We start from the raw sequence: 72,089 nt of genomic DNA on the forward strand, positions 1-72,089 counted from the left end.
TCTGACTAACATACTGTGAGATTAAATAATGATTAATATCCATTTGACAGAAAATAAATATGCGAAAGATTGTCACACTCCATTAAATGGAGTTATAGTGTAAAATATAAATGAAAACATTTCACATCATTATATTAACTAGTTATGATCAATAGAATGCCACTGCTTACCAAATAATGAACATGTGATGTAAAAAGAAAACTATTGAGAACAGGATAACAGCCAATCTTCTGTATTAGATTGTGATAGTTATAAAGATCATGTACACATTAAACTATTTTTTTGGAAAATTAATCCAGAATATACAAGATGCCACTTGTTTTTTGTGCTTAATCACCTCCCTTTTTTGGACATAAAATTCTTGTTACTGTGAAACACATCATTGTTACTTACCTTTAATGTTACAGATATTATACATGTTTCAGTTAAAATTAGTTTTTTTTAAGGAGGTAGATTATAGGCAGAAATAAGGAGTAACTTGTATTAGTTATCTTCATATACCAAGTTATAAGGTAAATGTAACTTTTTAAAACATCACCTGGCTTTAATAAATGAAAAAACATATGTAAGTGTTCCAAAACACTTTAATATTGCATGTATTTTTTAATATTCTGCTTGGAAATGCATAAAAATAATAAAACAGGATGTATTTTCTTAATCCAAAGCTTAATAGTTCATCTAATCACTGGCCACATAAGTTACATGGCTGATAATTCTAATATTTAATTTGAGTAGCCAATGTATTTAGCCTATACTGAGATAGCAATGTATAAAATTTTGATTTAAGTATTTCAGCTAACCTTCCTCAAAATCACAACATAGAAATCATGAAAATTGCTTAAAAAATCAGTTATTTATTTATTTACCTATTCAACCATTGTAAAAAACCTATTACTGGAATTTGAAGATGACTTAAAAAAGAAATATTGTGGGAAGACTTCAAAAGAAAAGTAAAATTTATGCAGATGCCTATATTAATATAACAATTTCATGATATGGTATAATATTCCCAATCTTTCCATTCAAATAACTGGCTGTATATGACTAGGTGGGTGGCACCCACCAAGGTAGTTCTGTCAATTCAGTCAGTCCTCCAGACTCCTGGGAAACTCTGATGAACAAAGTACTGACTTACAGGTGGTTTGCAATAAACTCAGTCTGAGTTCAAATTCTGGCATGATATTGGCATCAGTCAATGAAAAATTATCTACTTTTTAAGGAACATAAAATAAGAACTTCAGGCTACTGGGGACCACAGCATTACTATTACTGAGTCATAGTAGTTCTGATGTATTTATGTTTTTGAAAGTTATGATTTTTCTCTTTCATGGAGCATTGCTTAAAATTGTTCCATGCAATTTTCCATAAATTTTCAAATTTAGAGAAGAAAAATTAGTGTTTCCACAACTAAGTTCATTTTAGTATGTGTGAGGAAACAAAGGCCAATTCAAATTCCAAGGTCCTCTCTAAAAAGTATGCAATTTACACTTTATTCAAATGATCAGGTAAAAAATTTTGGTCCATGCCAAAAAGTCAAAGACTCGAATATTTTCACAATCATTTGATCAATTATTTCACTCTTAAAATAAGCATTTTATATATCCCAGTTACTGGGCAAAATGAAATTATGGATATCATATGCCAAAACATGTAATTTTTAAAAATCATTATAATGTTTCACTAATAATAAAAGTAAAGTAATTTACTAATTTACTAAGAATAGTCTGTATCTTAATATGTAAACCTTTAGGTAGATTTGTGTAGGATGAGGAGTAGTTAGTTATGTACTGGCCCAGCTGATAAAACTGGAAGAATGCAGTAACTGTGATTAACAACTGATACAATGTGCTACACTTGGCACTCATACGTGATAGACAACACTGCCATAAGTTGCCAACTTTTGTAAAATGTAAAGCACATTAAAAACTTCTTAATGAAACAAAGCACAAGTTTGTCTTGTATTCTATGATAATCCTATTTCCAAAAAAAATTCAGTGTATCTCAGCACTATGAAAAAAAATCTGTAAAACATATATTAGATATTAGACTCAGATTACAAACCATATTTTTCATGTACTTGAATATTCTGCACCATCTTCCATCTTGAAGATCTCTGTTAAGGACAAGACAGAATTTTCATTGTGACAGACCATTCCCACATGAAGAACTTGGGACATTATGAGTTCTTTCCAGTTAAAGGCCCCCAATCATTGTATCAACAAAAAAGTTTTCTTCAAGTTTCTTAAATGCCCTCTAGGTGGAAGTATCAAACTGTGTTAAGCTATGGATGAGGTCCATACTGGGTAGAGGCTTGATCAGGCTCTACAGAATATGTTCTTGCTATGGAATCATGAACTATAATTTTCATGAACCACAAACAATGCATTATCATTTTCCCTTTGAAAGATCTATAACTCCTCTATGCCAGTAATTAGCAAGTTTTTGTCTTACATTATGTGTCCCAGGTGTTTGGAAGAGGAAACTGTATCTCAGGACAGTGGGTATTTTCTTTAATTACCTATCTGCCTTTGAGACTCTGAACATCTAGGCTAGGTTAGGGATTATCAGCTTGAAGTTGGCTTTCATAGTCTTACCTGTCCTAGCATGAGGTGGAGATTCCTGTCATTACATGGTCTGTATAGCATAAGGAAAGGCCTGATCTAAGAATCTTGGTACTTCACTGATGGTGCAGGTGCTGCTGCTAACTCACTCTAGGAGATTGTACAATGTCACTGAGACTTACCCACCTCAGTTTCCTTATCTGTAACGGGGGAGTGGTTGATGATCTTTCATGCCCTTTCGAGCTCTAAAATTATAGACCTTCAGGAGTCTGTCAGGAGAGTACCCTTTATTATCCTTTCAAAACTAGCAGGAATGCCAGAGACCAGCAGGGTCTCCCAGCAGTTAGAGGGAACAGTAAATGATTAGTCATTTCCTCTGTTTATGATGCTGAGCTGGCTCAGCCCAGTTTGGCTGAAAATACCAGCTGCATCTAGGGACTCATAGCTTATTATGGGGAGGAGAAGAAGGTTAGGCAATCACTCTACTGCAGTCTTAAAACTAAGACATCCCAAGAGAGGTGGTAGAAAGACATATGGTTCCTCTACCCTTCAAAACAAAATTAGAATCTGGATTTGCTTCTATGTTAAGTATCTCCCTTATGTGTTTTAATAAAACTAGTAATATCCCTATATTAGCATTAACTAAACCATATTATAATTGCCTCTTACCTCCAGTAAGACTTTGAGGTCTGTAAGATATGATTTTCTTTTGCTCTTTCCCCAGTTCCTTGCACAATGGTTGACTTATAACAGAAACATTGATGTATAAGATAGCTATACAGGGAGTTTCATTGTGACATTTCCAAGTATATGTGTATTATAACCCAAATTGTTTCACTCCCTCTATTTTTCTCCTTTCTACCTTAGTCCCCTTCTCATAGTGATTTCAACAGGTTTAAAAATTCTTTATTACTTCTTGTGCAGAAAGACCATCAACCATATTCACCTTTTTTTAACTTCTCTCTTTTGCTTTTTTTCAAAAATGGAGAACAAGAATGTAACACGAGAAAGTAACCATCTGGGTGGCTGGCACCAGTGAGAGGAGGGAGGATATAAAGAAAGTTTGTAGGAGGGTGAATGTAGTGGAAATACTATGTACTCATGTATGAATTTGGATAAGTGAGATATGTTCAGACTAATCTAAGAAAGGAAGAAGAAGGGATAAAGAAGGAAAGATGGAGGGATAAAGGTGAATTCAACTATGATATATTGTAAAAACTTTTGTAGATATCAAAATGTACCCTCTGTTCAACAATAATATGATAATAAAAAAGAAACATTGATTTAGATATACATGTACCAGCATATACATTTATATATTAATATTACATATTTCCTGAATTAATATACATTATATATACCTTAACTTATCACATGTGCATATAATGCATACATATTTCCTAAACCAAGACTTTAAAATTATTTTGTAACCTCTATCACCAGTTCTTTATTCAAAAATTCCCTGGAAAGTTTCATTTTGCGTGTCATAAAAGTCAATCAATAAAGATTAAAAACTTCTCTTAAATTATAAGTCTTATGTGTTCAAATTGATACAGGGAAATATTTCTAAAATTTTATATTACTATGTAATATAAAATAAACCAATGATAGAGCTTAAAAATATCACAGAATTCTCCAGTGTCTTTCTGGGTTTTTGTTTAGGGTGACTCAAGAGCTAGTAAGAAAAGTTTGTATTTAGAAGAGACAATCACTGTGTTAAAAAGTTAATTCTAAATTTTGCTTCTAGTAAGTATAAATCAGGTTTTTTCTTGGTCAACGTTAAGTTAAAGTAATGTAGAATTAGTTGAGTAATCCTATCCAGGATTACTATAAACAACCAACTAATCAGTCTACCAAATACCAAATAGATTTCTCTCAGAAGAGAATGATTATATGTTTCCCTAAGGAAAAATGGAATTATTTACTATTTGATCTTTATAAAGACTTGTGATAATGATACATTAATTAAATAACAAAAATATTTTGGCATTAAGAATTTTTAAATTGTTCCTATTACTGAAAGGTTTTTGATTTATTAGAAATGATTCTATTTAAAATTTATTTTCCTGTTTTCATATTATGACTCAAATGCACAGCGAACTGCCAAACAGCGCTGGTTTTGAGTGAATCCCCCGTACTCCCCAAACCCAGGTCCTACATCAGCTAAAGTCCTGAAGATACTTTACAATTTCTACTTTACCTTGGTGTTCAATAAAGTACAAGTTTAACTCTATTCCTAATTTAAGACATAATTGATTTTGATAAATTTGTGCATCTTTATTTTATATATATGTGATTCATCAGACTTTTAGTTCTTAAATCATGCTGGGTACGTGTATCACCCATGGAGCTTAAAATAAAAATTTCTAGTACCTGTAAAGATACCCTGACTTAGTAAGACTGGCCTATGGTCAATTTGCAAATATCTTAGGTTATCAATCTATTCAGCATTTCTTTAAAAAATAGTACAGTGGACTCTTAAAGTACCTCATAGACTCTCAGTGCTACTTTCCTAATTTCCAGGTTGGGACCACTAATGTAGCCCAATTCAGAGATCAAACAAGTGGGGTAAAACTAGTTCTTAATAAGCAAAAAGCAGATCCCAAGTTGAAAATCCAGGAGCAATAACTTAATTTCCTTAAGAACAGACCCAGAGATGCAAATAGCAAGCAATGCATCTTTAAACCTTCCTCCTTGAGATTATAAAAGGATCCTTTTTTTTTTTACAAAAAATAGGATAGATAGAAGAAAGTTTGTACTTGAAAAGATATGGTAGTTGAAAAGCAAAGCAAGGCACTATGGTGGAAGTAGAGTTAAAAATTGAGTATCCTGTACCCTGAAAGTGTGATGTGTTTCAGAACTCACAATGTTTCTGGTATTGAGAAGGTAATGTGGTCAGACACCTTGGGGAAAAATGGATATTCAAGTGACCTGCTATTCATTCCCTCCCTTTACAGAGGTTGGAATTTGCTAAAATCATCAGCACAGAACAGTGTCAAATTATCTTATAAGCATGTTCATTATTAAGCTTTGGTAGCAAGCAATGGCATTTGCTGGTCTTAGACATACTTTCAGCAGGAGGGACCTGGTTCCCAAGATTCATTATGTTACACAAATATGAAATATGTGGATTTATTAGATGAAGCTCTGTAGAACATATCACATAAGCCAATTAAGTTATTTTAAAATAGACATATTTTTTAATTTAAAATAGATGACTCTCTGTAGGTTTAGGGGATATGGTAATCCAAGTCTAAAATGTATCCTGATATGGCAAAACAGAATGTAGGTATCCACACTGGAAATCATGGGCCATTTTCCAATCCTCTGCTGCTTTGCATTACTTCTATGATTCAAGTAACTTGTAAAAATTGATAGTGAATAAATTTATTACATAAGATGGCAAGTTCATGTGGACCTGACTTGATGATCTGATGTTTGAAATCCAATACTTGCTGACATTTCTACTGCATGGCTCATAATATTCTCAGAGGATCAGTTTATCTTGCATTCGAATAAATTGATATTTATGCAGAGAACCGTATAAATATGAACATTTAGGAAAATAAATGAAGATGAAATATAACCTTACAATGAGTTCAGAATTACAAAGTCAGTCGTTTTTTATTAGCTTTGTCAATGAAGATTTTTTTTGTGCTTGAGAATAATAGGTTAAGAGTTTGGGGCCTAATACTTGGTTTAGACATCTTGGTCTCTATTCCACTCTCCTTTCACTTTGCTTTCAAGAGCAGCTCAGTACTAGCTTTTGAAAGTCGGAGTCAGGCAGTGGCCATCTTCCTATTGGTGAGAGTAGCCGGCAGTGTTTCAGAGGAGAGAAGGTTGGCAGGACTGCAAGGGCATGCCAGTGCCAAAACACAAGTTCTGTGAGCAGGAGGGCAAAGCCAACAGTGTAGTAACATCTATAACTATGATCCTGAAAGTAGTAGTCCAGTGAATGTCCCCAAACCCTAACTTCTCCAGCTTCTGCAAGGAGATTGGAAGCCTGTAACCAATAAATGTCTCCCTGTTTCAATTCCAAAAGTGGCTTCTGTTTCCTTTTCTCAATCCTTAGGATTGTTAGAAGCAATTTGAGACATTCAGCTCTTCAAATCACTATTTCCTGAGTATATGCATTTTATGACAATTGAATCATGTTGCAATATGTTTGAATCTTAAGTATAAATACCACTCTTCAACCAAGAAAGGCTATTGGCAGCATTACTAGTTACAAATTTCATATTTTGTTTATAATTCATTATACTTTAACTTTTATATGCTGTGGGAAATAAGTATGATTATTGTCAGTAACATATCAAATCTTTTTAATAAAAAACGACTTTTTTTTCTCCTCTGCTCAACACATTTCTTTCCTATTATTTACACTCCTGCTTATACACTTGCATTTCCTCAGATACCTTCAGGGTTGGTGTAAGCAGATATCTCACTGATAATGACAATGACAACCTTGAAATCCCAGTGCATGTATAGTTACAGTATTTTATCTTGAAGCAGCATCTTATTCCTCATTTTGTTGAATATCTCCATTTTATTATATCAAGTCCAGGGGCTCACTCATTTTTTTTTATTGCTTTGACTAGAGATTACACACTTAAATATTTGGAAAAAGTAATATGTTGTTGAAACATGGCAGGCATACTATTCATCTAAGCAATGCAAATTATACCAACCACAGGAACAGATTTTCATATTTTCCAATTTTATGGGAGATCTGACTTGCTTTTCACCTGTAATGAATGCTGCCTGTAAGGGTTTAGAAACAGTTAATGTCTTTAAAAAGTTCTAAAATGTGGAATTCAGGAAATAATAAGCAAATGGCAGAGAGTTACATTTATTAGAATTGAAACATAAAATAGTGCTTTCCTTTCTTTCTGTTTTTTTTTTTTTTTTTTCCCTTTCAAAAACCCTTCCTTCCTGACACAGCAGAGTCATTTTTCTGGAAACATCTTTGAAAAACAAAAGAGTGTAGAAAACTTATGGTAATAGCAACTATATTCTGAGAACTGAAACAATACCAAGTATGTTCATTTAGAGTTTAATTATAGCTTCATTTTCATCATGGAATACTTTTAAGTCAGGTGTTACTTAGACCATTTTCACTCTCCTTTATCCTGTTCATTTACCCTCCCCCTCCCTAGTCCCCTCCTTTTAACATGATCTGTTTTACATTCCTGTCTTTTATTGTTTAAGTGTCTGTTCATTCAGTGGGCTTTTGCCTTGGTATTCTACCTATAAATATTTTGTACTTTTTCAGTCTAACCTCCCTATTGTTCTTCCTTACTCTTTTCCCTACCCTATACTGTTCAGTTTTCAGTGTGCTTTGTTGTTGGCACACCATTGTTTTAAACACATTTTCTCATATATTTTGTTATTTTATTGATTTCTTGATTGTAAATTATCTATTTGAATGTAAGCAATGTTTGAATGGAGATTTTGCTTGTTCTAGACTATAAATTTCCAGCACTCATTAGAGAGATGGATTCATAAGAGTTGCTCAATATATAGTTTTTAATTTATAGAGTCAATATAAATAAATATCATCTGGGAAAGCACATTATTTAGAATCTAATTTAAATATTAAGATTTATTTTCACTATAGATATATAAAGCTCCAATATATGAGTTGGCAAAGTTTTTTGGAAAAGTGTAATGAATATTTTACTTTCTATGAGTCACATGTGCCTATCAAAATTGTTCAGCTGTGTGGTCATATGTATGTGAAAGCAGCCATGGATGATGTATAAACAAATTAGTGCAGTAGCTCTTGAACAAAACGTTATTTGCCAAAAGAGGTGGCAAACTCAATTTGACCTATGGGTTTTAATTTGTTTACCTCAATCAATTAATTAAAAAAGCCAGTCAATATTTTATTTCTCTTTTGGACATCAAGAAGGTAAATTTATGTGATATTATTATAATTTTCTCTTTTTTGCTGTATTGGGTTTTGAATTTAGGGCTTCACCTTGAGCCACTCTATCAGCCTCTTTTTTTGTGAAGTGTTCTTTCAAGTTAGTACCTCTTGAAGTATGTGCCTGGGCTGGCTTTGAACCGCTATCTTCCTGATCTCCGCCTCCTGAGTAGCTAGGATTACAGGTGCGAGCCAACAGCATCTGGCTTGCAATTTTCTTTAGTGATTCTGAGCACATGTTTGAAGCTTTTGATTTTTTTTCTAGCAATATTAATATGCATAGGGAGTAAAAGCAATCAAACTATTGTCATAACACACTATGTGACAAAACTTTTCCTAAACAAAGTTCAAAGTCACTCAAAGAATACATTTCTTTATAAACAACTTGTAATAATGCATAAACTAAAATGACAGTGTAAACTGCTTTTATTTGGTTGATACGAGATGAATGAAAAAATTGCATATAAACATTACATAGCAAAATAACATTTGTTCTATTTTGAAAGGTAAGACAAACCAACTATAGGATGTCAGTATGACTCTTTTAAAATATTTTAGGTTTTTTTGAGAGATTATATTATCAGCCCCATTCAAAAACAAACAAAACAAAAAAAAATAGAACTGATAAATCAAAGTAAAGCTTGACTCCACATTCCCTCACTGTCGTCATATCCAGACAGTTTATCCTCATCTATGTTTAGCTACATTTAGGACCTCTATATCCTTAACTTTTACTTGCTCTTAAACAGATTACCAGCTAATCCATAGAAATCACTCCTTTCAAAGTCACTTCTTCAAGCCAATACTCAATAATCTATTTCAATTTTCATCTTATTTTGCCTCTTCTCAAAACTAATTCTCTTGATGTCTTTCCCTTTTTTACAGCAATAAAACATCATGGGGCTTCATTTATTGAGTAGAAGTAATAGCAAAGTAATCTCCCTCATTTCCATCACTCAGTACTCATTTATGTGCTTGTGTCTTCAGAAACAGTTTGTTGAAGATTACAGTACGTTGGTGATAGACCGAAGGCTCACATGTAAGCTTCTGATGCTGACTCCAGTCTTCCACTATGTAAGCTCCTCACACAGAGACAATGTTTCCTTGTCCAGTAAATTCAGAGTTAAATCCTTAAGGGAATAATGAAAAGAGATAAAAGAAAAGAGAGAAACCCATTTTCTAAGTAGAACAACAGCCTACTGTTGTTGCTGGAGTACATAGAATTCTTAGAGGAGATGAATCTAATGGGAAAATTGTGACAAAGTTATTGCAAGTGTTATGATCTTCAGGATGGTTGAGGTATGGTTGTGGAGAAATAGTGAATAGTGCTAAGAATTCTAAAATTGGGATATTTTTATTTCTCTGCAGCCTGGACATTCTTTGCTATTCTGATCTGCAATTTTCAAGTATTGCCATCTAGTTTTTAACAAATAGAAATTTTAACATATGCCCTTTTGTGTTTGATAAAACCTCTCTGCTAGACTAATTCATTGTTGAGGTAGTAATTCATATTCTCTTTTTTTTCTGTGATGGAATACATATAGTATGATCTCTTATTGCAGAAGCTCTACAGATATCTCCTGAATGAAAACATCTTCCTTTCAATTCTACAATACAATCATTTTAATCCCTTGTCCACAACATATATAGAACTAATGTGGAATGAGTTTATTCTATTTCACTCTCTTTGAATGTCCCCCAAGTAGATTGAATGGAAAATCTTCCATTTACTGTTAGGAATTTTAGGAGCTGCATCCTTTATGAACAAAGTATATCCATGAGTATGCTTCATAAGGATGGATGACTATATCATGCAATAGACATAAAGACTTTGTTTTCTGGTTTTAAAAGCCTGGAAAATATGACAAGCTACATTAGAATGAAGTGAATGGCTTTGCTATTTTGCACCACTAATAGAAAGCCATTATTCATCAATTTCGTTCAATCTAACAAACTTCTGTGAAGTTCTACAACAGAAGCATCACTGTTATGTGAGAAGAAGAGTAAGGGTATTATTTTAACAAAGCTTTTGTAGTTGTCATTGATGTATAAACCTTGACTTTTAATCTTCATTAATTTAGAGACATGAAATGTAGGCTTTCTTTGCCTTCAAAGACTCTGACTCTATTTGAGATTCAAGTTCACACCACATAATAATTGGAACTTGATCATGACTCTTGAATAATGCTTTGAAGGGTTACCATTAAGTTAAGCTTTTTATTTCTGGTCAATACAAAACAACACAAAATGAGTGGATGCTAGTGGTAATTATCTAGTGAGCTTAGTCATTGTAGAAACCAAACTGGGAAATTTACATCAAAATAACCTCTGTTATCTTTCTAATAAGGTATCTAAGAATATAAATATTTGATTTTACTAAATTAATTGTAAAGAAAATTTTTTTCTAACAAACTGAACCTTTATAGCTTTTTGGTAGAGATCCAAACAGTGTTTACTTCTAAGAGGGACATTGATTAAGAAGGTGTCTGAGGAAGACTCTTGGAATTCTCTTTTCCCTTTATTTCTGGGTTGTGGTTGTGATTATACAACTTTGGTATGTTAAAATGGACACTTGTAAGATAAAAGTCCATCAATGATCTCTCTGTATTTCATAGTAAAAATTTAAAAAACAAATGGCAAAATCAAACCAATCTAGGCTGTAAAACATATATAAATGGAAATGTCACAATGAAACACTGAATAGATATCTTAAACAAACAAAAGACACAATTTTTCTTTTTACAAAAACAGAGAATAGGAAGGCAAAATAGGAATTATTTGGGGGATTGGTACCATTGGGATGAGAAGCATATAAGGAAAGGGTTTAGAGGGTAAATATGGTGGAAATACTATGTACACATATATGTAAATGGAAAAATGAAATCTTCTGAAACTATTCAAAGAATGGAAGAAGGGGAAACAAAGGAGAATGATGAAGGGGGTAAATTCAACCACAATATATTTGATATATTATAAGAACTTTTGAAAATGACATAATGTACCCCACAAATACAATAATAATAAAAATAATAAACTCAAAAATAAAACAATATGTGGCAATGTGAAAAAATAAGCATTCTACAATCAAATACTATTTTTGAAATTCTACTATGTAAGGTAACACATGAACTATGAAAACATAAGAGAGTAATATTATGTAACATGTTATAGTTAGAAAATATACATCAAAAGATTTGGATATCACTAAGATTTTAAGAATATCAGAAATAAATGGAGACACAGACTTATATAGAATTGTCAGACAAAATGTTTCTAGGGTTAAATTTTCCAAAAATGTTTCATGAGATTAGATATGACCTTTCGGTTTGTCACTAAATCCTTGATTAAACTCACATATTTGGGATATTAACTTATTATGTGTGGTAAATATGGAATAGTTACAATTTTTGGTTTGTTACTGGAGTTTGAACTTAGGAACTCATACTTGCTAGGCAGTCACTCTGCTATTTGAGCAACCCCTATCCTGTTTTAGGCAAGTATTTTAGCCATGTACTTTTTATAGGTTAGTTACATTCTTGCTAGAATTATTAATAATAATTTTATTTAGACATATGTAAGGAACAATAATTAATTAAGCATTGGTTCTTTTCTCCTGCCTTAACTGAAACAAAGCCATACCTTTTATCCATAGTTGTTTTTTCTGTTTCTTTGTCTTTTGTTTTGAATGGAGGTGATAGTTGGTTTTGAACTTAGGGCCTTTATACTTGCAAGGCAGGTACTCTACCACTTGTATCACTCCATCAGTCCTTTTTTTTTATGCTGGTTGTTAGTGAGAGAGGGTCTCTGGAACTATCCGCCTGGGCTGGCTTCAAACCATGATACTCCTGATCTCTGCCTCCTGAGTTGCTAGAATTACTTGCATAAGCCAGTGGTGCCCAACTACTGGCTATGTTTTCCATTCATTGCAACATGTTTAGAATAAACAAGAAAAAATTTAAGATCCTCTCTTTTACTGTCCTCATCACAAACAAAAAATAAAACTCAAGGTGACAATTATGATAAGCTGCCTGATTTGTTCACTCCACAATGTGTACTAAATGTGTGAATAAATGTCACATTTTTGTTTCATAAACATATACAGTAATTATTTGTCAATTAAAAAAATTAAAAGCACACAGATAAGTAAATTCTTTTTTATTTAAAGACTACAACATAGTGGCCTCACATTAGTTAGCTTCTAATACTCATTTTTCTTCAGTTAAGATTACCTTCACTCTGTGAGGAGCAATAAATTTCTTCTGGGTGTATTTCATAAAGATATTTAACCATGACAGGATGACACTTTTTGGGTCCTTCTGACTTTCTGTACATTTGTTTCTCTTACCTGCAAATTGTAAGAGACCTTAGTGAAAGATACTTACAATCTCAATAATGTAGTATAATACCTAAATTATAAAAAATAAAATCTACTTGTATCAAAATGTATTCTTAGAGTTAATACTTATTTTAACACTTCTAAAATAGGATTTCCCCATGCCCATACCTCTAGGTTTGTTGAAAGAGAAGTCGTTGAAAGAGAAGTCTTTGTTGCCATAAACTGAGCTTATAAATACCACTTTTAATCTATAGTTTTCTAGATTTTGGTCCCAGGGACAGTTTTGGAAAAGTATGATATTCCCCTTCCTTTCTCCTTCTGTCAGTTTCTTAAAGTGGTATGGCAAAGACCCAAGTTTTCCCCACAAGCTCCTTCTTAGTTCTCTCTAATTCTCAATAAATTACTTTGATTCATATCTCATAGGTTAAGAAGAAAGAACCAGATAAATGCTTTGATCTTTCCTCTTCTCCTGTGGCAAATTCATTTTCATTCAAATCTAACCATTAGCCTTTCTTACCTCTAGCATAAGGAAAGATCACCCTATTAGTCAATCCCTCCATCGTTTGTCTTCTCTGACAATTTCTGCCCATAATTATCCTTTTTTTTCAGTATCTTCAATATCTTTTTCTCCTTGATTCATAAATACAGTTACATCCTGTTCTAAAACATAAAATTGTTCCTAGGTTCAGCTTTTCTCTTTAACATCACCTTGGCTTTCTCAAAAACTAGTTTAATAAATACTTTCTCAAAAAGTAGATCAATAAACTTCTTCCTAAGGTGCAGATAGTAATTAGTTTAGATTTTGCAGGCCATGATAGTGCACTTATTCCATTCAGCAATACAGCATGGTTGTTTTCTTATTCTTCCCTCTTGTTCTCCACTGCCACCCAAGTGTAGCTCTTTATTTTCTCTCTCATAACTATTAAAATAGGCTCTTGGATTTTTTCATCTCACTGCTGCAGTTTGTCAGAGAATACTATCACTTTCTTCAATGTTTACTTTTTAATATTCCCAGTGATATCTTTGTAAATGATAAATATGATATAAATCCTTGCTTAGAATTAGTGGAGTATTATTGAGGATAAAATATTGACATGGTCCTGGCAGAGGAGTGATACTTCCTAATCTCATCCTTGTTTATTTATTCTACTTCTTTTCCAGATAGCTTGGATTTCTTCCCACTCTACAAAATGTCTTGTTAAACTATGTCTGTATATTTACTAACTCCTTTAGCCTTTCTCCATACTGTTTCTTCTTTCCACAATGGCCCATGTCCATCTGTCTAGTCATCTTTTACTTCTCATTGCAGATATATTGAGATACTTGTTGCTTGTATGCTTTTTGTGTTATGATGTTCACTAAAAGTCTGTATATCTTGATTATATTTACATTACAATATGTTATATATTACATTAAATTATAATATATATTGTTATATTATATTATATTGCATATAAATTAATTGCTTTGAATAATCAGTTCAAGGATATAGCATCATTGATTTAAGCCATATCCTGTTTGACTCACTTATAGCAACACATGGCCCCAACATTCTCTCAGTGTTGGATCACCTTGATTGGAGAGCAGTGACCTAAGCAGCTCCACAGATTCTACTACTAGATCCACCCTATCTCTCAAGTTAGAAATCTGGGTATCATCTGCAAGTTCTTTCTCTTTTTCATCCATTATTTTCATTTTCCCCATTCAATCACTAAATCCTGTATTCCAACTCTTAAATATTGCTCAACTCCATCTATGTCAGAATGTTTGTAATGTCAAACCCCTAATTCAGATAACAATAATTTACCCACTGGATTATTGTAATTGCCCATCAACTAGCTGTGATAATTTTATACTTCCTCAATATTACAGATTGAATAATCTTTCTAAAATGCACACTGGTATAGCTCATTCGCCTTCAACATCTGCATGCGTCCTACCGCAACTGTCTAAAACTTGGTCTTGTTTTTAACTCTTAACTTCATTTCTTTGCCTTTATTCCAGTTTTTGCCCTTTTGTTTACATTTGCTCAGAAACAGGGTATTACCAGCACCAATAGGCTTCTAGGTTCCTCTTTTCTGGCTGCCTCATGTCATGATCTTTGCAAAAACTTCTTACTCTGCTTGAAATATTTCTTCGTCCTTTTTCTAACCTTCCATCCAAAATGGCAACACCTACTCTTTTTTTAGATTGATACTACATATTTCGTTTACTCCAACTTACCCTAGCCTGCCAAGACTCTATGTATACTTCTTACATCTTCTTATGTCACATTTTATTTCTCCTTCCTACTTATACTATAAATATCTGCCTATTTGTCTCTACATCTCTGGACAATAAGTTCCATGAAGACAAGTGCTAAGTTGTGTTCTAAATTATACTCCATGTATAATAAGTAGCACTAATCAACATACACCTGAAATAGTTGAATAAATAATTACAGTGTTGATGATGAGAAAGGGAAAAGGGGTGAGAAGAATATAGAATATGATGAACAATTCAGGAAGAAGATGTCTCAAACTACTTTTCTTATCAGGAATAGGAAAAGCTCATGCGAATTATTTAGAAAACATGTCAACTAGTTACTAATGTGCACTGCATGAAATTTATAAATATATTTCATGCTTTCGCTAGACCAAAACTTGTTAACAATTTAACCCTGCTTATTTAAAAATCTTATACATTGTTTTAAGAAAACACCTTCATTGTCTTCTTAATTTTTCCTTTTTGAAATAATAATTTGAATTTGCCTATATAGCATTAAATGGAGCTGTCTGTACAGTTCAAAATATATAATTTATTACACTGGACAGGAAAGGAAAGGAAATGAAGGAAGGGAGGAAAGAAGGAAGGAAGAAGGAAGAAAGGAAGGAAGGAAGGAAGGAAAGCTTCACTTATTAGCATGGATTCCGGCAGGTTTCAACAATTCATTTCTAAAGTCATAGATAAGTTCTCATGCTTACTATACCTATAATACACAAATTTACCACAGTATGAGAATGTTGAAAGAATGGATGCTTAGAGAGTCCTCAGAGAAGCCATAGTTGTCAATCTGCCAAGCAAAGGAAAAATAAGAATAATTGAACTAGATAGTAAAGATAAAATTAGGAAAACAAACAGAAAGGAATTTATGTAAGAGAAAAATAACTGCAGCTTTTTCCTTTCCCATTATGCAAAGTCTCTGCCTGAGGTTAATTGTAGCGGTACTCCTCAACAGCATGAAAGTGAAATTGCACAACAAAATAGAGGACCAAGCACATGGCTGATATGTGATATCAAATGATATTCCACAAACACAAGCAAATCATACAAAGGTGATCCAGATAACCAAATTTTTCATTGCCCTGGGGGAATAAATGAGCAGTATAAATTTAGATGAGAGTCAAAAGTTAAACACAAACTTCCTGAAAATTACCTTTATATTCATAAACTTGTTTTGGTCAAAGAAGGAATATTGTAGGGAATCTCAAGCAGTATGGATAAAAGAGAGCATGCTAGGAAAGGAACTTCTTATCTAGGTTACAGCTACACAATGCTAATGTTAATTATAGAAAATAATTTATTTCCTAAGAAGAAATGATCTTTAAGAAGCACCAGTGAGGAAGAATGAAATATTATTATTTGCAAGTAAATGGATGGAACTGGAGAACATCATTCTGAGTGAGGTTAGCCAGGCTCAGAAGACCAAAAATTGTATATTCTCCCTCATATGTGGACTTTAGATCTAGGGCAAATACAGCAATGTTGTTGGTCTTGGGTCACATGACAAGGGGAGAGAATCTATGGGAGGTACGGGGATAGGCAGAAAACCTAACACATGAAAGTGTTTGATGTCCCCACTGCAGAGGAACTAATGCAGAAACCTTAAAGCGACAGAGGTCAACATGAGAAGGTGATCAGGAACCAGTGTAAAAATTAGTTAGAGATGAATCATCTTGGGTTGTAACACATTTGTACATGGAAGCAATGCTAAGAATGTCTCTGTATAGCTACCCTTAACTAGCCAAAATGCTTTGTCTTTCTTATTATGCTTATGTCTTCTCTTCAACAAAATTAAAGATAAGGGCAGAACAGGTTTTGCATGGAAGTGAGGGGTGGAGAGAGGGACAGGCTGGAGGAGGGGGGACAGGGGAGAGAAATGACCCAAATAATGTATGCACATGTGAATAAGTGAATAAAAAAATAAAACACTACCCTGGAAAAAAAAGAAAAGAAGCACCTGTAGGAAGATCCAATTTATTCCAATAATTTCTACATTTGTTTATAAATCCCTCATGACTTGTGTAAACCTTCAGAAGAATACTTTTCCACTACAAACTTTGAGTGGGAGCTTAACTTCTTACTATACAGAACATGTATTAATTTCCACAGTCCTCTGGTTGAATATGTCACTTACTAGTCCCAAGCTGGCACAGTTACTGCACATCCTTCTACCTACAGAGGAGAAGATGAGAAAAACAACAGAGCTCTCTCGAAAGATAATTTCCACCTGGGACCAGCGGCTCACATCTGTAATCCTAGCTACTCAGGAGGCAGAGATCAGGGGGATCATAGTTCAAAGTCAGCCTAGGAAAGTAGCTCACAAGACCCTATCTCAAAAATACACAACACAAGAAAGGGCTGGTGGAGTGGTGCAAGGTGTAAGGCCCTGGGTTCAAGCCCCAGTACTGCAAAAAAAAAAAAAATAACTTCCTGATGTTATCTCCTCCTTCACTTTATACTTTACCTGATGGAGCAGTAATGTAATCATAGAATGTATTTTTTCCATATCTTTGGAAATTTTGCAACTTGGGCTAATAGTATACTTTAATAGGAATCATCTGTTTCATATTAGATGACATTGAAATAATGAATCTCTGCAATATAGTTCAGCTGGGTATAGAATTATGAGATTTGAAATAATCATTGCAGATTATTAATATTCTTGAGTAGAAATAATCATTGAGAAATTTGAAGGAATTGTATCCTTTACTTCTAACTTCTTACCTTCCCATAGGGCTCTTGCCACACTCTAAGACCAGTGAGATTGCTACTTTAAATTGATTTTTCTCTATATTTTTCATCCTGGAATCTTTTAGTATCATTACTGTAGCATTACTTTAAACTAAATCTTATATTTCTTAGTATGAATTATGCTTCTTATTCACAACTTTCAGTTATGGGGAATATAAATTCTTTCTGACATTTGCTTTCCTTTGTGAAGAGACCATTAGTTTATATATACTAGGCTTGAAGATAAAGGCCGAAATTATTTTTAGTTCCAATATTGAGAATATTTCCTCAAATTCTCTCTCTCTTTTTTTGGCAGTACTGGAGCTTGAACTCAGGGCCTACACCTTGAGGCACTCTGCCAACCCTTTTTGTGTGATTTTTTTTTTTTCCAAGATAGGGTCTGGCAAACTATTTGCCTGGGCTGTCTTTTAACCATGATCCTCCTGATCTCTGCCTCCTGAGTAGCTAGGATTATAAGTGTGAGCCACCAGCACCCAGTTTCAAATGTTCCATGATATTATAAATTTTAAAATTCTATTCTCATACATTTTTAAATTCCAGTACTTTCTTTTTTTGTCACTGAACATTCTTAAAACAAAACAAAGTCACATTTGTTTCCACTAAGGATATTAAGTTCTTAGAGATTTTCTAGTCTTATCTTTTTTCAGTTTCCTAAAAACTATTTCATGTCATTGTCAATTTGATTGTTGTCTTTCCCATTAAAGGCTTTTCCCAACTGTTTGATAAGCCTTACCCATTCATTCATATTTAATAATGAAGTTCTTGAAATTTTGTTTGAAAAATATCACTCATGGGAGAAGCTTACCTGTTACTGCTTTCCCCTATAAATTGACTGCATATTTTACTGGGGAAAGTCAGAATCTTAGTTTCTGTTCTCTTTGAACCCTGACAGAGGGCTAGATTGTATCTGCCCAACTTTAATCTTTTGGGAGCTACCATGAGAAAGTTTACTATGAGTAACAACTTGGAGCTTTCTCCCTTAATCTCTTCTTTGCAGCCCACATTCTTTTTTATTATTATTATTCATTTATTCACATGTGCATACATTGTTTGGGTCATTTCTCTCCCCTGCCCCCACCCCTATCCTCTCCCCCCTCCCCTCTTCACTTCCAGGCAGAACCTGTTATGCCCTTATCTCTAATTTTGTTGAAGAGAAGACATTAGCATAATAAGGAAGACAAAGCATTTTTTGCTAGTTGAGTTAAGGATACCTATACAGAGAGATTCCTAGCATTCCTTTCATGTACAAATGTGTTAAATCCCAGGTTGATTCATCTCTAACTGATCTTTACACTGGTTCCTGATCCCCTTCTCATGTTGACCTCTGTTGTTTTAAGATTTCTGTATTAGTTCCTCTGGAGTGGGGACATCAAACCCTTTCATGTTTTGGGTTTTCTACCTATCCCCATACCTCCCGTTTGTGCTCTCCCCTTGTCATGTGACCCAAGTCCAACAACATTGCTGTATTTGCTCTAGATCTAAAGTCCACATATGAGGGAGAACATAGGATTTTTGGTCTTCTGAGCCTGGCTAACCTCACTCAGAATGATGCTCTCCAGTTTCATCCATTTACTTGCAAATGATAAGATTTCATTCTTCTTCATGTCAGCCCACATTTTTAATGTTCCTTGTTCCTGATGTGCCCAAGAATTTGAAGGACTAAAGGACGGACTGCAGGAGGTCCCAAAAAGTGATGTGGTCAAGGAGACACTTCTCCTCCCTAGGAAACGTCTGTTTGCATCTGAAAGGCATCTCCACCATCAGGCAATGCAAAAAGGTTATAAAACCCCACTCCCCACCCTGGCCCACAGGATCACCGGTTTCCGTGTCCCCCTGCATTCTCCAATATGCAGTCTTTCTCTTCTCTTCTTTACAAATAAGATCTTTCTGGCCTCTGCTGTTGGAGACCGCCTGTGCTTTCATCCTCAGAGAGGGCTCAAGAACCCTAAGCACCTGAAATTCCTGCGCGTGTCATCCGTGCATCAAATTGAGCATCTCCCAGTGAATTTCTTTGAAAGAACATCCTTTCCTATCACGCATGAGTGTGCTATGGTAAGAGATGGAAGCGGGTTCACTCTTGACTATGCATTTGATTTTCAGTCAATCCCTCCTTTTTAATTCTCAAAAACCCCTACCACCCAAACTGTACCATCTTCTACATATATTTTCTTAATTGCCCATTGTTCTTCAGCTCAAAGTGTCTTTCTTGTCATTATCTTCCCTCTTTGTAAAATAGGAAACTTCAGACTCTATGCCTTTAGGCCATCAAATGAAACTTCAGCTTTCTATGTTCTGATAAATTATTTAAAGCTTTTGTTTCTTTGCAACATTTCTCTTTCTTTCATCAGAAGTTAACACCTTTTCCCCTCTCCTTGTCCTTGCCTCCATGTCATTCCTCCCCCAGTTCTGATATTTGAATTTATTTAGAGGTGTGGGTAGAGCAGCAATCAATGTGTGCTCTCCATTCATCATACTTGTCTAGGTGAATCCATATGAATTAGTTTGTCAGAGTTGCCAGAACTAAACCCACAGTCTGAGTGACATACCAACAGCTTTCACCCACACTGTCCTGTTAGAAGTCTGAGATCAATGTGTCCACAGAGTTGTTTTCTTCTGAGGCCTCTGTCCTTGGCTTACAGCTGAACTTTTTCTTCTTTTTGTATCTTCACATGTTTTCTCTACATGTGTGACTGGGTTCTAATTTCCTAAAAGTTCCTTTCCTGTTAGGGAGGCCAGTCACATTAGAATAGGGATCACCCTAATGACTTCATTTTAACATAATTATCTCCTTAAAAATATGAAATGATCTGTGATAAAATTTAAAATGAACCCAAAATTAAAGGCAAACACACCTTACCAGAATGTGTAAGGCTTCTGTCAACCACAGAAAAGGCATGGGATAGTCCAGATGAGTAGGTTGGATAAAATCTCAATAGAATATAGTCTGGCTGTACAGGTTGGATTTGAATAACCTCATGCATGTTCAAGGGATAGTGCTCAAATGCCAGAAATCCAAAACCTGTGACCAGAGACATCTGAGTTCAAATAGCCAAGAATCAATTCCATTGCAATATACATCATTACAGCAGAAATACATGTGCATATGGAATACTCAATAGGATTCATGTATGCATTTGTAAAACAAAGATCACTATATCACTAAGGAGCAAGCTCAGCTTGCATGGAATATTTGATGTACAATTACTTACATTTTCAATGATTGATAATTCTGAGTCTATCAGAAGGGTTTTATGGCGACTATAAATGGCATGACAGAATGATCAGTTATCATAAGTAGTTGATGTTATAAAACACTCTACTACACTTGCAATGGCAGTTCTCTGAATAAATTTACTTTAAGAAGTAACATATGGAATCTTCTTAAGTATACCATGACACCATAAGCTTCATTTTTTTAGAAATTTTTTCTCTCTTGGCTTGTCTCCAACTGATGAATCATTTCATTGTTTATCCTAGGGAAACAAATGTTCCATGTCTATGGTAAGTCATAGTCTATTTCTATAGGAGCATCAGCTGCAAATGTCTTCAAGTCATGAAAATTATGCTTAGACAATGCAGTCTATACTGCAATTTTATTATTATTCGGAGACAAGGAATAACCGCACTGAATACACACATTTTTCTGTTCTACCATTGGAAATATCCAAATTTTTGTTAGAAAAAACAGGAAAGGACAATTAAAATGTTCTAAAGTACCTAATGGCAGTACAGCAGCTATATTAGTATCACAGCAGACAAGTAAATGTAGTGAAAGCTGCCAAAACTAAAATCAGCATTACTTACAAAGGTTTCAATTGTCTGGTTTTGAATAAACCAGTGAAATTACACAAGGTAATTTATAGACTGTGTCCTGGCTTTTCCATTAATCAGAAGAATGCCCAAGTCTAAATATTGACTGAACATTTGCTTTCCTCTCCAGCAGATCTCAAGAGACTGACACTATAAAAAAAGAAAGTCAAAATTCACAAAATCCGAGGCTTGGAGTAAATATGAAATGATAATTCAAACTTTTCTGAGCATTAAAAGTCAATCCTTGTGCTAAAAATGAAAATTCTCCTGTACCAGTAAAAGATCAAGACTTATATTTAGCTTTTCATACCTTTGTCATTAATTACAGTTTTAGGTGATTTATACTTTCTCAATCCCTATTCATCAACTGTAGAATTTAATATGTTTCAAGATTAATTCAATTCTGCTTTTATATTTTCATATATAAGCTTTGCATGTTTCATAATGTTAATTATACAAAAATATATGCTATGGGTGCTCAGATAACACTCTAAATGAGTATATATTTGAAATTTTAGCTTTTTACCCACATGAAAATATATGTAAATATTCTATAAATTATGAATATTTCCTCAAATTTATATTAATATAGAATTCATGATGGAATGAGTTCAACAGTAGATTTCAGTAGCTGGATATTCTTTTCATCAAAAGTTAAAGTGACATTGAAACTTTCTTACTTTTTTATATATTTTTCTTAAAAATGTACTCTTGCCTATTGAATATTCATTAACATTTGTGGAGCAGGAAATATAATTTGCTATGCACTGTCAATCAAAATCTGTTAGTTATACATTGTTGCTATAAAGCTTCTATTGATATTGAACAAATTACTATGTTAGAAAAGGTACTCTTTTTATCAAAAAGTGAATGAAAGCAAGACATTTAAAGTCAGACTTGGAATTCAAAATTGCTTTAAGGCTACTAGAATAGTCTGAAAAAAATACATCTGGAAAGGACATAAGCAAAGATTTTACAGCACAAAAATGAGGGAACTTTATCTCATCCATTCTCAAGTATAAAATAAAAGCATAACATTTGCTCTGTCCAGGTCTTCTGTCATGACAACATTTTGCCAGATACAAAATAATAATTGTAACAATTTACAGAGAAGATTGTTTAGGAAAATCCCTGAAGTCTGAAGTAGACTATGGGATCAGACATGGACAGTGTGATATGAAAAAGCAAGTTCAATGTATTTAACAAGATAACTCTGAAACAAGCCAGGATTGGAGAACCATTGTTTAGACATCCTGACCTGATGCTCTTCTCCTTTAAGTATTACTTTATATCAAGATATTACCTTAAGTTTCCTGCTCACTTTCCTCCTTCCAGAATACCATTATTTTGCCTCTGTGTTGTTGACATTTATTGCTCATATCTCATGTTCTTCAGCCCAATAATATAGATTGCATAAATCAACTTTTCCTTCTTCCTTTAAACATGTAAACTAGAACTTCTTTGGTTACAGCTTACTTCCAAATATATTGAAAGAGTATTCTCTGTTGAAGTGGTGACTAACTGGTGGGCAATTCAGACCAAGAGGAAAAGGAAAGGAGTTTTAAGCCATCAATAATATATTTTATGTGTCTTAGCTTACAATGGCCTATTTAACATTCTACTCAATAAGCTAATATTTAATCTTTTTATTCAGCTCCATCTTATTACACAGCCCCAAATCTCTCTCATGGCTAAAGTATCACCCTCAAAGAAAAACAGAAATTCATGACTAGGAATTTGTAGCATTTTATGGGTTTATAAAATGAGAGCATATTATAATATGTATAATACATATTATATTGTTATATTATTATATACCTACATTATTATTGCCAATTGGTTCAGGGTTATGGTGCTCAGTTTGAGATAAAAATCACTAAAATGCATGTAGTGCCAACTGACTGAGGCTTTACTTGGGCTTATATTTGAACATAAGGGAGACAGAAGATGGGTAAGTGTTCCCAACCTGACTCTCTGAGGTGATATTGGACATAGTTTTTATAGCCCACCTATTGTCCCTGCAATGCAGAATTTCTGCACCTATCCTACCTATCTTCTGTTGTTGGCTTCAAAGGTTACATTTGACATGGTGATCTTCTTGTGTGTGTTGGGTCTGACTGCACTTGGCTCATAAAAGATCGTGTATGCTGCCTTCTGCCACCTAGAAAGGTCATATACCTGTCAGAAACAGGCATTTTGTGCTTATAGAGGTTGTTTGAAGGTCTCTCTAATACCTCGGAGAAAGTCTACAGCTCCTAAACCTGATTATTTGTAGAACATCTTTTGAAAATAGTATCCATGGTGGATGAAACCCTCGGTGATGAATGAGGGCCTCACTTTTCTTTCTCATCATAAAGTTTTAGTGGTTAAAAAGAGTTAATATAAACTCAACATTTTGATTGACATTGTCACATTTTACCTGACAAGCTGGTTCTTTTTTACAGAAATTCCCAGAGGTTTAATGTGTTCATGTGCACTGTGAGCATTTGAATGGAGTTGGGGATGTGTATTGTTTTCCAAATGTACGTAAGCAGATGAAAGATTTGAACTGCTGTGAGTAAAACAGTCTAGGAAAAGGCTATGATCACTGTACTAGCTACATGTTACACTGAATAATGCAGAAAACATCACCCTGTGAAATAAAGGCAAAAATAATCAATTTTAGGAAAAAAAAATGAGTTACTTTTATCTTTTTTGATTCCATTTATCATCAGTGGATATTCCAAACCACAATTGTAATAATTCACGTAGAGTATTCAAACAGCTTCAGACAATGTAGATTTGGAAAAAGTAAGTTTTCAGTGTTAATTAACCAACATGTTCCAGTGTTAAATCTTCTGTTACATTGCCCTCTTTGTGTCTCCCTCTCAATCTCCTCTCAGCCCCACTTAAAGCAATTGCAAAAGGTTTCTTTTTCTATTTCATATAGATATATGAAGTTCATCAACTATATACAGTCACTTTAATATTCTTTTGCTCTGATCCATATTTAGCAGTAACCTCCTTGTTGACAACTTAATATATCCAGGATGTTATATGGTAAATATCAGTTCAGATTATAGAATTTTCTGATTCTCTTTTCAGGGCATTTGGTAGGATATAATTTCCTACATTCTTGAAGTTACTTATGGTCAAGTTACTTCTCTTGGCAAATGGTATGTGAACAGATGTGATATGTCACTTCTGGATAGCAGCATCAAGAAGCAACACATAGGTTGTCATGTGCCTTTCCATTTATTTTTGATTCAGTTATTATATTTTTTATTTCTAAAGTTTTCATTAGATTTTTTAAATTTCCTTTAGTTTTTTGCTGAGAATTCGTTTTTTATTCGTACCAAGTGTATTTATAATTACTTATTGAATATTTTATAATGGATCTTTTAAAAATTTGTTAACTAATTCTTACATAGCTGTCATTTTGATAAGGCATCTGTTAATTTTTAATTCAATTTAAGATCTTTATGGTTTTTGATATTACAAGTATTTTCTGTTGAAACCTGGAAATTTTTAGCATACAATGTAAGACTCTAGATCTTATTTAAATGTTCTATTTTAGTTCTTTTGTTGTGGTTTTAGTTAGGTTTAACACTCCCCTCCCATGGAAAAGGGAGGTACAACCTGTTAGATAGAAGAAAACTTCCAGTTTTGTCATCAGCCTCTATCATGAGTGTGACACCTCAGATATCTGTTCATTATTTTGGGGCACAGCTGGGAATTTCAGCATCATACTGGCTTCTTCTGATACCTCCCTGACTGGAATAAATAGAAATGACTCATTACTCTTTTCATGTGGCCTCATTTTATAATATGGGGTAGCCTGGCTACCAATGGATTAGAAAGAATGCTTTGACTCCCACAGGCATACTCTGACTTCACCCCAACAACTTTCAGCTTGGGGTGAAGCCAAGTTGTCTCCTACATCAAACAAGGAGACTTCATAGGAATCTCAACTTCTTACTCACCTGTGTCAGACACTAATCTAGTGTAATAATTGACATGGATGGGGATAAAGTCACAGAATTATTTTCTTTTGGTATTTAATTGGCATAAGGTGAATATTTTGTAGACCTGGTTGTCTCCTGTCTTGTGCTTTACCTATGGATAATGTGTTGGTTGGTGCTTGCTTGGTTTGCTGTGTGCCACTTGTGTTTCCAGATTGCTCTCTTCTTCAGATCTAAGCCTGAGTTATTTCAGGCAGAACATTCAAACAAATAAACAACAAAAAACCCTACATAATCATCACTGTTCTGCTACATTGGTCTTGAGGTCTATAGTCATTCTGCTACCTTCTTTGCAATTTTTACAATATTCACTTGTTTGTTTTATATATAATGTTCAGGAGTTTTAATTGTGCTTAATTGGAAGAATTGAAAGACTATGCTTACTTATCTTCTCAGAATCAAAGATCAAAACATAGAAATTTAAAAGTAGTTTTATATTACTTAAAATAATAAACCAATTTAATGTTGACATATACAATATATGCTATTAAATAATATTTTCCAAAATAAAATAATTTGATACTATTATTTTATATATTTTACAAGCACCTTTAATATCTGGCTTGACATAAGGCAACTGGATTTTCATTTGTCTCTGCTTTTAATCTGTAGTATATTGTTTTGTATGAAGTATTTGTAGAACATACAGACTGACACAGGTATGAAGTTGGAAAAAGGAGAAGTATTTGTTAGTCATTATAGGTAATTGTAAATGTTCCTCTTTGACACTACTCCCAAATTCAGAACTAGTAAGTTTTAATAGTTAGTTATAAGGGGAAATTTGATAGCATATCAATGATCATTTTTTACTGTTACATTAAACTACTTTGGTCTATTTTATACTCTGCTTACTTGTATATTATGAACAATAACACAGAGGATATACTTGGTATGTGCCAGATAGACTCAGAATAATCTCACAGAGATATGGAAATCTGAGAAGACACTTAAGTCTAAGTACAGGTGAGCAAAAGAAATAGTGTAATAACAATAATAAGACCACTGAGTTGGGAAAAATCTTTGACATTTCTCTCAATTTTAAATACTCAGTTTAGCAATAGAATAGGCACTCAGCATATTTTGAGATGAGGTTGGAATATATGTTTGCCAGATAAGCCATTCATGGAGGACAGCTAAAGTTTTGTAAGTTCACCCAAGTGTAATAAAGACTCATTGAATAATTTTAATAAAACATGATGAGATCTACTATTAGCATGTCAGTTTCATTCATTTTCAAGCATGACCAGAAAATAACTCCATCAACCAATATTATCATAATACACCAATTAATAAATCAAAAAAGAACTTCAAATCTGTTAGTCTGTCATGAGTAAAGTCTCTTTTCCTATGAAAAGAGCTTATTTTTTCTATAGGTTCATTGAGGTAAAATTAGATACCATAAATTTATAAGTGTAAATCTATAGAAGTGTAAGGTAACTTAATAAAACATCCATTTCTCAAACATTTTCATTACCCTAAAATTTTTTGTCATCTACATCTCTAGGCAATCTGAGGACAACCCCAATCTCATGCAATATCATTACTACACATTTCATATAATCAGTCTGACTTCTATCACTTAAATATTTTTCAAGTCCACTAATGTTGGAGCGAGTGTCTGTGATTCATTCCTTTATGTGGATATGCAATATTGTAATTATCAATTCATGAAATTATGTACACATTTATATTGTCTTCATTTTGGGGCTATTTCAAAAATGAACTGTTATACAGATTTCAATGACTTTTTTTGTATGGAATCTAGGCCTCACAATCTATCTTTACACTTGCAAAACCACACTTTGAAATTTATTGTTTATATCTTTAAGTAAGCGATATCTTCATTTCTCTTACTGAATTTTTCAATTCTAGGTTTTCCTAGATTCATTTTAATATTATCATTCTTCATCCAGTTTCCTTATTTTAGAACCATTGTACTTTCTTTTAAATATCTAAATATCTTCAGTTCCTTGAAAATATATATAATAACAGCTTTGTCATTTTTTGGTTTAATTGTACCTTTGGGGCTCCTCAGAAACAGTTGATGGATACTTTTTTTCTGTCTTTGGGATATCTTTGTATTTTCACTGCATAGTATATAATTGCTTTTTTTTTAGAAACAGGACACTTTAAATACTATATTGTGCTAACAGTGGACTGAGATAGTTCCCACTTTCATGGGCTTTTGCTTTTGCCATTTGTTTACATATTGTGCTTTCTTACTTTTTTTCTTCCATTTTCTTTTCATTGTGATTTGGCCATCTGGACAAAAGCTTGGCATTTGCATCCTCTGTAGTCCATGTAGTGTATGACTACTTATCTACATAGTTATCTTTAACTCTTTAAAAGATTAAGCCTGACTTCCTAGAGGATGACAGTGTTGTATAGCTGCTAAACTGCTAGTCAGACCACACGTACTTTTTGTTTTCCCATATGCACGTGCATATAAGGCAGACTTCTTCATAGCAAGTATTTACACTTCTGTTTTATTTCAAGGACATGCTTCCTAAATTTCTACCTCATTCACTGATCAGTTGATTGCTCTAGCAACCACTGGGTTTCCCCATTTATTTACCACCAAGGTTAATGCATTTACTAACAAAGCATCTGTGCATGGTCTCTATTTGATTTTCTTTCACTACAAAGTTATACAGTTATACTCTATAGTAACAAAGCTAGCTTTGTCTTTATAACTTGCTTCATCCTGTTACAATTAACTTACTAATGGAAGAGCTGCAAAGAAGAATGTTACAGATGCTCAGCGTGTCTACTCAAAACTCAGAATTTTTGTCCTGAATTAATTTTTTTCTTTTGCAGATTTCCTGAGCTGTGAAATACTTAGTTTTCAAAAATTTGTCTAGAATTAGTTATATTTTCTGACCTCCTCATGCATCTTTTTCTAAGAGTTCTTCCCTGTTGTGCTCATTTTAAAATTCAGTTTCTACTTGGATAGAAGTGTCATGGCAGTAGTGAATAACCCATTTTATAATAAGCCCTTTAAAGAATTAATTATAATTTATCTATTTACATATTGTCAATCCAGCAAAAGTGTTACCTTTTTCATAGTCATGACCTCAGCTAATTTGTCTTCACTTTTTTAACATCTGCCATGAGGCAGGTGGCAGACAAAAGGCTGTTGACCAGAAAGGATGTTTATTATTTATTGCATGACAAACTTCTCACGTTCTAGACTCATGTCTGACAACCAAACAACCAACCAACATCAACTATCTGTAGAAAATACTGCTAAAAAAGGATATTATCTAGAAAAATAAAATATCATTTAAAAAAATTAATTTGGCCAGGCCAATTGATATGCTTTATCTGAATAGGTCATATACTGTTTTAATTTTCAGTAAGATTCTTTCAGATCAGCTCCCATACCCTGTCCTTTAAACTGCTTCTAAATGAACATATGAAGACCATTAAGAAGGCACCTTTTGGTAAAATGGAAAATGAAGGTAAATTCCTCAAAAGGAAATAAAATGCTAACAAGAAAGGATACAAAATCCTAAAGCAGAAGTTGATCACTGTCATAAATTTTTTCAGGCTATTCAGTTAAATGGACTGGCAAAAGAAGATGTAGCAAAAGAGTGAAAGAAGGAGAATTGTATACCTGTTGCCAAACTTGGAATGTGCTATACTTGAACCTTTTGTGACAGTGTCCACAAGCACATACAAACACATAAAATTCAGTAATATAACACTGTTGACGTTGAATCAAAGTGAATTTTGGTCTGTGTTGATCAATGACCTCAACTCTGCCAAAATTCCAGGCACAGGATTGGAAGCAAAATCCTGATAAGTCTCTGTCAAATTTTGTGAATAATAGGCTAGTAAATTTCTTAAAGTATGTTGTATTCATTCTAATTTGAGAAATACGTGAAAAACTTTTCACGTGAATTAATATTATAAGTGTATGTCTAGAGGAGACACTGAAGAAGATGACTTATAATTACTGAAAATAACTTTTTAAATGTTGCCAAACCTTATGTGGACTCTGAGCATGCCTGTTCTCTAAGTTTATTTCTTAAACTTGAGAAAGGTCTCATGTTTGTAATGAGATACTTATTCATTTACTACACTTTCATGGCTTTTCTCTTAATGGATTCCAGTGTTAGGTAAGACCTTACAGGCAATGCACAGTCTGCTCTTTATAAATCATGACTCTTATTTTTCTTATTCTCTTGGAATCATTTATTCTGACCTCAGTGTTTGAGGAGGTGAGGGTGAGGAGTAGTACCAAAAATAGAGAATAAAGTAGTGAACCAGAAAGAACTACTTTTTGAATTTTTTTCCCAGTACCTGGGATTAAACTTAGGATCTCATGCCTTCTAGCCATGTGCTCTGGCACTTAAGTCGCACCACCAGTCCTGGACAGAACTTCATAAAGGAACCTTTTTTTTCTTAGCTTGGCAAGTTGGAATATACTCAGAGTGGCAAAACTCAGTGAATAGTGCTTATGATCCGACTAACAGGATCTTTCTAGGAACAAGTTCAACTTGCAATTTTTCTTTTAGTGCTGGGAATTGAATTCAGGGTTTCCTGCATGTTAGGTAAGTGCTAGACCACTGAGCCATACCCCTAACCCACAATTTGTTTGTAAATACCTAGTACCTATCATTGTATAATACATGGTGATCTTAATAGTAACAAATATCTGAATTTTATTGTCTTTTATGATGAACCCTAAGAGACAATGTCTGAATAGACTTTGAAATTGGCACCAACACTTTAGATGCTACTGTTACAGTTCATTATGTGAATGTGAATTTAATTATTATTAAGCTGTAACTGTGACTTAGGAAAACATTGCTTTTTCTTAGAAACTATTAATTTATAAGAAAAGTGAATAATTGCATAATATCATTTAATAAAATCTTGTCAGTAATTTCTTACATGTATTTTGTTTATCTCCTACCTTAGAAAATTTTATGTCAAAAATCCCAGCTAATCAGCCCTCAATTAATGAAAAATCAATCCAATGTATTAGTTAAGGAGAGTCATTGGACACATTTAATATGAGACAGTCACTGAAACATTTTAAATAATGGAACTATAATCAATAATTCTAACATGTGATTACTTTGTGTTGATAAAAATGTAGGTTACACTTATTTTAGAGAATCAGAAACAAATTGAAATAAATACAGTGATAAATCTTTTTGCTCTATGTTGTTTGCTTTACAAACACATCAATAAATGCTGAGGGCAATTTTGAGAAAGATTTTAATAAAGAAAATACGGTATTAAAACTGAAAATGTGAGATAAAAACAGAATTTATGATAATTTTCATCTCGCTGATAACTAAAAGTTATAAGTATAACTCATTATTTCTATAAATAAACTTTTAAAAAGTACAGCACTTAAATCATCCCTTCATTTGCTAAATAAAAGTGGATTAGTCCGTTCACCTGATAGATTCACCTATAACTTTTCATACAAAATTACATGACTAATTCTTTCTAACCACTTCATTTATTTAGTGATGCTAGCTCTTGCTCTAGAACTAAAAACTATCCCATTTAATGAAATGCTTGCTTAAACACCAATGCCATTATTACATATGTAACAGTTTGGAAATATTGCATTACACTTGGAAAATGCCCAGCACCAGTGAATCAATTTTCTATCTACTTTGTAAGAACAACTTCTGCTTTATTGCTTTTTGGAAATAGAATTGAAACAATACTTCACAAAAGCCATTAAAAAGAACTTGTGACACAAACTTGTGACTTTTTGCTAAACTACATCATTTCTTGATTTCTTTTAAATATCTAATGGCATAATGAAACTGATTAGACTATTCATATGCCCACATTCTCGGTTATGATAGCTAATAGCCTCAAATTAAAAAGTTGATTTGTAAAATGAGATGACAGTACAATTGAACAATCAACCTCATTAACAGTCTACTGCTGAGTAATCCAAAATTTAATTGGTCAAACAGTAACACTTAGTGCAGGAAAATATGGAAGACAGTCTATAATTAGAACAATTAGCACAATGATGATTCTTATATAGAAGCAACATATTAAATATTTAATCATAAAGGAAAGAAAACAATTTCAAACTGGTGAATAAAGGGATAATACTTTGGGGATTCTTTAGGGTTCTTTAAAGTAGTTCCTTTGGGACATCATCGACAAGTATTAATTTTTAAAATTATATCTATTACTGGAGAAGAAAAGGAACAATGACCTCTGATTTTACACCATATTTTTAAAGCAAATTAAATACTTGGAGTATGAGTATGTTAAAAACACATCACACCAGTATTATTTAATATTTACTGTAGTTGGAAGACATATTTGTAACAAGAAAGATATGCATTCTGTTTTAGGTTCCATGTTTTCATGTATTGTAGTTTTCAAAACCTTGCAAAAATAATGAAGATTGGAATGAGTTCTTCCATTCCATTGGAACAGAGGTAGATGTATTTCACATACAGCAGTTGTATGTGTTTGTTAAGTGTAGGCATGCTGCAAGTTAATCTTACTTAAAAGCTTCCTTGTTCATTTATGCAACTCTACATAGAATCTCCTCATCATGCTTACCAAAGAATGCCAAAAAAAGGGGACTTTAACAACACTGTTGTATTAATATGCATTTAAATCAGATGAAGGTAAAAGATATACTATTGAAATAAAACCCAGATTTTTGCTTTCCTTCATTTATTAATAATAAAATAAAGACTATTTCCAAATCAAATGGTTTGGTCCAATGCACACACAAATTTTTTTTTAAAGAGTATCACCACTTAGATGAAAACTACTTTTTTTCTAATTGTGGGGAAACAGAATTCCATAATTAAAGATCAGATAGGTTATAAAATAATGATTTTTAAAAATCTCTCCATTAATTGGGAGTCTCCTAATCAAAAAAACTATTCAAATTTTGCAAGAAATAGATGCAATGCAGAGTTTGTACTAAAATCAAATGCCAAATAGGAAACAATGGTAAACCCATTGATCACTAGCAGTAGGAAGACATGATCACTACAAGGCTGGAGGGAAAATGGGATGAGACCATATTATCAGTGCTAAGAAATAAGAGTCATGAAGCAAAAGCTGAAACCAAGGCCAGTCTATCTGGTGAGAACTGAAGTCATGGACTTCAGATCCCTCTTGTTTCCCAAAGCAGAGGAAGAGTGTAGGGGAGGATACTTAATTCTTCCCTTCTCCCATTTTAATCTCCTGGTAATCCCTCATAGCCATATTCAGCCAGAAACCATTGTTAGTGGAGCCTGGGAAATATAACCTTTAGGATTCTGCCACATTTAAACAAGAACGGATTGGGGGAAGGCTAGAAAAGTATGAGGGCAAGCATGGTCTGAACCTGCAAATCCTCCCGAGATTCACTAACAAGGTTAACTATGCCAGTGAGACTGAGCATCTTAACATTTCCTAAACAGGAAGCAAAATGCACAAGTTCTATATGTGCAAAATATAAATCAATGTATGAAAATATAAATGTTCAGCAAAGACTGCATAAGATCTGCTGACTGGCTCTGTTGTATTTCCAATATATTAGTTTTCTTTATTTATAAGATATGAGTTCCCCAATGTTTCTATGTATATGTGTGTGCATTTTTAAATTAAAAACATTGCATTTATAATGATACATGTGGTAATATCTGCTGTTCACTATAATTTCTAAATAACACCAACAAAATAAGTAACCTTCTCTTGAAATGACTGCAAATGTTTTGAGTTTACATCATCAAGGCCTGCTCTAATTCAAATAATCTATGCTACTAGGCACATTAAAGACAGAGTTGCTATCATAAGAAATATTTAGCTGGAATATTCTGAGCAATAAACAGTTAATTAGCAGCACATGCATCTTCTCTTAAACATTGTTATAGGTGAAAAATAAAACAGAGATGAAATTAATTATTTCCTCTTTGACACCACATCCAGGGCAGAAAGAGATAGTCTACAGATTTAATCCAGAAAAGTCATTAAACAAATAAACCAAAATGGCAAACACAATAGATGTCAGAAGAAAATTACTCAATTCTGAGTTTCTATAATATATCACCTGAAATACAGTACAGTTTTCAATAAAAATATTAAAAATGCAAAGAAACATGAAAGTGAAATTTGCCATCATGGAGAAAAAAGTCAAAAGAAAGTATCTGTGTAGTTCCCAGATTTTATTTTAACAAATAAAAACTATAAAACAGCTAATGAAAATGTTCCAAAAACTAAAAGCAAGAAAAGAAGTCATATATGAAGAACTTAATTATTGGAATAATGAAAGACAATATGTGTCTTTAACATAAATATCAAATATATATTTATATATTATATGCATATATATGTATATGTGTATGTATATACATGCACAAGTGGAATTACTGGAGTTAAAAAATTCTACGGGGTCTCAATGACTGATTTATAATGTCAGAGTAATCACTTAACTTGAAGAAAATTCAATAAAAATTATCTATATGAAGAATAGGAATAGGGAAAATGTTCAAAAAAATGAGCAGAGTCGAGAGAACTGTGAGACAAATTTAAATGTACTAAGATATGTATGACAGGGGTTTTGGAAAGAGAAATAATAAGAGGATAAAAAGAAGAAGCAGAAATTTTTTAAATGTTCATGACTTTGATCAACACATTAATATAAATCTAAGAAGTTCAGCTAATCCTAAGTAAGATAGCTACAAATAGATCTAAGCTTTAACATATATAACAAACTGTAAAACAGAAAACCAAAAATCTTGAGCAAAAGTTCATCATGGGCTTGTAAAGCATCTAAGTAATTAAAGGTTTTTTAATTAGAAACAATAGCTACCAGCAGACAATAGAATTAATATTTTTAAAGCAGAAAGAAAAATGTTGCTCAAGAATACTATATCAAACACAATCCTTAAAAAATGAAAGTGAACTACAACATTCTCAGATAACCAAAAATAAAGTGAATCTTTTGTTAGCAGACAAACCTTACAAGATGTACTTCAGGCTGAAAAGAAGTAGTCAGATGCTAATTTGAATCCATGGGAAGAAATAAATAACATTGGAAATTTTAGTATGTAGGTTAGCAGTAGCACTCTCTAAATATATTCTTCTTATTTCTTCCCCTAACTTGAAAAAAGAAATAGACCTAAAATAAAATAAGAATATGACATGACTGTAAAAGGTGGACAATTTGGGGAGGAGGAACAAGTGGGTGAGAAGAAAGAGGAAGAAGAGTGTAACAAGGGTGAATATTATAGAAATACATAACATATATGTATGAAAATATCATGATGACATCCTTTTGAACAATTAATTTATGCTATAAAAATTTGAAACAAACAAAAAAGAAATAGAATCATATAAACTAATATTTAAAACACTGTATTTCTAGGTTTATGATATATTTAAGACATGCTATGCATGACAATTATCACATAGGGAACAAGAGAATGAGATTATAATTGAGGAAAATTCCTCTATTTATTATATATATATATAAAATGAAAAAAGTAAATCTGAGATACATAATATGATAAAAGGTAATACATATTATACTTGCTATAGCAACTATAAACATATTAAAAATCTGACAAAAATTTAAATATTCTGGAATTGAAGAATTAGTATCGAATTACAGTAATAAACAGGAGTAAAAAATCACTTTTTCTCCCTCATATGCAGATTATAGACCCAAAATAAATGCAATAATATATTGGACATGGGTCACACACTAAGGGGAGAGCATGCGTGGGAGAAATAAGGAAAGGAAAGGAAACCTAAAACTTGAATGTAGTTGATGTGCTCACTGTAGCAGAGCAAATAAAGTAATCTTAAACTGGCAGAGACCACCACTATAGGAAGGGAATCAGGAAGCAGTGAAGAGGTCTGGCAGAGATGAGCCAATGTGGGTTGCAATACACAAGTGCATGGAAGTAATGCTCCGAATCTTTCAGTATAGCTGTCTTTATCACAAACTACAAACTAGCAAAAACAGTATGTCTTTCTAATTATCTCCTATGTTTTCTCTTCAAAAAAATCAGAGAACAAGAGAGCAGAACAGGTTTGTTCTGCCTGGAAGTGCAGGGAAGGGGAAAAGGTGGCACATGTAAGTAAATGCAAAAATGATAAAATAAAAGAAAGAAAAAAGACTTGGAAAAATTTAAACAATATATATACTTGAGTTAACTGTCTCCAGTGGATGACTTCAGAATACTCTTTTTCAAGAATACATGGAGCATTCTATAGGACACAATGTTTGTAAAATAATTGAAATCATTTATTTCTTCAAAAAATACAGTGAGGAAACTTCCCAATTCAATGTATAAAACCAGTATTATACTGATATCAAAGTCAGCCAAAAACATCATAAGAAAACTACAGAAAAAATATCTCTCACAAATACAGATGTAAAAATCCTTAACAATATTGAAATATATAACATCTGTGCAAATAGAGGATATAATGATATGTATTGGAAGTGTTCAATAATGGCAGATGATAGGGAAGAGGTAAAGGAGAGTAATGGAAGGGGTTGAACTGATCTAAGTAAAGTGTACTCACAGCGGGAATACATCAAGAAACCTCTCTGAACACTGACTTTAGAATTAATAATGAAAGACAGGTACAATGTTGGGTGGGTACTTGTGGAACTGGGGAGGGTGAATGGCGGAGATGAAAGTAAGGGAATATTGCTGATGGGCTTCAAGTAGAACAATGAAATCTCTAGCAATTGCTTACAAGTGAATTGAGGACAGGGTTGAGGTGGGGGAGACGATGGGAGTGATCAAATGTACAGTGTAAACCTGTTTGGAATTGTCACAGTGAATTCCCCTGTACAGTGAATATATTCTAGTAAAAATGAAAAACAAAAGATTAATTGAAGCTCAAAGAACAACAATAAAAAAACAGTATTGAAGTGAAACCAGCAAAACACAAGGATTATAAACCATGACCAAGGTATTTTTATCCCTGATTGCTACTTGACTTATCATCTAGATGTTAATTGATGTAATAAACTATATTAACAAGATGAAGTGCAAAAATACATAAGCATTTAATTATATATAGACAAATCCAACATGAATTCATGGTAACGATTCTCAAACTGAGAAAATTAAAGGAAATTTCTAACCTCATGAAAGCATGTACAAAGTGACTCAGAATTCAATACAGGTAATGATAAAGAACTGACTGCTCCCCCCACAAGATCAGAAATGAACATGATGTGAGCTTTTGCTACTTATATTTAGTTGAGCTGCTAGCTAGTTCAGCATCCTGCTATCAGGTTAAAAATAAACAATTTTTATTGCCTGAACACATGATCCTGCAGGGAGAAAATACCACGTAGTTGACAAAAACACCAAATAAAATGCATGAGTAAATAAATAAATAAAATGAAAGAACCCCAAATGACTAGAATGAATAAACATCTTTAGGAACATTGCTAGATAAATACTATACAATGCATTCCCATAAAAATTCTAATAGTCATGTTTACCAAAAACTGATAGCCTGATCTTAAAGTTTATTTGTAAATATAAAGGACTTGGAATGGCTAAAGAGATTTTGAAACAGAAGAATGGATTTTGAGGATCCATATTAGTATTTCCAAAAATTACCATTTCCAAACCACAATAATGAAAGACATAATGGATTGCTGTGAGGACAGCTATACACATCAATGGAACAAGAATGTGAGTCATTAAATAAATTCTTATTATTTTGTTCAATTTATTTTTGACAAATTTCTAAACCAATTCACAGGGAAAGGGTACTCTTTTCAAGAAATGATGCTTAAACCATTTGATGTCCTTGTACAAAAAAATAAAAAAATTTCTAATCTAGATCACATTGTATATAAAATATTAAGTAAAAATAGATCATAACTCTAAGTGTATGAGCTAAAAAGAATTACATAGGAGATCAGGAATGAGAAAATATACTTGGCCTTGGGTTGGACACAGAGATGTAGCATCAAAATCATGACACAGAAAAGGAAAGTAAAACTCAATGAATTGAACTTCATAGACATTTCAACTGCATTGCTATTGAGCAGACATCATTAAGAAAGTGGAAATACAAGCTATACACTAGGAAGGAGGTTTGGGGTATAGGTTCTGAGTGAGATGGCTTAAAAGCAATATCTGTAGCTCAAGCGCTTTACTCTTTACTAAGCCTACCACATAGTGTTGAACCTCAAAAGTGCCATGCTAAGAGAAAGCAGTCTCATGCAAAAGATTGTGTATCATATGATTCCAATTATAGGTAATATCTAATAAAGGCAAACTTGTACAGGCAGGAAGCAGAATGGTGGACTTCTTTTTTTCTTTTCTTTTTTTTTTTTTTTTTGACAATACTGACGTTTGAACTCAGGGCCTCATGCTTGCTAGGCAGGCACTCTACCACTTGAGTCATATTCCTCTTGCTTTAGTTATTTTTCAGATAACCTCTGACGTTATTCTCCCCTGACTGGCCTCAGACAGAGATCCTTCTACCTATGGCCGTCTGTATATAGCTGTGACCACAATTGTGTGCCTCCACATCAGGTTTATTGGGTGAGATGGGATCTTACCAACTTTTTGCTCTTGCAAACCATGATCTTCCCAATCTCTGCTCCTTGAATAGCTGGGATTACAAACAAGAGCCACTGTGCCCAGCTCAATCACTGATTTCTAAGAATGGAGTCATGAGCCTAAGTTAACCACAAATGGTAATGAGGGAAAATTGAGGGTTGGAGAAATGTCCTTAATCTGGAACATGGTGATGGTTGCATAATGCTAATTTACTAATATCATTTTATTTGTGGATATAATTCATGTTATTGTACAGTTTATAAATGTTATATCAATATTTGAAAAATAATGCTACATATTGAAGAGGACAGAGTTTGTCTTAAAGGATTATAAGGCTTTCTCTATAAGAAAACTATTTGTAAAAGATTTGAAACAAAGAAAGCAGATTAAAATCAAATATATCACAAGGCATAGTCCTAAACTGTAGTATAAATAGTAAAAAAAGACTGATCATTTTTCATATACCTATATGTTTTTCTAAATATTGAGAGGATGATTTTTAGCTATAACAAAGGAATAATATCTTGCTCTAACTGTGCAAAGTAAATCATTCAACAAAGCAAGACAGGTTACTTGAGAATACATTATGCCAGAGATTTCCACTTCCAGAAAATAATGATGATGGCATTTAATCTTTGAATATTTATGGTGAAAATCCTTTCAAGTATTTTAAGAATCTGCCTCTGAAATTCTTCAATAAGGAATAATAATGAGTAATCAGATAGGAAACTCTGGACATGGTAATAAGACCAAACTTGAGTGCAATAGAAGGAAATGTTTTCTCACACATATTTTTCTGTATTTACACCATCTACCACAGTCCCAATGTACCTTTCTATAACCCAACTTCCATACTACATTTCTCTCCTTTCTTTGGGGAAAAAGAAGTTGATGTCTTCTTCTCAATAAAATACAGATCCCCAGAGAATTTCTTAGACCTGTGTAATTTGCAGCCTTTTCTAAGAACTACAAAGCTGCATCCTCCTCTGTGAAGAGAAGGAGTTACTCCACTCACAGCCACTGTCAGTTCTCCAAACCAATAGGCAAACACAGAGCACAAGGCTAGACCTCCAATAGCCTAAAGCTCTCTTGGAGAACTGAGTGTGTTGGCAGCACCATCATCACCTGGAAAGTTGTGATAGTGCCTGTGAAGCCCCCTGGTATGTCACTCCCAGTTGTCCCTTGGATAAGTCACACACCCCATAAGCAAAACAGTCAGAGCTCCAGTAACACAGCAACCAAGAGATTCTCCCTTGATTTATGTAGAGCCACTAGTTTACATCTTCCTTTTTAAAATCCATAGCACTTGGGGATCTCTCTGATAAAATGCACTCTATTACTACATTTAGAATATAAAAAAATGTATGAATATAATATTTCAGGATTTCAAAGGGGATGATACTTAAAAGTTTCAACAATATCATCAATGTGTATTTACTAGATGATGTTCTTTTGCAAAAAGAAAAAATTAATCATTAATCAGTGAAAATTAATCATTTAGGATACAATATAAAGTATAACAATGAATTTGATAGTAGTTATTTTAAGTTGACTCAATTCTTTGGTTTGTTCTTACCTGGAATGAGCATCAGAAAAGTTTCTTTTGCTATGATTTTTTTTTTGAAAAGTAGTTAAGGAAATGAGTTTTGTGTTCTAATAAACACTGCTAGAGTTTTTTCTTTTTATAGAAATACACAAGGTTAAGAAACTCATTTGTTCCTATGTTATTGAAATACTAAAATAAATAAATAAAATCATTCAAACTCATAGCTAATTTCAAAATGATTGCAAACTGAATGCTAAAATAAGGAGGTAACTCTTCACATAAAAAGGCTAATCATGGTTAATTGTTTTCCTATTCATTCTGATGATAATAGCCATTATAAGCTCATTTGAAGTATGTAGATGTAATATGCAATTACTGTGAGGTTCAGCTTTCTAAAACTCAAACATATGACTAAGATAGCATTGAGCACTATTTATTAGTAAGGCTGCCAACCTGTTTCATTTTCAATGGAAAAAAAGTGTGTAGTTGCAGTCCAATCTTGTTTGCATGCCCACATTTTCTCTTTATGTGTGCAGAAGTAACGACTATAGTCTCAATCAACCTGCTTCCTGTTGCACAAAGCAGTAGGTGGCTGTCACTATATTGTTTGGAAATTTCTGAAGAAATGGGGCTCAGATCACCAGGCATTTAATTCCAGATCATTTTTTCCCTTGCAGTTATACACACAGTTTTCTAAAGATGAAGCTTGGGGAATTTGTACATTTAGCATCTTCTAATGGGAGTTAATGCTCAGATCTTTACACAAGAGTTTGAGAACCCATCTAGATAAGATGTAACATGAAGTTATGGAGTGGACTTTTGACCTTCCTGTAGCATGGTACCAAGAGAAAAAAAGCTTGTCTTCACACATTCATTCTGTAGATTCTGCTGCCTTAAAAATCATATAGGGAGGATATTCTCTGAGAGGGAGTACCAACTCTTCTGGGCAGTAGTCTTCCTTTCATAACAGTTTTTCTCAGAAATACAAGCTAGGCCTCTGCTACTTATCTTTTATGTTTGTGGACCATGTCATTCAATCCTACTCTCTCTTGCTCTTGTCACTGTTATGATCACTGTATCTTCCTAGCTGCCCTTCACTCCTTGTCTGCCATTTCAATGGTCCCTTGAAATGTTAGCACATACTTCCTCTCCATTAAAAGTTGCTGTTCTCTCTTTTATCCCTGTTTTCATAGGCTTGTTTTCCTGTTAAACTTGTCTTCTCTTTTCTCATTCACCATCAATTTTTCTTTTTCTTTTTTTTCTCTTTTGTCTTTCTTTCTTTTCTTCTTTTCCCTTCCTTCTTTCCTTCCTTTGTTCCTTCCTCCCTTCATTCCTTCCTCTTCCCTTCCTTCTTTCCTTTTTTCCAAAGGATTTTGCCATGTAGCCCAAAACTAGACTAGAATTTGTAATCCTCCTACCTCAGTTTCCCAATTGCAATTATCAAATTTCTTGAAGTGGTAATATATTAGCTTCTAGTATTGCCTCAATGGAAATGAATCTCAATCTCTTGTGTTTTTAATGTGGATTACCAATTATTTCCTGGAAAACACTATCTTTGATTTCTTGAGAACTTTAGGCTGAGTAAACCCAAAATTCAATTCATCTTTACCCTCAAGATGCTTCAGTCATTGTAGTTCAGAACATGTTCTGTGTGACAGAGCCTCAGAAAGGAGGTCTTAAGTGCAGAACTGACATTAGGGTGACACTTTGTTAGTAGGTGTTGGTTCCCCTTAATATGGATTGCTATTCATCCAGTGCATATACTCATTGAGATTATTCCAAAATAGAAGAACAGTCAGTGTTCTGGGTCTGATAGGGATTTACCTGATAGAATGGTTTTTTTCATTTTATTTATTTTTTTAAAGATATCAGCTAATAAGTATTTTAGACATTTTAATTAAAGCCATTAACTTGGCCATGTAACAAAAGAGTAGTGCTAAACAATATGAAAGTGATGGATGTGACTTTAACTAAGTAAAAATTTATTTACAAATCCAGGCAGTGGGTCAGATTTGACTGGTGAGTTATAATTTGTGAACTTCTGGTGATATAGGAGAAGCTATTCACATGACATATCATTAATTCAGAAATTCCATTCTTAGCTGAGCATTACGGTTAATGAAAGTTACTGCCATGACTATATTTCTTTAACATTTTCCACTAATGAGTAAAAAATGGATTATTTACATATTTATTGGAAATGGATATCATTCATTTAACTTCTAGCCACAATTCTAATTTTTAAGCTTATCTAAAAAGTTCTTAACATTATAAATCAATCATCAACCAGAACTCCTCTGGTAAAAAATACTTATATGATCAAATATCATTACCTTATCTTCTATCTCTTCTCTGGCTTAAATGAAGACACTTCAATTGAGTCGTCAATTCAAACATCCAAAAAATAAGCTTTTAATCTTAAACAATTTGCAATTTGTATTTTAACATGGCTAAAGAAATTGGGTAAATTGCTTATATGCTAAAAATGTGGGAAGGAAAAGGGAAGAGCATATCTCAGCATTGAAAATAAGGTTTGTCTTTGCTGTTGCCTTCTCCATAAATTATAATTAACAGTGCAGAATGAATTCATAAATCAAATAGAAACAATAAACTGAAAGCCATAGGACAGACAAGCGTCAAAACTGCTTCTCATCTGAGAACGTACTTGCCCTATAGGACATGACTCTCAATTCAACATTCTTAGAAACCTGGAGAACTTTCATGCTCACCTGTATGTGCTACACAATTTATTTCACCTAAATCCCAAGGAAATTATTGAAGATCCGCAGCAAGAAATGAATCCCCCTGGTAGGCCACTCAGAGTTTAGTGTTCAAATGCATTCTACTTTTAAAAACAAAGTAGAAATATTCATTTTGCTAAAGAATTCATAATATTAAATGTGGAAAGGTATGAATTTTACAATATGGCAAGATAAGAATGAAATGAAAATATTAAGTGGTGGATGTGGTTATTTGGATCAAACTTTTCTTTGAGTCAAAGATGATTTTCACATGGATTATGAACAGCTTTTATAAATTCACAAATAGTCATAGAAGAAAACTAGAATTGGCATAATTATCACATTTACAAATGGAAATAAATTCACATGTTAGTTTAAGAGTAGAAATAGAAAAACATTCAGAAAATAGTCTGATGAAATCTTGAGAAAACATAAACTTATTTCTTGACACCTTAGAGTTTAATTAAATTGGTAAAAGATATGAAGCCATATCTCCCATAAAATAAGAGAATACAACTTCTACCCATGAAAAAATGAAAAATATTGATATTACTTAAATAAAGTCACAATATTGTGGTGCATATTAGTTTTGTTATATGTGACAGAGATTCCATTTTAACTAGAATAGGAACAAAGAACCAGTTTAAACTCCTAAAATCCAATGAAGTGCAAAAAACAGCATCAAAAATACTGCTGAATGAAAAGAATTGCAGTTAGACTTCAGGATCAGTTGGATGCAGGGCTTCAAAACCTTCACAGCATTCTGTATCTGTTAATGTGCATCTCTACTCACAATATCTGGGTACTGCCTCAACATATATGAGTTCCCCCATTGAAGCGTAGAGTTTTAATATCTACCTAACATTTTTTTCTCTTGGTCTCTTGTTAACAGGTCCAGTTTTGATAATATATGCATTCTGTTTTGCATGGCTGTGAGAAATTGTCTTGTTCTTAAACCACAGGGAATTCATTCTGGTCAGCCTCAAGTCAATATATCGGTATCAGTTCCCTTGACAGTAGTTAGTTTAGGCATTGGATTAGAATCTAATCCTAGCCAATGTAATGAGAATGCCTGGTATTTCTAAAAAAGTATTTTCTTTCCTTTCAAATTAAACACACTAGAGGTAATGATTCATTTTTGTCTCTGACTATCACTGTTTCTAAATAAGATGACCTGAACTGGTACAGTCCTTTCATTGCAAGCTCAAAGGTGAAACAAATCTAAAGAGTGACAGAATGAAATAATGGAAGAATTATGATGATATCACTGAGTTGTTGAATTAATTTATGTTAGAGCTGCACTGTTTTGAACTTCTGACATCTGCCATAAGGAATCAGTTTATTATTTAACACTTTTGAATTGGATTTTATGTTATTATCAGATGCAAACTTCCTAAATAAAAACAGGGAAAAATTACTAGTGACAGAGTTTAGGATATAGGTTTTGTTCCTGGTGAAGGAATAATTGACAATCTATTTAGTCCCAGGTTCAGAAGCCCTATGTAGAGCACCAAATAATCTAGGTGAAAAACCCTGGCCAATCTCTTATAGTTCACAGAAACAAATATACCAAGTATGAGAAAAACAATTCTTCTTTTTTTTTTTTTATGTTTTAAATGAGGCCTCATTATGTATCCGAGGCTGCCTTGAACTCTTGATCCTCCTATTTCAGCCATCTGAGGGCTGGGATTACAGGCGTGTGTTACCATGCCAAGTAAAGAAAAGCAATTCTGAGAATAGAGGTGACATTTCTAGATGAAGAGGGAAAAATGCTTCAACTATGCAAGATAAAAGAAGTCAGGAGTATTGGGAAGGAAATGGTCTATTTACAAATCAAATACTGTGCAGTATAAGGTAAAGTCCTATGTGTTGACTTGTAGATATAACTCAGGTTAAATGCATTAACTTTTGAAAACCTATGCAGTCTGCTAGACATTATGGGTAAAGAAAGTTAATCAGAAAGCAACTATACAGATAAGGGCAGCAGCGCCCTTAGTAGCTCTCTTATAAATGAGATTAAAAAATCTCTTTCAAGCTGGACTGTTCATTATCCTGATAATTGAACTTCCACATATGTTAATGTTATTATTTTTTAAGTGCAAATTTTAAGAGATAACAAATATTGGCAAGGGTATGGAGAAAAGGGGACTCTTGTACAGTGTTGGCAAGATGTGGAATGGTACAGCCATTAAGGAAAACAGTATGATTTTTCTAAAGAAGTCCTTAACTAGCCAAAATGCTTTGTCTTCCTTATTATGCTTATGTCTTCTCTTCAACAAAATTAGAGATAAGGGCAGAACAGGTTCTTCCTGGAAGCGAGGGGATGAGGGGGGCAGAGGATGGGGGAGGGAGGCAGGGGGGAGAAATGACCCAAACCATATATGCACATGTGAATAAATGAATAATAATAAAAAATTGGAATGAGCTTATAAGTCAGGAATCCCTCTTCTGGACACAAGCCCAAAGGAAATGAAAGGACTACCTTACAAAAAACATGTATAGTCTGACGTTGATTGTATCATTACTTATAATATCCAAGAGGCAGAAGCAACCTAAGGGTCCATCAACAGATGAAAAAAAACATATGCATATATATATATAAGGGAATATTACTCAACCCTGAAAAAATAAGATCCTGCCATTTTCTGCACATACAGGAGCCAGGAAGACATTATGCTAAGTTAAGTAAGCTAGTCACAGAAGGAAAAAATACACAGCATTTTCCTCTTATATGTAAAATTTAGAAAAAATTCACGTATTCATAGAAAACAAACAGATTACCGAGGAGGGAGTGGGGAGGCAAATACAGAGGTATAGGTCAGAGGATTCAAAGTAGTAGATATGCTTGATATATAATTCTAGAGATCAATAATACAAAGACTATAGCTGATAAAATTGCCAATGGGATTCATGCCAAATGAGTACATTTTAGCTATTTTTCCTATAACACACACACAAAAATGGACAACTATCCTGTCTGAGATAATGGATGTGTTAATTTACATCAATGAAATAATCTTTTTACTATTTATGCATTATATAATTTATAATACACCTTAAACATATGTAATAAAAGTTATAATAAAATCTCAGATGATTCACATAACAACAACAGCAACAGCAATAGTGATTAGAGGAGGCACCTACAAAAGTCTAAATATCCCCTCTTTGGGGAAAGTGCTATGGAAAAGTTTGGAAGGGTTGTATGCCTTAGAGACTGGATGATATCATCAAGATATATTACTGGAACTTACCATGAAGTGTGAACCCACATTTACAAAACAGTTTCTGTATCTGCTAAGCCTCTTCTTCACCTATAGGCAGTGTGTAAATAGTTCTTATGGGTTAAATTGTGTCCCCACAAAATATGTTGAAGTCCTAGCCCTCAGTATCTCACAACATGACCATTGGAAATAGAGTCTTTAATCAAGTTAAATAAGGTTATTAGGGTGGACCCTAAAACACACAATAAAATAAATGTGACTGATGCTCTTATACAAGAGTGAAATTTGGACACTGAAATAGATATGCACACAGAACAAATGCCATGTGAACATGAAGGCAGTAACCATGGCAATATATCTTCAAGCGAAAGAATGTCAATGATTGTTGCAAGAGAGGTGTACCACAGACTCTTCCTCACAATTATCAGAAGAAATCAACACTGCTAAGAGCTTGACCTTGTATTTTCGGTCTCCAGAACTGTGAGTCAATAAATTTCTGTTGTTCAAATCATGAGATTGTGGCGGCCATAACAAAGTAGTAGGAAACCATGTAATGACATGTGAGTGATATCTTACCTATTCCATCCATTAATATTACTGCTAGATGAACCCATAGATTGAGAAAAGTTGTTAATTCCCTCTCATGGTTCCCTGTTCATATGGACTTCACTGTAGATTGCTGTACCTGACCTTTACCTTTGTAGGCAAATAGGGAGTCAACATACTTTTAGTCTTAGTTTTAGTTCTCACTATCTCTTTAATGTGAATAAATCCTTCAAAATTCTGTGTAGATGTTAGGCTTTATAAATTATAAATTTGAAGGATGAAATGTCTTTACCGTAGGAGGTATATCAGGAATACCTGGGTCAGTTTGTAAAACTACACAGAATTGGGCCTCAGCTCTCAGGAATATAAACTAGTGACTGAAATCTATTTGTATTTCTTTTTTAGTGAGTCTATAGTTCGATCTAAAGCCAGTTCCTCAATGATGACCACAGGATTCAATAGTAAAAATTGCTCTTAGCTATGATTTCTTTCATTCTGTGATTATTGTACTGTACCATGAGTAATGTAAGTGGTAAAAAAGAAGTGGCTCAGAGAGAAAATATTCACAGCTTTTATCTGCAATGCATATGCAACACAAATAGGAGTTGTAAGCAGCCCTATGGAGATCAGCACAGATCTGGTGTAATAATCTAGGAGGCTATTTGCAGTTTAAAGCAATAGCTAAAATTCACAATTCTTATATTTCACAACACTTTCCTCTATAATCTCCTAGCAAGAGGATGCTTGCTTTTCTATGAAAGTGGCAGTTTTAATAGAGCATTGACAACATTTTCTAATGACCCCAATTTCTTTTGTTCAATCATAACATAAAAGCAGCAAGTTTATAAAAATCTTAGCTTGACAAATATGCTATGAATTCTTTCCTTAAATGCTGATGGTTACAAAATGAAATTTAGTACATATGAGCTCCTAGAAGCTATTTGCCACTTTAACATTTAACAAGCCATGCATTAACATTTTAAAAGTCATAAAAAATTTACATTTATAAGCGATTTTACTTAATAGGTTAGTCATATGCATTCTGTCCAATGGAAGGGGAATGGTACTAATAAAAAGTATATACTGAACTCAGTGAAAGTAATTTATACAACCAGAGCTTAGCTGATGATTACAGGGCAGGTTTTAGGTCACATATGGTGGTCTTATCTGTTCCTAAAAATTATTTTTGCTGCATTGTCCCCAACAATTAAGAGTGGCACTCTGTAGCAGAGACATGGGCAAGATGACCTTTAGAAATCCCTTTGAGATGACCACCATTAATGTCAAAGAAACATTTAATACACGGCAAAGTAAGCCACAGATCTGAGAGATAAAATAATTGAAACATTGGGGGTTTAGAGCCTTTTTAAATTCTGCATCTGTTCAAAGAATATAAAATAAATAAATCAACAGTTTAATGACAACACTAAAAAGAGGAAAACAAATCCTCAAGCAAAAATAAAACACATTTGTCATCCTCAATTTGCTGATCTCACCCTGCTTTGAAAGTAAAATGCATCCTGGTAAGGCACAGAAGAGCAGAATAATATCTCAGTGAAGATGCCATCCATATAGTATCCAGGTACACAAATTTCATTTTCAGACTGTGAGAAATTAGGATGATTTTTGTGAGGACTAATGAGTAACAAAAATAAGAATTTGAAACAGAATGTGGAGGCAAAACAGATGGCAGGAAAACAGTGGAAACTTTTATAATAAAAGTGTAGTAATGTTGGAAAGAAAGAACTGGTGAGAGGAAAGAATTCCTGAGCCTTCCCTGTGCTGAAAGGAATAGCACTGGGCAACAGAAATGAGCAGCTAAGTCATCTGGTCACAATGTCCTACATCCTGACTGGAGACCAGACACTGGGCAAAGCTGCTTGTGAGGTTTATTTACCTTAATAAGGTGCATATCTAAGTGTCTCCTTGATGTAGTAGTGAATTGAGTACCAGATATGAGCTATTAAAAAGTGGTGATTACAAGTCACTATTACAATAATTATTATTAAGATGTAAAAAAGTGTCTTGATATAGTAGCAATGTATTTAATCAACTGTTATTTTACTTTAACATATCAAGACTGAACATATTATTAGTGACTTTTATGTGTTTGCTCTCAACCTGATTCTCCAAAGATTTTTTTTTCTTAAAAGCTATTTTCTTGCCTAAAAGACTGATGTGGATGCAAACCAGAACAGTTACTTTGAAAATAACTCAGCAGGTTTTTAAACCAACTTAAAGCTGGTCCAGACTTTCAACTATGAGGTATTTATCCAGGAGGAATAAAAACACTTTCCCACAAAGAAGCCTGTATGCATCCAGGTATAGTGGTGCAAGCCTGTAAGCCGACTCAGGAGGATCAGGTGTTGGAGACCAACCTGGGTAAAATAGTAGACCCTGTCTCAAAAATAAAACAAAAGAAACAACAAAAACCAAACAAAACAAACAATCCCATAACTATTTATAGAAGCTTTATTCATAATAGCCTCCAACTGCAAGAAAATCAACTGTCTATACAATGGTCAAAGGATCAACAATTTGTGATACAGCCTTATGACAGAATATATTTAGCAATAAAAGAGAATAAAGTATACATGCAAAATCATAAGGGAATCACAAAATCATTTTGAAAAATAAAACAAATCAAATATAAAAGGCCACATATTCTATGAATCCATTTATATGCATTTCAGGAAAAAGCAAAACTATAGGAACAGAAGTTTGATCAGTGGTTTCCAGGAATCTGGGTTAAGGAGAGGGGATTAATATCAAAGACTGTGGAAACTTCATTGAGATGATGAAAACATTCTATATCTCAACTATCGTGGTAGATACACAACAGTACACATTTGTCAGAGCTCATTCAAGTGCACACTGGAGATAGGTGAATTTTACTGCATATAAATTATAACAAAATCTCAATTTTGAAAGAAAGCATTGTATTAAAGAAGCCAGGTGTGGTGGTCAATGCCTACAATCCTAGCTAGATAGGAAACAGATCTGGAGGATTATGGAGACCAATTTGGACAAGAACAGCATGACTCCCTCTCAACAAACAAACCAGACGTGGTGGTTCTTAACTGTAATCCAAGCAGGAGGCTGTAGATAGGAGGATGGTGGTCTCAGACCAGCCTGGGCAAAACAGTGAGACTCTATCTGAAAAATAACTAAAGTAAAAAGGGCTGGGAGATGGCTCAGGTGGTAGATACCTGCCTAGATAGTGCAAGACTCTGAGTTCAAACCTCAGTAGCACCCAAAAAAATATGCTGTATAAAGCAGAAAGTCAAAATCATCTATTATTTCATTACTTAGAGATATTTCTTATCAAAAATTTCATTCTGATCATTTTCTAGGCTACATACACATCAGGATATTTTTTTCAATGAAAGTGGTATCCAGTGTATATTTCACTTTATAATTATTCTAATTACGTATATATCATGCACATCAGAGTTTAATAAACAACCCTTGAAGGTGTGTATTTTATAGATATACTATATATTCTTAAGTAATCTATTATCATATTTAAGTTTCTTCCAAGTTTTACAGCAATGAATGAATATTCTTATATATAGAGAGATAGATATACATATATACATGTATACATTATATATATAATATATATAAACATATGCACTTGTCTAGTGTTTTTTTAGAATAAATTACTACACATTGACTTTCAGAATATAGATCTGGGCACATTTAAATTTCTGATACACAGTAGCAAATTGTTTTTTGTGAATAATGTACAGGATTATACTTCCACTAACAATATTGGACACATTATTTCTATGCTTAGCTCACAGAATATTATCACTAAAATACCTTTAAAATCATAAGTTCCTCAACCATGTAGACTATGATCATGAATTAGTCGTGGATAAGGATTAAACTAAGAGTTCAAAGAGTTCTCTCAATATTTACTATGCATTTAACATCTGGAATTAGATGTTTAATGTTTTAAAAAGCTTTTCTATGATTTCTAATGGATAGATTTAAATTTTTTACTGTTTCCTCTTTTCATAGCTTTTAAATGTTTTATTATATTTTTGAGTTAGCATACATTGATAGTATGGGGTATTTCATTGTGATAATTCCATACTTGCATACAGTGAACTTTGAACAAGTTTATTTCCTCCAGTATGTTTTCATTTCTCCCCTTTTCACTCCCCCCTTTTCAAATAGCATTTGGTGGATTTTAGCTGTCTTAATACATATAAACTAGTTTAACTGGACCCTATTTTCTCCTCAGTATCCTTTGATTATTCTTCAGATGCATTTTCCACACTCTTTGTGAGGCCCTCCTTTAACCTCATTACCTGGACTTCCACTCCTTCTGACTTTCAGGTGGGATTTGATAAGAGGAGACCTGAGAGCAGAAACAGGAGAGAAGGTAACCACTCTTGCCCCTTCACTTCTGCCAGACCACATTAGGACAGAAGCCTTTTCTTGCATGACTGGCCTGGCCCTGCCCTTTTGTGGCTTCTCTTCTGCAGTCACAGCTCTCGCTGGACTCCAGCTACACTGTCCCCTTCAAACAAGGTCAACAGACACCATATTATTACTACTTTCTGGGTCTCAACCTTCTGCACACTTCCATAGTAAGTCTTTTTTTGCCAAAATTCTCTACACTGATTGCTTTGATTTTTCTTTGTTGTGCAAAAATGTTACAGAAATGAAACAAAGAGCAATAATCTAAGTAGTTTATTAATGGAGTTTACACAAGGTATTCTACTGCAGGCCAGAAACATATAGGAGGGGTTTAGTTAAATAAATTATATCAGATCAATAGTCCTTTAATTTTTTTTCTGGAGCTGTAACCCTTGGGTTATTTGTGAAACAGTAAGCACAAACAGAATGAGAAAATTCACAAGAATTAAGTCTAATAGAAGTATATGTGACTAGATGCAATACAATTTATGGAAGAATGGAGGAAATTATGAATGTGATTGTATTGAAGTGAAAAATTCTTAATAAATAATGTTCTCTGTATAGGATTGCCAGATCTAGCAAACAAAAATACAGGATGCCCAGTCAAATTTGAATTTCAGATAAATAATGAATAATTTTTAGTATAAGTATGTTTATCTCAAATGCAAATTTAACTTGGCATTCTATATTTCATCTGGCAACTTTATGTCTGTGCATAATTCATTAACACAGTCTATCACTTTCCAAAATCTCTGTGATTTGTCTACTAAAAAATCAACAAGGTATAAGTAACCTGGAGAAAGATGAAGCCAAGTGAATTAAGAGCTAGTGTCAGAACACCAGATTCTAGAAGATACTGAGAGGGAAGCAGAGAAGGAAGAAGGGAGGGAGGGAAGAGGTAGGGAGAAAGAGAGAGGAGAGAGAAGTAGAGAAGGGAAGCAAGACAAGAAAAGAGATGAGAAGAGGAGATGAAAGAAGAGAAGAGAAGAGGAGAGAAGAGAAGAGAGGGAATCCATGCAGTCACTAATATGAATAAATTCTGAAGGAAAGTACAGCCAGAGTGGTTTTAGAACAAAAGTTAATGAATAAGAAAAAAATTACAACTGAATGGATGGCCTGGGATCTGTACAGGAAAAGCAGTTCAGGAAAAGTGTGGTCTGAGCACACTGATAAGTGTGGAAATAAATAAATCTAGAATAGTTAAGAGGATGGTCATCAGCAGAAGTAGTTATAAACATGTAAGAAGCAATCAAAGAAATATAATGAGAAGAACCCCTTGGGAGTCAGGATGAATAATTTGTACTCCTAGCTTGGCCCTGAGTAAGTCCCAATCTCTTCAGGCTGTATTACTTTAACTACAAGATGAATATTTAGTTAAGTAGATTGTTATAAAAAACATTCTAACTTAAAATCCTGTTCTCTGTAATCTAGGATTCCAAATGGAATTGGAATGTGGGAATAAAACCAACCATTGTATCAGAATCAAATATAAGAGAGTAGGCTTACTGAGCAGAAAGTCAGATAAAAATTGAATGCAGATCTTGGGATGGGAATCTGAGGTGTACTTTGCAGGAAAATGAATAGAAACGGAGATAAACATGTTAAGCAAAATAAGCCAGACAGTAAAGGACAAGTTATCAAATATTTGCTCTCATATGTGGAATTAAGATTTTAAAAATAATGACTGTCACAAGTGTGATATGTGGAAACTCTTTGAGGGGTGGGATCCAGTGGGAAGTGTGAGGGTGAAAGAAGAGAATGAATGGGGGGTGAGAATTTCACACAGAGGAATGAAAATAGAATGACGAAATCCATTAACCTGTTTCAAAAAGGGATGAAGAGGAAAAGAAAGTAATACAGGGGCTAGATTATTTTGATCAAAGTGTATTATATGAATGTGTGGAAATATTGTAACTAAGTCCTTTGTGCAATTAATATTCACTAAAAAATGAATTCACAGACCAAAAAAAAGTACAACAAATATATACTCCATTTTTTTTACTTAAATAGTAAAGGAATTGACTTATTCTACCAAAAAAAGAGGTGAAAGGAAAAATATAGGATGTGGAAGTGAAAAAAAGGAAGATAGAGATGTAACTGTTGAATTGGAAGTCCAATGAGGGACCTAGAAAAAAGTTGGTAATATGTTCCAAAGTGGCATGCCATGTTAGCTGTCCAGAGAGTGCCAAAAGAAATGTAAAATATAACCTACAAGAGAAAACAGCACCTTAATAAGGGTAGGAGATCATTAAGGGCACTACAAGGAAGAGAGCTCCTGAAATATTAGTGGAAGCCTCCAAAGAAAATTTAAATAAAAAAAAGCTTAAATATAAACATGTGATACGTCCAGAGAAAAGATAAACTGGTTCATGCTAGTATCAGAAGAGTAGAAACCCTCATGCAGCTATTTCCTTCCTTAACACTTTGGTCCCCAAATATGGAAAGGTCAGAAGACATAGGTAGAGGAAAAAAAAAAAAGGAGTCATAAGGTAAAGCCTGCCAGACTCTGCCCTTAGATGCTAGACTTTCTAGAGAAATAGAAAACACACGAGTGGGAGCTGAGACATTGTCAATGTTACGTATAATCTGAAGTTTTGCAGTAACAGAAACTGTCCATTTTAATTGCTTAATTGATGCCATTTTTTAAACTTCAATTTACAGGAATCAGAAAAGTCCAGGAGCCAACCAATTACCATCTTCTATAAGAGAAGATAATTTTTATGTAGTGAAATTTTCACTTAATAAAAATAAATACCCTCAGATAAACAAAATTGAAGAAACATATTGCCAGTAGACCTGCCATGAAAGAATCGTTAAAAGAACTTCATTAGAGAGAAGAAAAATGAAGGGTGTCAGAAACTTCTGCTCACACTTAGAAATGGAAGAGTATTTGAGATATATCAAGTGTAGCAAAATAAAATACTTCTTGTTCTTCTTATTAACTGATCTGAGAGATAAGTTTATTTAAACTACTAACAACAACAATGAATGTATCAGGACATAGTTGTTTAGGGTTAAGCAAAATGAATGAAAGCAGTATTCCAAGGAAAAAAGGGAGAATTGTGAAAATTGTGTCATGAAGTGTGGGCAACACTCTTGAAGAAGTACATTGTTATTTTTAAAAAGTTCCCAGAAAAATTGTAAATGTATATTGCAAACTCTAAAGCAACTTTGAAAAATGTTTGAAATAGTATGATAAAAAGTTTAAATAATAGTGAAGGAAAGCAGAAAAGGTCTGGAGGACAAAAAAGAGAAGAAAATACAAAGGAAACAAAGAAAAGTCAAAAACAATTGCAAAACATGCTGTCATTCAGCCACTTACACTTGAATGCTCATAAAAATTTTATTCATAATTCAGTAGGTGGAAATAGTCAACTATATACAAATAGGAAAGGGGAAAACAAATTGTGGTATATTCACAAAATAGAATACTACTTAACAGAAAAGAAACAAAACTCAAATTCATGCTTATCATAGATAAACCTCAAAACATTACTTTGACAGCAAAAAACACCAACAATTGCATTCTGTATGGTTCATTTAAATGAAAATTTAAAACAAGTAAAATTAATGTGTACTAGAAAAATCTGTAAATTGTTGTCTTTGTGTCTGACTTTCTAGAAACTGACATACTACTTCTATAAGATGATGCTATATCTTGACAGGAATGTGAAGGTATTAGAACTTTTAGAATAGCATACTTAAGATTTGTGCAATTTAATTACATAAATTTACCTCAAGAGACAAAATAGAACTGAGGATAAACATTAACTTTAGTTATAGTTTTCAAAAACGCAGAGACTTTGTTGGCTCATTGGCTTATGGGATTAAAAATACCTTCTGTAAAAATTATTTTAGGGAATGCTTGATATAGCAACAAAAACAGTTACATAAAACTGCTTTGTCTCTTCCTCTAGCACTGCATGGTGTTAGCTTCATTTTCAGGTTTTGTGTGGTGGTCGTCTGGCAATAACAACTCTTATTTTATTTTTACATGAATAAAAATGCATTTTTGAGACTTTATATTTTTATGCTATCCTATCCAGAAGAAGAGGGAGTACTTTTCAGCGTGACCATAGAAAATAGCATCTTCTGTTTTATTAAAGTCCTAGGGAATAATAGTATGTAGCTTATCAGCTCTCATCCATTACCTATTTTAGATGGTGGGAGTATGGTCAATGACACCAAATAACCAAAAATAAGTAAAAACAAGAAACTCTCTAAAAAATTTACATCCTAATATCAAAAGGATGGAAGTGGGTACTGACAGAAGCAATGCTATTATTGAAAATAATAAATTTATTGTTCTTTGTACCTAACTCAGAACATTGGCTTTAAATTTAAACAAGTCTAGCATTTCAATCAGCATTTGAATATAACTAAGATGTAATTTAAAATTCAGGAACATTTTGACCCAATTAGATAATAAGTGTTGGACTTTTGTTAAAGACATACAAAGCAGGTGGGTAGCAAACAAGAAACTATTAAATTTTCTTGATTGTTCTAGATGTTGGCAATGGATTAATAATATGGTGATTATCAGGTCAAGTCAGATTAATTTTCCATTATCCAAAGGAGGTACAATATAATCCTTAAATTAATTGGAGAGATTAAATCAGATCACAGTTAAAATTAATTTCAGAATATAAATATCTATAATATTTATGAGTTGATTTCACAGAGAGTTATGAGACCAATGTGGAATCCTGCCATTTTACATAGTTTTGCCTCTTATACATTTAGACAACATGTACATAAATCAAGTTATACTATGACCAAATAACTACAAGTTCAACAAATTTGATTTGTTTTATTTTTTGCCATGTCTTTCATCATCATGAATAATAATCCCTTTTACTTTTCCTAAGGTATTTAAAGGAGAACACTGAAATAATTATTTTTTCATTCTTGTGATGTAAAAAAAGAATTTTCAAATAAAAGATTAAATGCCAGTCTTGACTTTCTGTGAAAGAATTTGGATACCATTATACTATATACCATAGTGAAGGATTATATAAATTCTAAATCAAATAATAAGGCAAAATATTGGGCTTAAAAAGTGGAAGTAGGAACAAAGTGGTTGCAATCACTTATTGGTCAGCTGAATAGAAGTAAATTTATATGAACTAGAAACTAAGCTTTTCTTTAAAAAAAAAGACATCAAAATTTCTTTCATGCGAGGAAGAGGAACCACAAGACCATAATCAACTGTTTTATTATATGATGCTAATTTCTTAGTTAATTTTCAAGTCAAGCAATTCATTTTTAAAACACACACTAAATAGTCTCAAAATGACTATAAATTATTTGCAATTTCCTGTCATCAGCTATTCTAATAAAAGCTGAATATAACTCAATATTCTGTAGAAAACACTGATGTCACTTAACTGTAAAACTCCATTTGGTCCTCTGTACTGTTTTATAGTTCCTCAGTGAACAAATGCATCAGTGGTAAAATAAATTACCTATGTGGCTTTATTCACACCCTCCAGACTTTGCATTTCTAATCCTTGTTATGATTCTGCCTGGTTTTTCATCTGAAAACTATTGGGAAAGTCTGTAGACACATCTATAGACAAGTATTGGTTGTCTCCACAGCATCCATTTTCTTGTTTCCCTCTGCTTAAGATCATGATTCATTCATTGATAGAAACACCGAGTCTACCCAATCACAACATATATTTGTGAATACATGACTACTTGAAGGGTTTGAAACTTCTTCCTGTTTTTTTGGGAAACTCTACAAGTTTTTGACAGGTAACGTGGAATTCAAAGAAAAAGTTCTGAAGATGGTGACAACCTTAATAAATTAAGGTAAAATTATTCTTTGACACATTCTTTCTTGGGTAAAGATTAGCATGAAATTAAATTTACCTCTGTGTTTTGGGAGTGCAATTAAACCCTCTGGATTTCTCACTTTTGGTCAAATGTTTGTTATTTGCAAGTATATTAAATCAGATGCATATACTTGCTCAAATAAGTGTTTTAATATTTCACAGCTCTTTTTTCTCTGTCCTAAACACTTAAAAAAATGCCTGCACAGGCAAACTGCTCCTATCGTCTAGCTCATACCAAAACAGTGTGTCACTGCCTCAAATTTACTACAATAGAAATAGTCCTGGTTTCACCAAGCACTTTTTCTAATTCCTAAGAGTATTATTAATTCTACACGCTCATGGGATCTCTTCTGTCAAGAGGAAAATTTCTCTGCAAGTCATCTTCAATTTCTCCTCATCCTTTACAAGCAATATAAAATACATAAGTTTAAATGATAGGTTTTGAGATACGCGAGCAACAAAAGGAACCATACTGCCAACTCAAGATTCTCAGAAATAATTCAAGATTTCAAGAAATAAAACATATGTCTGAGTATAAAGCTCAGTGGTAAAGAATGTTCCTAAAATATACAGGGCCCTAGGTTTAATCTTCAGAATAGCAGTAGAAAATAAATGAGATTTTTTTTTTTTTACTTAATTGTTTCTAATGGATCTTTGGAATAAAGATAGAGGATTGAGGGGCTACAAGCAAGGCCCCAGAAATAGACTGCCTATCTCACAAGCATCAAGCTCTGAGTTCAAACCCCAGCACTGCCAAAAAAAAATATCCCTAAAAAACAACAACAAAAAATAATGATCCCAGACAAAGGAAAAGAGAGTGAAGAGAGAAGGAAAATACCAATGGAAGCAGCAGAAAGAAAATGAATATTGGATAATATTTTTATTCATAAGAAGTCTATATACTAAACTGGACAAGGACACATCCAAAAAAGAGAACTACAGGCCAATCTTCTTAAGACAAAAACCACTTGATTATCTCAATAGATGCAGAAAAAGTCATTGATAAGATCCAACACCATTTCATGATAAAAGCTCTAAGAAAACTAAGAATAGAAGGACTGTACCTCAACATTATAAAGGCTATATATAAGACACCTATACTCAAAATCATACTTAATGGGGAAAAACTGAAACAATTTTCCCTAAAGTAAGGAACGAGACAAGGATGCCCACTCTCCCCACTCTTATTCAACATAGTCCTGGAATTCCTACCCAGAGCAATAAGGCAAGAACTAAAGCTAAAAGGAATACAAAAAGGTTAAGAAATAGTCAAAGTATCTCTGTTTGCAGCTGACATGATCCTATACCTCAAAGACCCAAAAAACTCCAAACAAAAACCCCTAGACACCTAAATAACTTCAGCAATGTGGCAGGATACAAAATCAGCTTATAAAAATCAGTAGCCTTTCTATACACCAACAATGAACAAGTTGAGAAAGTATATGAGAAAGCAATTCCATTTACAATAGCCTCAAAAAAAAAAAATCAAATACTCAAGAATAAACTTAGCAAAGGATGTAAATGACCTCTACAAGGAGAATTACAAACCAAGAAAGAGATCAAAGAAGACTACAGAAGGTGGAAAGATCGCCCATGCTCATGGATTGGCAGAATCAACATAGTAAAAATGGCTATATTGGCAAAAGCAATCTACATGTTTAACGCAATTCCCATCAAAATCCCAATGATATACATCACAGTGATTAAAAAAATCTACCCTAAAGTTCATTTGCAAACACAAAAGACCATGAATAGTCCAGACAATACTAAGCAAAAAGAGCAATCCTGGAGGTATCACAATACCCAGTTTCAAATACCCAGTTGCCATAGCAATAAAAGTAGCACGGTACTGGCACAAAAACAGATATGAAGACAGGTGGAACAGAATAGAGCACCCAGATATGAATCCACACAGCTGTGCCCACCTCATTTTTGACAAGGTGCCAAAAACATATGATGAAGAAAAGACAGCTTCTTCAACAAATGTTCCTGGGAAAAGTGGTTATCTACCTGCAGAAAACTGAAACCAAATCCATACCTGTCACTCTGTGTTAGTATTGACTCAAAATGGATTAAGAACCTTAATAGCAGAACTGAAACCTTGCAGTTAGTGCATGAAAGAGCAGGGATACCTTGGAAACAATAAGTATAAGCAAGGACTTCCTCAGTAAAACTCCGGCAGCCCAGCAACTAAGAGAAAGGATGGACAAATGGGACTACATGAAATTAAAAAGTTTCTGCACAGCAAAAGAAATGCTCTCTAAATTGAAGAGATCACCCACAGACTGGGAGAAAATATTTGCTAGCTATACATCAGACAAAAGGACTGATAACAAGAATACACAGGGAGCTCAAAAACTAAACTCCCCCCAAAATTAATGAACCAATAAAGAAATAGGCAACTGAACTAAACAGAAATTTTTCAAAGGAAGAAATCCAAATAACTGAAAAACACATGAAAAAATGCTCACCATCCCTGGGCATAAAGGAAATGCAAATCAAAACCACACTAAGATTCTACCTCACCCCTGTTAGAATGCTATCATCAAGAACACCACCACCAACAAATGCTGGTGAGGATCCAGGGAAAAAGGAACCCTCACACACTGCTGGTGGGAATGTAAAAATAGTACAATTACTTTGGAAAACAATATGAAGTCTTCTTAAAAAACTAAACATAGATCTGCCATATGATCCAGGAATACCACTCCTAGGGATGTACCCGAAGGAATGAAACTCAAGTTATTAGAAAAGCATCTATGTACCCATGTTTATTGGAACCCTATTTATAATAGCAAGCTATGGAAACAGCCAAGATGCCCCACAACTGACAAATGAATCAAGAAATGTGGTATTTATACAAAATAGAATTGTACTCAGCCACAAAGAAGAATGAAATCTTGTCATTCACAAGTAAATGGATGGCTAACTGAAGTTAGCCAGGCTCAGAATGCCAAAAATTGCATGTTCTCCCTCATATGTGGATTATAGACCCAAAACAAATGTGGACATGGGTCACACACTAAGGGGAAAATGCCCACGGGAGGAATAGGGAAAGGGAAGGAAACCTAAAACTTGAATGTGGTTGATGTTCTCCTTGTATAGGAGTGAATAAAGTCATCTTACACTTGATGAGGCCACTATAGGAAGACCAGGAAGTAGTGTAGAGGTCTGGAAGAGATGAACCAATGTGGGTTGCAATACACAAGTGCATGGAAGCAATGCTAGGAATCTCTCGGTATAGCTATCTTTATCTCAAACTAGCTAAAATGTTATGTCTTTTTTATTATCTTCTATGTTTTCTCTTCAACAAAATCGGAGAACAAGAGGGCAAAACAGGTTCTTCCTGGAAGCAGAGTTAGTTGGAAGGAGTGGGGAAGTGTCCCAAACAATGTATACACATGTAAGTAAATGTAAAAATGGTAAAAATAAAAGAAAGAAAAAAAAAGAAATGTATATACTAGATATAACTTAAATACCGGTTATAACATTTTTATAGAATTAATTTTTGTAATAAATATTGTATCAATTCATCACTAATCTAATCAGAATGTCATCATTTATTGCTTTTTAATAAAAGAAACTATTATCTTCTTATAAACTAAATTTATGCATGTTGTATAGTAAGCTCAAATTTTTCAAAGCTTTACTAAGAAAAAACCTTTAATGTACAATCTAGACCATGTCCTTGTCTAATTCAAAGAGAATTAAAACAATTATCTGAGAACCAGCATTGACTTTCTATGCCTCTACGTTTTTTTCTGTTTTATTTTATGAAGATGAAATACAAATCCCATGCTATCTTCGCTAGGACAAGTTTCCTGGAACACAGTTATAACTAATATGAAGAACTTTACCAAAGCTCTTTTCTTTCCAAATTTGTTAACCATTTGGAATTTTTCTACTCTGTTTCTTTTGTTTTCAATTTTATATTATAAATCAATGAAAACTAAGACTCACAGTAACATTTGAAACACACTAATAGACCATAAACATCACAAAGCAAAAGGCAATGGAGGTGAATATATATCACATTAGCTATGTGCGAACAAGGGGGCTAATTTGATACAGAATTACTTAATACTGCGTAACTTTGAAGGAGATTCAGTGAAGTAATTCTACTTAGGGAATGTTTTAAGCCTCCTTTATAGGGCAGTTGTCTTCTTCATAAAGGTAACACAAAGATCCACAAATCTGCCAGGTTTCTAAAGTCATCCTTTTCTTTACTGTCCTTATCAAGTTACCCAAAAGTCATCTATGCTGTGGAATGAAGAGTAAGGCCCCAATATTCCTAAGGATCACAGGGTAGAAGAGTGCTTCAGAGCTGAGCACATCACTGATATGTTCTCCTGGTTTCCCTAGTTACATCTTTCAAAATTCTTTCCCCTGCTCAATTATTGACTTAGTTTAGAATTTTTTCTATGCTTATCCTCTCTTGCTACTCATTTCTCCTTAATTTTAAGTTCTTAAGCCATGATATATAAAAGGCATTTAAGTACATGGAAAATTTTGTTGAAAGACCAAAAAATAATCAGGCAAAATTATAAAGACGTGAGTAGAAAACAGGGAAGAAGATGGCTTACTATTCAACTATTTATTTATTGAGCTTAACTTTCCTATTATCTCAGCAATGGGGAATTTATTACAGGAAATTGTTCCTGGCCTACCCTATTGTCTGAATTAATCTTAAAAGTGATCAATGCCCCTTTTTATCCAGACTCATCTTTCATTTTTTCTTTTAGAATCCTTTTGTTATTTTCAGAATCTGTTACTTTAGTTGTCTGTCTCCCAGTTCAGGTATCACATCAAACTAGGCAAAAATATTAGTTGTGCTCATAATCTAGATCTTTAGTGTAAATGTCCATATGAGAGCTGAGGACGTAGCTCAGTGGTAGAGCACTTGCCTAGCATGCATGAACCCCTGGGTTTGATTACCAGATCTGCAAAAACAAAAAACAACAATATCCATAAGGTATATTTCCTTCCTTCCCCCTTGAAAAAAAATCCATGTATCCAACCATGTTCTCATATTTCCACAGAACATACAAGCAGCACAATTACTTCTTTATTTTTGTTAATAACAAAATTTCTTTTTCATGTTACGAAATGCCTTAATTCATTAAATCCTTTTAAGCATATTGTCAAAATGTCACTTCTTCATTTTAAAAGTGAGGCTATTACATAGAAAACAATATAAATTAGTTAACCAAGGTCATACACTTAAAGGTTGCGAAATATAGAATTTATATCATGTTTGTCTGATTGCAGATTCTGACTGATTACATTGTATAATGCAATCTTTGCTGTGTAACATTTAGAAATCTACCTGTACATGCTATAGTTATAGCACCTTTAACATTAATAAGCAAGTTTTTTCAGAAATGAAAAATAATTTGGGGGAGGAAAGCACATAAATTGGTGTTATTCTTGAATGTTAATCCTCCTTAAAAAAAAATGAAAACTTCTTTGATTTTATGTTAAACATTGGTAGCAACTATCCCCTAAAAGTTTAACCTAACAATGCAATCCTAATTACGCCCAAGAAAACCCAGAATGTTTAAAGGTGTGAAAATTGAAATCTTAAGTGGTAGCTTAAAAAGTTTAAAACTGGTCAACAATAGCAACAACAAAAAAAGAAGAGTGCCCTTACCGAAACTCTGACTCAGTTCCCCCTTATTATTGGCTGGGAGAGCCTGTAGATTAAACTGCTATTTGTGAACTAAAATCCCCCCTAGTTCACATAATTCTGCTTTCAAGTTATCTTGTCAGGGAAGCTGACAATCTAAATGATGTTACTTTATAGACTCCTTGGCAAAAATAGTTTGTTGAAATCTTCCCATCAAAAACTAAAACCACTAATTTCTGTCCTTGGGTCAAAGAACATAAATGCACTTGATCTCATATTGTTTGAAATGCATCTGTATATATAAACCTTTTAAAGGCATCAAGTTAGAAATAGTAGGAAATGGAAAAGAGTTCAAATTAGGACTCCTAATGCAAAAAAGCAGACAAGCTAAAACAAAAGTAAAAAATCCCATCCAAACCTTTTGGTTATATCTGGAGTGATAGTTCACTTACCAATCTTATTGAATATTGGTTTAATAGTTGTTTTTGGAAGTTGATAATAAAATAAGAAGAAAATTAAATAAGATCCCCTCAAAATTATGTACAAAAGGCTGCCAGAATTTTAGAATATGATATTGCAAATTTATATGTGTGTATTGAAAATATGACATTCACTCTAGTAGAAAAAGCCAATCATTATCAACTAGAGTAGATGGTTTTTCATCATTTCTTCATCTAGTGCTTATGATGTCCAACTTGTCTTTACACATTTAAAATTATTAATCACAATTCAAATCTAACACTGAGTTATTTATGCACAGTGTTGAAAGCTGATTACAGCATTGTGATTTGAGATACAATTAGTATTGTAACATCAGTATCACTGTCTTCCATTATGCTTCTCACAAGTAAATTAAAAGTGTTTAATTATGACGGTTTTCAGCATTCATTTTTTGGTTTAATAAGGTGCCCTGATAGATAACTGAACTGATTATGTGTGCGTGATAAATGTTTAATAGCAGAGCATGAATTTAATTGCAAGCACATTCTCATTTATTTAATCTCTTCGATAAGAAACAAATGAATATTTTTATTGCTGCTTCACTCTTTTGTATTATTTATATGAGAACTTTTAGAAAGCATAGGATTGCCTAGTAATATTCTCTCCCTGGTCTGAAGACAAAAAAAAGTAAGTGAAAATATCCATTGTCCCTTTTAGTGTATACATTGTCACTGTCATTTCCAAATGCAAATGGATACTTCTCTGTTGTTTTACAGGCCTTGTAGTCTGACACCTGGTGTGATAGGAATGGCTTGTTCCTTTGCAGCTTTAAAAGTGGTGGACTCTAGCCCAAGTTTCTTTTAACAAAAACAATGAATATTGGTAATGACCAAGTTAATAGCAAACTTCATTTGAGAAAAGCCTCTTAACAAAAGTAGTTGAAAGGTGTGTGATCAGCAATTAATCACCCTGCTATTTACTGCCCAGAGCAGAATTTAATTAAGCACAGTTCACACTTCTTTATCCAACTCTTATCATGTCTTCAGAAATTCCAAGCCACTTGAGTTGACATATTGTCAGAGGAAAAGTATTCTGGGAGGAAAAAGGCAAATGGTTCTGATTAAAAATGAAACAACAAATCAGGAACAATAGGTCAAGAAAATACTTTAATGTTATGACATTTGCCAAGATCAGAATCTTTCTCGTGGCCTCTGCAGTAACACAATAGTGGAATTTCTCCATAAGATGAATATTGTCGTTACAATTAGTTTTGAAGAAAATTATACAGTTTACTATTCTGAAAGCCAGTATGTAAGGGCATTTTTAATGTCAGGAAACATGATTATTGGGTATAACAATATCAATATTATATACAGTTTTGAATAGAAGTTACTATAATTCTTAGCCAATATCACTCTTGCAAATAATTAAAATTGTGAATCGTCTTCTAGTTACCCCCATTGAGAAAACTTATAATGATCTTCAAATAATAAAACTTCTCTCAGTAAAATAATTAGACTTATTTTGATATGTGTGAATTTGAAGACATTTAAACATGTTTCCAAATTAATAAGCTCAATTTTTTCATGCATAACCATGTCCATTGTTCACAAATCCAATGGCTGAAAAAGACAATACACATTTACATGTAGTTACATTATCTCTTTTCAGCATAAATCATCACTCCTGCCAATATTTTTTTTATTTGAAAAAGTATAAGTGATGTATGCTTTTTAAGAACATTCACTATATCTTCAGAATTGTCATTTAATTTATTTAATTCAATATGTGTTTGTTGACCCAAAACTATTCAATCCTGTGTTGGAAGCTAAAGTGCATTCAAAGGAATTACACAAATAATTTTTGCTTTTAAGAGGGTAACACTTAATGCTAAGAAAGTCCTTAAAATAAGCACATAATACATAAACCGCAGTGGCGAGAAGGCAGTTCACAAAAGGAGAGTCTTAATCTGGCAAGTAAGAGGAAAACTAGAGATGGGAGTTGAGAACCCTCATTAATGAGAGCAGTGGTAAGACATGCAGTTTACCATGTAGCCCACAAATAAGCTGGCTGTCAAGAGAAACAGCTTAATCCTTCACAGCAAAAGTGTTTTGGAAAATGCTAGGAGATCTGCCCCCAGGACCACAGAAGCATCCATTTCTTCACAGTTTTCCTTTCTTCAATTCCCACCTTCCCCAGGCATGGACTGTTTTTTGTGAGCAAGAATTCTTCCATTTTTCACACTGCCTTGCCATGTATTGACACTCACTTTCCTGCAATAGCTGGATAGAACCATTTACATAGGGTCTGTGCCTTCTCAATGGGGCATATAGGGTGGACCTCCCTTCCCTATGTCAATCTTCACATCTGTTCCCCAATACCATTTTTAAGATTTCACACATTATTCAACACTTTTTAATATTTTATTTCTGATGGCATAATTTCCTATAATTACTCCAAATTAATGAGATTGTGCCATAAATAAGGCTTTTTTAATGTCCATTACATTTTAACACAGCTGCTCAGTGAGGAGGTCCTCTTGTGGGTGTCACTAGGTGGCTACTGGATTTCTTATTCTCCCTTCCAATGTACCTCCTTTTTTCAATCTCCCTATACAAGATTTTTTTGTTTTTCTACAGTTCAGAGCACTTGTCCTCATGGCAGCTTTGAATATCAGCCTGGAACAATTTTGCAGTAGTTTTTATGCATGACATGAGGAATTCTGAATGAGTGGAGACCCTGGAGAGAAAGAGGGAAGAGCTTCAGTGTGGTATTCGGTAATTTCTGTGGAAATCCTTGGTCTCCCAGACAGGAACTGTTCCTCTCTCTTCCCCAGTCAGAATTGTAGGAATATCAGTGACATTTCTTTTTTTCTTTTCTTTTTATTATTGTTGTTGTACTGGGGATACATTGTGACATTTACAAAAGTTCTAACAACATACCATAACTGAATTTATCCACTCTAACATTTTCCTTTATTCAATTACTCAAAGCAGAATTCTTAAGCCAAATAAGAGCATGTTCACACAGACCTATGTACACACATTTCTAAGAAAAAACAATGATTCTCAAAAACATTGCTGTCTAAACTGATAAGGAAGAGCAAAACCTTTGTGTCTCTTACTTTCCTATAAATTTTTTCCCCATGGAGATGTAATTGCTATTATTACATAGGACATCTTCTCTTTGATCTTCTGCTTTCTAACTGGGCTATTTATACTTGAGTGGGGAGAGGTCTGCTCTATTAGCAAGTCAATCTAACTTCAAATTTCATTGCTTTCTTTGAATAAGGTCTTGAATTTTGACATTTACTTTTTCTGAAAAATTAATCTTACTTTTTTCTAATTGAAGCTCTTTTGATTATACTAGAAAGACATCATAGTTTAGTTGCCCATTCAGTATTGATTTTTACTTCTCTCTTGCTAAAAGAAGACTCCATTTCTTTGGGTGACTATGTAGAAATCTACAGGTAATACATATTGATGGAGTCCTTATTTCCTCAGCTTTCCCTGTAGACAAAGAGAAATGACCCTGTTCTGACTGCTGAGATCTAAAAAAAAATTCTACTGTGATGAGTTCTGGGAATATTTGACTTCCTGATAAATTGTATACATGTAACTGATTTACTTCTTCCTGCTTTTCTGTGTACAGTCAATAGGCTGGCTTCCAGAACACTTGGTTAAACTGCAGTAAGAGAGAATATGACTTTGAGAGATTCTTGTAATATCTCAAAAGTGGAAGTTACAGCAGGTTTGTTTCAGGACTTAAGGTCTACACTGGGTCCCTAGCCTAGTAATGCAGAGATGTGATAGACAGAATATATGACACCATAGCTTTGGAATACTGCACACCATGAGGTGAGAGTCTGCAAGTCAGCACTGACAAGGAAGTTAGCTTTTGTAAGTTAGCATGTCAAGGAACATGCATTCCCTGAAATAAATATTTTATCTAAATCAAGATTATTTAGCATAAAAATAGGACTATATGCTTCATCCTGGAATTGACTAATATCAGAAAGGAATGCAGAAGCAACACGCAAAGGAAGGGAGGAAGCTTCAAGACCCCAAATGTTCTGCCTCTGTGCCAATGACAGTTTCTGTCTGTCTCTGGAGCTCTTGTTATGTGTGAAAGAGAAACATCAGTTTACTTCACTGAGATTAGAATTTCCAGTTACTCATGACTGAATTTATTATGTACCTAAGTAAAATTACATGTAAGATTAGCCATATGACTATTTTTAATATTGAGAATTTTTTTTTTATTTTAAGTAACCTTTAAACTTCACAACTACAATTTGAATATTTCCTCAAAAAGACATACAGAAAGACTTTAAAATCTCAAACAGAGAGTGACTCTCCTTCATTATTGAGACTGTTTACAAGGAAATCATACCAATGTGAGTTTAACACTCTGCATAGGAAAAAAATAGACACTTTGAATCAATATATTTCAGAAGTCTCTAAATATATTCAGAAAGTTATAATTTGTATTAAATTTAAAGTTTAGGTACATACCTTCAATAGTTCTGCTTCCATATTTTCACATTTTCTCAGTCAGATTCAGTTAAATAAACATTGTATTAATTGGCTAAATATGACAAGAGCTATAAGGCATATAATAGTATTAACTTAGAGATTCTGCAAAAAAAAGAAATCACATGTTATTTTTTGTAGTTCCCCTATAAACTAGCTTAGCATATTGCAGAATTTTAACAAGTACATATTTTTGGTTAGAGGAATCAATATGAATAAGTGAAAAAAGAGAGACAAATACTCAGATTCATTCCCTATCTCTCCAGTCTCCAGCCTGAAGGAATTTTCCTTATAAATAAGTCATTAGTGGTTCTTCATGTCTGCAGAGCCTGTGCACTGTGCTGGTGCAGGCTCTGATTGGAAGGCGTTTACCTTCTTAAATCACTGTTTCCCCTTCTCCTTTAGAAGGCATTGCCTGCTAGGAGGCATGCCAAGTTGCCATGGGCTCATGCCTATAATCGACTTCCTATCGTGTCCAGTGCCTGGCACACGGCCTTATGTTCAAGAAGGGTCCTTGTGTTTGTGGTTTCTGTGCTCATTATCTTGAAGCTCTTAACAATTTCGTCTTTGAATTTGGGTTTTGGGAGTGAATTCCAATAGGACAACAGAGTGTGTACCATGACATTGGGAGTCTCAATTCACATGGGGTCCTGCCTCTACACTTCAAGTTCTCAGTTACCTGCTCACCAGCCTCTACCAAAACATTGGTAGTAACTGAAATTCTTAAAGGGAAGCATCAAAGCTTCCCTGAAGGAGAAATTCAGCCCGTGGAAGTCAGCCTCAATCTATGACCTAGAGATCTGAACCTGTCCTTCCTAATAACACGCTCTACAGATTTCACACTTCGATAGCTAGCTTCCATTATTATTTAACATATAACTCTAAATAAGTAGTTCCTACAGGTTGAACTTGAACTGACACAGCACCTGAAGTTCTATAACATAAGCAGTATGGCCAGAATTAGGGCTGTGAAAAGGAAAATTCAGTGAAATAATTCGTTTAAGAGAAATACTAATCATGGTTATTTAGCAATTGTTTTAAAAATTTTAAAGAGCCTTTTAATTTTGAAAAACTCCGTAATTATTTCTTGGCTTTGTTTTCTCTTCCAATTGAGTCTGTTCTTAATTTCTTCAATTAAATTCCATGCACTGGGGTGAGAAGATTGTGAAAATTCTCACTTATAAGAGGCTTCCTGTTTTACCTGTCAAAATATTTTGTAATGTCTCAACCCTGCAGAAAAAGTTTTCTTGAAAATTTGTTTATTGCTTTGTGAGAAAGATTTACAATTTCCTAAACTGAAAGTCAGGTGTATTACTTAGGCAGTACAGTACAGAACTCTATGCATCCTAAGCATTCATGATTTTTCCTCAATGACAATCTCCTCTGAAGCACATATCTGAGATCTGAGGATACTGTACTGAAATTTGGAACTTTTGGTCCTAACTTCTGGTATTTCCATCACAACCCTACAGACTTGTATAGGTAAAAACTTCAGATAAGCCTTCACAAGACCACACAATCAATGACTGTCATGAATTAGTGTAGCAATTATGTTCTTAAAAATGCTGAATTTTAGTATTGGCCCACCTGCAAGAGCAGCCATCTATTTCTAAGCAGCTAGAAGTCAGGAAACAACCTGGACTTCTGTTTTTCTTAATATATTTTCTTCTTCCTTCGTATCTCAAAGCCAAAACTGCATAAAGGAGAGAAATAGAGATAATGAAAAAGAATGTCAAAGTTTATTCTCAGTTCCTTTACTAAGTAGCTCGTGATAGGGCCGCCTTTTAAGCAGAAGTGTTTAAACACATTGATGAGGGCTACTAAAATGCTAAATCCTGCAGGGTCACAATTCTAAGTTCTTATTATAAGGAAATTTGCTCTCTTTCCCTCTCTCTTTCTCCTTCTCTCTTTTCTGACATTTAAAAAATTTTTTAGTACTTGTATCTGCTAAGAATGGTGCTGTACCAAGTGAGCTACACTCGCTTCCTAGTGAATTTCAAGATCTACTTTTGGTGTAATGTTCTGTAATTTATTTACATTATGGCAAGGTATATATTTAGTTCTATTTATTCTTCTTAGGTTCCATTGTGAATTTGAAGAATCATGCATTTTTAAAATTCCAGAAAATACCATTTACTATCCTTTCAAATATTGCAACTCTTCAGCTTCATTCTCTACTTCTTAGACCCCTATTAGATATATGTGAGACTTCTTTATCATAATTTTCGGAGACATATTTAACCTGTCTTTTGTACTTTTCATCTACTTTTTCTGGTTAATTCCTACAGCACTACCCCAACTTTCTCTTTAGCTTTGTTTCAGCTGGAGCTTAACTACTTCCTCAATTTTTATATTTTAACAAATATGTTTTACATCATAAATTATAATTTGGATATTTTTTGTATCTTTATGTCACTTGTAACATTATGTTTATTGTTATTTCCCTGTCACAACATTATCACTTGACCTTCATTTACTATTACAACTCCTTCTCTCAGTCTTTCTCAGTCAAAGTTAATCAGTTTGGCATTACTATAATAAATGGTTGAGAAAAATCAACTTAAAAAGAGTAAATGTTTAGTTTGACTTATTGTTTAGGAGACTCCTGTCCATGACTGCTACATGCAGGCCTATGGCTAGGAAGTACATCATAGTGGATGCATGTGGTGGAGCATACCCATTCACCTCTTAGAGCAGAAGGGAAAAGAAAAGAAGAGGAAGGGGACAGAGCCACCACAATCCCCTTCAGGGCCATATCCCTAATAACTTAAAAACCTCCCATTAGGACCCACCTTGTACAGGATCTTCTACTTCCCAGTAATGCCACCCTCAGGAGCAAACCTTTACCAAGGGAACCTGTAGGAGAAACAAAAGACCAAAATGTAGCACCGACATACAGGCTCCCTTATTGTTTTCACAGAGAACGTGTATTTTTTACTTTTGATTTTCTTTTTCTGGAACATCCTTCCTCCAGATATACATTTGATTTGCTACTTTATGTCCTTCAATTTCAAGTTTCTTTTCCTCAGTGACGTTTTCTCTGATCTCTAACGTAACATTAAAATCACACCTTTAACTACTGCTACCTATCTACCTCCTCTGTTTTATTTTTATTCATAGCACATTTCTCCATGAAACATTTTCCTTACTTTGCTTTATATCTGTCACTTACAGCTAAAATATAAACTCCATAAAGATAGTGTTGAGAGGGTGTTAATTTTTACAACCCGAGTGACTAGAAGTAATGTCTGACATAATTTTTCTGCAATATATGTTAGTTTCATGAAATATTGTGGTTGAGTAAATATTCCTCACTACTATTTCTCATTCTTTTAAATAAAATTTATGATCTAGTCTGATAATTACATTATATGAAATCACGAAAGGTCCAATGCTGCTATTTGTGTTTTAAGCTAAATTGTTTTTGGTGGATTGCAACAGTATATTGTGGAATTTTGATTGTGATATTGCTATTGTTTTGATTTGTAAAGACATATTTATATATGTATGTATAATGTTTTTCCTAGCTTTATATTTTTCTCTCTAGGAATCTTCCCAGGGTAAATTGAGGACCTCTTCAGAATGGTTTTGTTATTGATTCAAGAGTGCCATCAGCCTGTGATCACTTGTTATATTCATTCTTAGCTTACTGGTTAACTTTTAGAATTTAAATTGTAAGCTTACAATTAGGACAATAGTTTGAAATTCTCTGAATAGATTTTTATGGTTCATGTTTTTTTGAGCTCTTAGGCAGTTGCAGATTGAACTCTGTCTCTGTAGTCTCTTTTGACAGTGGAAAGACTGCTTCCATTCTACTCTGGTTGATGATAAAAGTTGTCCTTTTAGAAGTCATTTTTGTTTCTTATCTCCTGCGTGTTAAAGGTCTTGTCTTTTACCTCTGTGTCCTCTATCTAACTATCTGTGTAAAAAGGTATCTTTTCATGCTTTGCTCAATATCAGATTGATTTTGTGGAGAAGTTTTAATCATCTAGTTGGCCATATTATTGGGAACACCATCTATAGTAATACGTTAAATTTCATCATATGTGTTAATTGTGGAAAATTCCATCTCTCCTACTTTCTAACAGTCATAATAAAATGCCATAGACTGTATTGTTTAAAAACCAGAAACATATCCTCTTATAACTCTAGAACATAAAAGTCCAAAACCAATGTATTGGATGGGCTACGCTCCTTCCTGTGCTTCTAGGGGTGAGGATCCTTTCCCTGTCCCACTAACTCATCTGGTTCCACAAATTCTCTGGTTTGTGACTATTTAACTCTCTTTTCATGGTCTCATCTCCTTGTGCTTCTCCATCTGTTCATATGGCATTCTTTTTATGAGGACTTCAATCATATTAGGTTAGGATCTACCCCAGTCAAGTATGTCCTCATTGTACCTAACGGCATCTGCAAAGACCCTGTTTCCAAATGAGGTCATATTCTGAGACATTCAGGACTAGAAGTGCAACATATTTTTAGGGAGGACACAATTTAACCCTTAATACAACCTAAGAAAGCAATTTTTATGTAGCTCTTACTTGTCATCTTTTTCAGTTTAAGTTATAATTTAATATATAGTTTCAATGCTGTCAGACATTTTTATTTTCAAAAGAAGTTAGAAATTCAGTTTTACATTTGAAATTGCTAATTATTAAATATTGACTACTTAAAAAAATTAAAACATTACCATAAACCATGATATTACTGCTCAACTAAAATGCAACTAGGACTGTTTATAGGCTACTGATTTTCAACCTTTGAAATAATGTGAGACAAAAGAGATAACTATTCCAGTGTTTACCATGAGCCAAACTAGGATATTTTTATTACTCAAAGGAACCATAAAACAACCCCCAAAATGTCCAGAATAGAAAGCCATGAGATTCAAAACCAAAAGGTATGTGCCTTTATTCATAAGATATGTCCTCAGGTCATGACCTTGAATTTATTCATCATAATGTTACACATATTTC

This window comes from Castor canadensis, chromosome 4 (genome assembly GCF_047511655.1).
Source record: "Castor canadensis chromosome 4, mCasCan1.hap1v2, whole genome shotgun sequence".
Taxonomy (NCBI): Eukaryota; Metazoa; Chordata; class Mammalia; order Rodentia; family Castoridae; genus Castor; species Castor canadensis.